This window comes from Syngnathoides biaculeatus, chromosome 3, assembly GCF_019802595.1.
Source record: "Syngnathoides biaculeatus isolate LvHL_M chromosome 3, ASM1980259v1, whole genome shotgun sequence".
Classification (NCBI taxonomy): domain Eukaryota; kingdom Metazoa; phylum Chordata; class Actinopteri; order Syngnathiformes; family Syngnathidae; genus Syngnathoides; species Syngnathoides biaculeatus.
The window spans coordinates 27908498-27978418 of record NC_084642.1 but is presented as its reverse complement, the minus strand read 5'-3'; the positions used below and the strand labels follow the sequence as shown (position 1 = coordinate 27978418).

Sequence of the window (69921 nt, the reverse complement as noted above, 5' to 3'; positions counted from 1 at the left end):
AATCAAAATGCATATTAATTGGCTGACTCCGTTCTCCTCCCATCCGGGTGTTGTGACTCATCTATCGTCTGGTTCTTCGTTCGAAGCCTGACCGCACTTTGCAGACGTTATCTGTCAGTTGATGCACTCTGACCACCCTTTGCACTGTTGACCTTTCGTAGCTGGGGAAAACCGTTACCTGTGGTTTTGTCTTTCCTGTCACACAACACTTTAACACAAACAAGATGGCCGACAACCTTTGCTTCATATGCAATGCTTTTTCTTTCTTTTATAATATAGCAAAGCCCCGCGCTGCATCCGCGTAAAATATTTCAAGCAAAAAGTATTTACATAACCCTTCATCAGTCACCATTTTGGAAGATTGTGGGAGATGGCAACTGTTGCTAAGGGGGGCAGAGCTGAAGATCGCCAGTTGGAAAGGTCTATCCCTGCATTGTATAGCAGAGGTGTCGAAAGTATTCACATTCATTACTTAAGTAGAAGACTGCTGTAGAAGTTCATATATCCACTTGTTTTTAGTTTTTTTCAGTAAAAAGAAATTGTGAATGTGATGGTTTCAAAACAACTTAAAGTATAAATTTGGTGTCTGAGCGGTCTAGTGTGTCCTAACGTGATGATTTAATCTTTATTTGTTACTTATACCGTGTAGGTTTCATGGATTGGGTATAAACTAATATGGTGTCGGAATGGTCTACACTACTATGTTTATATTTCTCAGTCAACCAAAAAAAAAAAAAAAACACTATCCTAGAGCAATTTATCTCGACGGTTTTTGACTTAACAGAATCCAAAATGAGATCGAACGAGGCCCTTTTTCAAGTGTAGGCTGTAGAAAGTGCAGATGTGTTTGGGAAAATGTACAGCATAAGAAGTAAAAGTAGGCTGAAAAAATAAATACAAAACATACACAAAATTTATACTCAGTGAAGTATTTGTACTTTATTACCTGACTCCTCTGATGTATAGTGATTAGTCAGTAAGGGATTGCTGCAAATTATTTCAAAGACAGCCTATGACAATTTATCACACACACAACTTCGGCGGCACCGCTCTATCCAGTGTGTGTTCTCATGTGTCTCCAGAATGTTGAACGATTACGGAAGCGGATGTCACAGATTGTGCAAGAAAATGGCTTCTCGTCTGTGTGTGTTCTGATGTGATTACTCAACGCTGACCGATCGCGAAAATTGGTGTGGCAGATTGGACAGGGAAAAGGTTTCTCTCCGGTGTGCGTTCGGGTGTGCGTTACCAAGTATCCATTTTGGGAGAATCTTTTGTTGCAGTACGAGCAGGCGTATGGTTTTTCTCCGCTGTGTGTTCTTGTGTGTCGCATCCAAGTTGACCTGTGAGGGAATCTTTTACCGCACACCGAACACGAAAAAGGTTTCTCACCAGTGTGTGTCCTTTGGTGTATAATTAGAGAAGCCTTTCGGGTGAACCTCTGACAACAAATTGAGCAGGAAAAAGGTTTTTCTCCAGTGTGTGTTCTTGTGTGTCGAATCAAATGTCCCTTTAAAGAGAAGGTTTTACCACAATCTGTGCAGATGAAGGGTTTGTCACTTTGGTGACATCTCATGTGTCTTTTGAGGTTCCTCTTGCTGCCAAAGGTTTTGTCACACTGAGAACATTGAAGATGTTCCATGTTTGTGTGACATGTCACATCAGCTTTAGAGTGTTCTTCATCAGTCTCAGGAGTGTGTGACGACGTGTCATCACGATTTGATAGTGACGCTAAGAGGCTGTCTGGTTTGGAACCTGCACAGAAGTATCCATCGCCTCCTTTTTCCTCAATTTCACTCTTGACAATGACATGATTCAAGAGCTTGTCATCCTCCTGTAGTCCTCGAAACTGGGAGCCATCATCTTCTTCTTTAACGTGGGGGGACTCTGGTTCCTGCTGCTCCACCCTGGAGCTCAATTCTTGCTGCTCAGTTGAAGGAACGTCTTCATCGACATCTGCAAGACACGAGAAGAAATGCACTCGTTGTTTGGAAAAGTCAAGTCCTGCTCTTTCAAGTCACACATTGTTATGGACCTTCAAAAAGTTGTGAATATCTGTATTTAAAGTGGCACTCCCATGAAATGCATGGTTTTTAGTATGTCATTAATGAAAAAAAAAAAGGCAGCCGGAACGGACAATGGCCTCATATTTACGGCAGCAAATCCCCCACTCCTCCCTCCACCACCCCCCGGACGACTTACTCACCAGATATATATCTATAGACAAGCGGAAGCGAATCAACAGTTGAATTTCTTATCGGCGAAAACATCAACTTCTGCATTAAATACGCGTCTTCTATGCCAAGTTTATCTAATTTTTCCACGTACCTTCGTTTATTTTCACCTTCTAAATGTTTAACAGTATCGGACAAGACTGGGCGTCATGCTATAAGACATATTTTCATGTCGTCTCCAACCGACTTAGCATTGAACTAGACCGAACTAGAACTAGACCGGCAATATGGCAATATAAAGAGAAGTCACGTGATTTTATGACGTAGATGCACGAGCTCTATAAAGCTCTAATAAGTTAACGAACCTGCTTTGATGAAAGTGTCCAGCAGTTGGCGTTGTCGCCGGTTCTCCTCCTTTGTTCGAGAAAGTTCCTCCTCGTACTCCACTACCGTTCTTTCAAACAGTACAAATATTTCTTCCACGACCGCACTTAATCGCTGATTCAGCAACGCTCTCAGCATTTCTACTTTGCACATTTTGGCACGACCCGAGCTCAGATTTAGCGACGTGTTGCTAACTTCCGCGTCCCTTTGTTTGCAGCGGGCAAGCTAGGATGGCTTGAGAAGCACAACGAGGTCCGTTTATCTTGACAAGGACAATAAATAGCATCGGTTTTCTTGCCTGGCGTAAACGTACAGAATTAATTTCAAAAACAACGACGGGAGAGGACCTGATTGAATCGAAACCCCATTTTTTTGTTTGTAGCAACCCATTACATAGAATAATTTATTTACGTTATTGGTGGCAACTTGAACCAGTTGCTACGGAATATGCGATTGGTCAAAATGCACTGAATCTTGTTTTATTTTATGTACGCCACTCGGCGATTTTCCTCTTTATAAAACAACAGCTTTACATTCTCATATATGTTAGTCTTCCACAGAGATTTCAAATCAAACACAAAAAAAGACTGAGCAGCTGGAAGTCAATCTGCATTTATTTACATTTTCCTCCAGTAACTACATACAGATTTTCAGTGGTTATTTTAAATTGAAATCAAACTCTTAGAATACTGTTTCTACTGTCCACTAGTATTATTACTGGACTAAAATTAGCATCATTATTATCTCAAGGGAGATTTAATAAAATAATTAGGCTGAATTGGCCTATTTTCCTTTTCAAACGCTAAACACACTTCTAATGTTGAATTATAATGCAAGTTAACAGGATCATGTCGGATAACGTGTTACACGCACACGCGTGTTTTTGTCTCACTACCTTCCTTGAAACTTGAAGGTCTCTTGAGAATTTAATTTGATACACATACACTACTCACAAAATGTTTGGGATATTCAGCTTTCATGTGAAATTGCAGGATGAACCGAAAATACACAATAACCTTTGCAGGTGAACTTTATTTGACCTTCTTGAAAGTTTCACACATGTACAACTGTTCAATTAATAAACACTACCTCTCCATTGCACTACTTCAAATAGAATCAAAAGTTCACTGAACTGAAAGTGTTAAGGTGTCATCAGCAGGTTGCAATAAAGATCCAAAGACAGTGGAATCTGTTGTGAATATTGCCGTTCAACTCCTTGCTAGACAATTTGAGCAAAAAGTACTGAGATAGAGAGCAGTTGCCCATGTGCATTAAAAGTTGAAAGTCAAATTAGTTTCACCTGTAAAGTACAAGTAGAGTGATTTTTAAGTTCATCCTCAAATTTCAGATCATTGTTGAAATATCCCTTTTTGTGAGTCATGTATGTGACATCTGCTATTCAAACAGAAGAGTACCATTTGAAATAAGCGCTGCAAAAGAAGTTACACGCAAGAACCAACCAGTGACCACAAACAAAAATTTTATATATATATATATCGAGATCCCACGCGAAATCACACATTTTTTGCAAATAGTGCAATTTCTCCATATTTACAGTTGACTTTATTCACATATTCACCTACTCGCATTCTGTGGAACCAATGCCCAGCCATTTGCTCAAAAACACTAAACTACAGCCAATTTTCTTAGAGGTCTCAAAATGCTACAAAATGACACTAAAGCCTAAACAGGAAAGTGGTATGTTGGTGTCAAGGAAGTAAATTCAAGTGATACATCTTGATTCAAAGACAAGCTCTGTAGGTTGGGGAGGAGTTACATTTTATCTGGCTTGGTAGCAAAAGAAGTTATCAGTCTTCAACCCACCACCTGCACATACAGGTGCATCTTTTTAAAATCAAATAATTTGTAATCTATTTCCTTTAAAGGGTAATATGAGTTTAATGTGGTCATAGTGTTCTGGGGTCCTAGTTTGAAGTATGTATACAGTTTCAACCAAGAATACGTTTTGCCAAATGTGTCAATTACTCTTGTTTTTTCGCAATTCGCAGCAGTGCTTCATCTTTATGACTATGTTTTGTTTTGCCGTTTTCTGCATGAAAAGTGTCAATGCTGATTGCCACTTGAAAGAGGCTTCAAGTCTTTGGTTTATTTCGAGCCCTTCATTGACTGCTGCTGTTCTCCCCAGTACATTTGTGTCTGTCAACCTGAAACTTATGAGTAAATCTTTTATTGCACACACTGCACCCGAAAACTTTCTCCCCAGTGTGTGTCTTCATGTGTGTTGCCAAAGCTGAACGAACCCGAAAATTTTTGCTGCAGACTGAGCATGTGTACGGTCTCTCGCCAGTGTGCGTTCTTGTGTGTATGATCAAGCTTCCTTTCTGTGTGAATCTTTTGCCACAAACTGAGCAGGCAAAGGGTTTTTCTCCTGTGTGCGTTCGCATGTGTATCATCATGACTGAGTGTACTCGAAAACTTGTGTTGCAGACCGAGCAGGTGAAAGGCTTTTCCCCTGTATGTGTTCTTGTGTGTGATATCAAATGACCTTTATGAGCAAATCTTTTATCACAAAACAGGCAAGTAAAAGGTTTCTCGCCTGTGTGCGTTCTCATGTGTGTAGCTAATGCCGAATTATCACGGAAACTTTTAGTGCAGAGGGAGCATGTGTAAGGTCTTTCTCCTGTGTGCGTTCTTGTGTGCGCCACCAAACTTGCCCTCTGAGAGAATTTTTTGTCACAAAGCGAGCAGGCAAAAGGTTTTTCTCCGGTGTGACATCTCCTGTGTCTTTTCAACGTTGAGTTGTCACTAAAGGTTTTGTCACAATCAGTGCATTTGAGGTGTCCACTGTTCGTCTGACACCTGACTTCACCCTTTGGCTCCTCAGTGTCAGGATAGTGTGACAACGCATCATCACTGTCTGATCGTGACGCGAGGAGACATTCTGCTCGGGATCGTCTTTTTTCACTTCGACTGTGTTGAAGTTGCGAGGAGTGAAGCTCGATTTCATCATCTTCACTCTTCACGTGGACAACAGTTAATGGGAACTTGCCGATGTCAGCCTCCTCTTCTTCCTCTTTGACACAAGCGGCCTCTATGTTCTCCTGCTCTATCCCAGTGCTCCATTCCTGCTGTTCAAGGAGAAGATCATCTTCACTGGAACTTTTTGTGGGCCTAAACCCACCACCGTCATCCATTGTTTCAGCATCTGAATCAAATAATGTAGATGCTCAATATTAATATTGGTGGTATACTATACAGCGACTGCATATATATATAGTTGTGCTTGCCATTACTGGCAACCCTGATGTTTAAATTTGGAATTTCCCATGGAGAAAATGAATGAAGTAAAAACCATTTTCTGTAGACAAATTTTGTTTGACGCAAAAGTGCAAATGACAATATTTCATGGACAGATGAAACGTAAATAGAGCTTTGTAGCTATTCACACAAACAGTATGTTTACAAATGGTGCAATGGACCCTTTATGGAAAAGAACTGCCTGTCAACAGTCAAGGATGGTGGAGGACTTTAGAACAATTCAGTGCAAAAAATTCAATCAATCATAATCTCAGTTGTTCATTTAACTTGTATAGAGTGTGAATACTTTTTTTTAGTGCTTTGATTCATAGGAGGGAAAATATGTGCAAAAAAAATTCCATTACCTCTGCAATATATTTTCCAAGCGGAATAAGACTGTATGAATTGACTTGCTTATATATACACAAATTAATGACTTGATTTGTTTGATGGTTTCCTCATAGTGCCTTGGGACTTGAAGGGTTATTACGAGACTTCCTGTGATTTATCACAGGACTATGGACAATTCAGTCTTCAATTAAGCTATTATGCACGTTTTGGAATTGAATGTGGAAGTCAAGGAAGCACATGCAGAACATGCAAACAAAGTCAAGATCTGAGCAGAGCTTCAACAACCCAAACGAACTCTTGTGGCAAACGTGCTAAACACTAAGGACCTTGTGGCCCTGATTGTGTTGTACAATGAAACCTAATCATTGGACATTGACAAGTCAATTCACATATTTAATGAATGATTTAATGAAGTTTAATAGACTTAACAATTCGTAGATTTCAGGGAGGGAAACAGAAAGCTAAATAACAAGTAAGAGAAGTGAGCAAACCTGTTCTGTTTGGTCCAAATTGAGGTTTGAAAACTGCGTCCAAAATTTGACGCTGTCGCTCATTCTCCGCTTTTGTACGAGAAAGTTCCTCCTCGTACTCTGCTATGGTTCTTTGGAACACCACAAATATTTCGTCCACGGCTGCACTTAGTCGCTGATTCAGCAACGCTCTCAGCATTTGCACTTTACACATTTTCACAAAACAATCTCACACTTTACACTCACACTCGATCCCTTTGTTCACGGCGAGCAAGCTAATATAATCTTGAGGAGCCAAGACAAAATATAACTCTTTTACAATGTTATAGCTAAAATAGATTCTGAACACAGAAGAAAATACGCGGCAATGAACTCATGAACACTGACTCTGTCAGTGTTAATGTTCATCCTTAGCCATTTTTCTTCTTTGTTTCTTTTTTGCAGCTTCTTCTTCGTTTATGTACCGGCACTTTACAAACTGTGTGACCTTGTTACCGCCATCAAGTGATTTTTAATAGTACTGCTTTGGTTTGCATTCTAAATGTTCCTCAACATTCAACATGCATCCATCCATTTTCCGTACCGCTTATCCTCACTAAGATCACGGGTGTGCTGGAGCCTATCCCAGTTAACTTGGGGTGAAATGTGGGGTATCAAATCAACCAACAACCAACCGGTGACACTCATATTCACTCCAATTGAAAATCTTCACTCACCCTACCATGCATGGTTTAGGAATGTGTGAGGAAACTGGAGTCGGACCTTATAATTAAAAAAAAAATACTAATGAAAAAGCTTTGCCTTTCATAGTCTCTACCTCGTCCTGTGATCCACAAATAGTCAAATAAATGTCTCATAATTTATCTTTGACTTGTTTTCCTCAAAATTCACCCAATGTTAAACCTCTCCTGTACTTAAAATTTAAAATTTCCCCTCTCTTTTTTTTGTACATTCATATTTACATCAGCCATATAGATTTTACATCAATCTATTTTCTGAGCCGCTTATTCTCAGGAGGGTCATAGGAGTGCTGGAGCCAATCCCTGCTATCACAGGGGCAGGAGGCAGGGTACACCCTGAACTGGTTGCCAGCCAATCGCAGGGCACATGGAGACAGACAACAGTCACACTCACAATCACACCTAAGGGCAATTTAGAGTGTCCAATTAATGTTGTATGTTTTTGGGATGTGGGAGGAAACTGGAGTGCCTGGAGAAACCCCAGGTAGCCACGGGGAAAACATGCAAACTCCACACAGGTGGGCCGGCATTTTAACCCCGGTCCTCAGAACTGTGAGGCTAATGCTCTATCCAGTTGCTCCATTGTGCCTAGATATTACATAGTTCATTTATTTTCATGATTTCCCACCATTTGAAAAAGTTTTATCTAATCCAGAATGTTTCCTGGCAGTTTTGTGAGGGTCGTTCCCCCCCACCTCTTTACACACACCTATCTTGGTTTTCTCCTACATTATCAAAGCTGCTTTACCATACGTTCTTGATTTTATTTTCAGTTATTAATTTGGCTTCTTTTCCTATCCTACCGTTAATTTGTTTGTTCAGTTTTTGCATTGACAAATCAATTTTCCATGATTCCAAACTGTGCAGGTGTCCAGATAAATTAATAGCCTCTCCTTAATACATCAATTTTGGGAAACCATGCGTTATGGTCAGGTTTAATGTGATTGAGGCAAGAAAGTAGAAGGCCCATTTGCAGGTCACCTAGGGGGAAGTGTCAGGATGTGTAAAAAGTATAACTTTTATAAATGAATGAATGAATGAATGAATGAATGAATGAATGAATGAATGAATGAATGAATGAATGAATAGATAGATGAGTGGCTGGAGAGTGTTGCTTGATTGGCACAAGGTAGACTTGGGTTGACGAAATTAAGTGGATCGAACCAAACAAACACACAAAACATGAGGCATAGGAAAACATGAACCAAAACATACATACATACATCCATTTTCTGTACTGCTTTTACTCTCTACGGTCACTCGTGGTCTTGCTAGAGCATATCCCAACTATCTTTGGGCGAAAGGCGGAGTAAACCATGAACTGGTTGCCACCCAATCAAAGCGCACACATAAACAAATAAACATTTGCACATACAGCCAATTTAATCTTCAATCAACTTACTATGTATGTTTTTGTGATGTGTGAGGAAACCAGAGTGCCCAGAGAAAATCCACACAAGGCATGGGGATCTCGAGACACACAAAGACAACACCGACGGGGCCGGGATTTGAACCCTCGTCCTCAGAACTGTGAGGCATATGCTTTAACCAGTTGTTCCATCATGTTGGCTCAACGAAAGGCAAAAGGCTACATTCATAGAGTCCAAAAATCTTTAATAATAAGTGTAAAATATGAGCGGAGCAAATTAAAGATAACCATATCCTGAAATTTTTATACATATTTTGTAGTATGGAAATGAACAATTTAAATGGTGACTCAAAGCAGTAATCATTAGATTGTTGCTTGGCAGGACTGTAATGCAATAGAGTTTGCAAACCGCTATTATACACAAAAAGGAGAATCCGGACACACACTCCCTGTCAAAAGGTGGCGCTAATGCGACAAAAATTGTTTGCCAACCGCCAAAAGAAAGGACAAAAAAGAAGACGAAACGCGGAAGTTAGCAAGGCATCGCGGAGAAGGCGTGCAGTTATCTTGTCAAGTCCGTATGTTCACGCTATTTTTTTTTTTTTAATTCAGTGTAACTACAGTAAACGTCGCTAATTAACGCCTTTAAACTCGGTACACTGTGAACCTTCTCTACTTAATTTAAAGTGTGCGTGAGTGTCGTGACAACAATGACAACAACACACAAGGGAGAACTTTCTCCAACAAAAGACAACGAGCGACAACATCAACTACTGGACGCTGTTTTCAAGCCTCGCGGTGAACAATACCGGGCAGGTAAATTTGTTCACTTATTCTAGTAGTAATGGCGAGGTGAAGCATCGTAACATTTAACACGTAACCGCTATTGGTTTGAGTAATGCTTTTTTTTTTCTTTTCTTGATGCTTCATTTGTACACACGAAACCACGTGGCTAGCCATGTGCATAATGTGGCAGTGGTAGAGGTATTATAATCAATTTATGAAGAAGACTTTGAGAGAAGAAATATGGAGGCTGTTGTACTGATTGGAATTAGCATAGTAGTACAGAGATGAGCCACAAAGGTTTTGGAACAAAGTTTTATGGACTGATGAGCCCAGGATTAACCTCTCCCAACGTCATGCAAAGGCTAAAGTATAGAGAAAGCAAGAATCTTCTCGTGATCTAAAATGTGTAAGCTTATTTGTGAAGCACGATGGAGGTAATATAATGGTTTGGCCTTGCATGGCTCCTTCTGAATCGGCCTCCCTGGTCAGTATTGATGTATGATTTGACTCACAATGAACCGTTTTGTCTTGCAATTAGCAGAGAACTTTTCAAATGGGGTCAGGGACACTATAATGTTGAAACTAAAATAAAAATTATTTTGAAGGAGGGGCAATGCAGGTAGTAACATTTTGGCTAACACGAAGGAACAACGAGCTACCTTCCAGCAGGTAAAATAGTTTAAACAAACGAGACCTCTTGAGTGTGCTACTGTCCTGTACGTCTCATCCTGCTTCTTCTTGAAAACAAATCCCTCAAGAAGATTTTCATGGCTGGAGTTATAAAAAATGCCATATATCTCAAAATCATGTTTTGTGGTGAAAAAACAGTTGGGTCCATACCGGCTGCCGTTTTTCCATTAATAACATACTAAAAATCATGTATTTCATGACAGTGGACCTTTAAATTTCTCACTTTGTAATATTGCAGCCATTTGTGAAAATCACTTGTTCATTTTTTTCCTCATTAATGTACACACAGCACCCCATATTAATGTAAAAAAAACTGCTGAAACTTAAATATCCATAAATGCAAATCAGTCGCCTTTTGGGGAAATTTGCCATTTTGAACTCAAACTCGGCCATATACGTCACTCATAGATCCAATTATTTTTTGGGGGGGTGGGGACATTGCTGTTTTGTACCCCTTGAACGCTGGCAGCTAGCGGTAATGGTACTTTTACTCCATTACAATCGTGCCAATGTCGCTTGCTAGATTTATTTATCAATTATTGCTTATTTACCAACTATTTTGTGCATAAGTCTACAACTTTTTGACTTCCACGCTGTGCGCTGTTTGTGCCATCTAATTTAAAGGAAGACTTTGTCGAAAGAGGAAGGGGCGCACGCATTAAAAGTTAGGAGATGAGGGTTCAGTGTTTCTTTTAATGCCAGAATTATCCACAGATTTCATTAAGAAACATCTCTAAATTGGAAAAGTATTATCGAAACTCCTCTCTCGCTCAAACATTCCAATGAGCCCGGCTGGAAAAATGATAGCCAATCAACGTTTGCCACACATGCAGTGCTTCCTGGTATGATTACATGGGCCAGAGAATCAGGTGGTGGAAGTTAAGAAAGGAAGAATGTTGTGTGGCCTTCCAGAAAGAGGTGAGAGAGAGACTCGAGATGGACAGGAAGAGCTCCCAGAAGACTGGAATACTACTGCCAAGGTATTCAGACATGCATTCAGGAGAGTACTTGGGGTGTCTTTCTGGTAGGAAAGGGGAGAAGGAGAATTGGTGGTAGAACCCCAAAATATAAGAAGTCCCCCAAGGGAAGAGATTAGCAAAGAAGTGGGACAGTGAGAAGACTGAGGAGAGGCGAAAGGAATACATTGAGATGTGTCGTAAGGCAAAGGCAGAGGTGGAAAAGGCTAAACAAGAGCCATATGATGACATGTACTCCAGGGTGGATATGAAAGAAGGAGAAAAGGAGCTCTACAGGTTGACCAGACAGAGGGATAGAGATTGGAAGAATGTGCAGCAAGTAAAGGTGATTAAGGATAGCGATGGAAATATGTTGACTGGTGCTTCCCGCTGAGCCCTTTCCTGTTTGTGGTAGTAATGAACAGGGTGACAGACGATTTTAGACTGGATTCCCCTTGGACCCTGATGTTCGCAGATATTGTAATCTGCAGGGAACAGGCGGAGGAACCGTTAGACAGATGGAGGTACACACTGGAAAGGAGAGGAATGAAGATTAGCCGAAGTAAAACAGAATAAAAGTGCGTGAATGAGAGGGGCGGAGGAGGAAGAGTGAAGCTCCAGGGAGAGGAGATAGTGCAGGTGGATGACTTCAAATACTTGGGGTCAACAATACAGAAGGATGAACAGTGTGGTAAGGAAGTGATGAAATGGGTCCAAGCGGGGTGGAACAGTTGGCGGGAAGGTGTTTGGTGTTCTATGTGACAGAAGAGTATCCGACAGCATGAAGGGCAAAGTTTTGTAAAACAGTGGTGAGGATTAGGATGTACGGATTAGAGACAGTGGCACTGAAGAAACAACAGGAAGCAGAACTTGAGGTAGCAGAAATGAAGATGCTGAGGTTCTTGCTCGGATTGAGCAGGTTGGATAGGATTAAAAATGAGCTCATTTGAGGGACGGCTAAAGTTGGATGTTTTTGAGACAAAGTTAGAGAGAGCGGGCTTCGATGGTTTGGACATGTTCAAAGGCGAGAGAGTGAGTATGTTGGTAGAAGGGTGCTGAGGATAGAGCTGCCTGGCAAAAGAGCGAGAGGAAGACCAAAGAAAAAGGTTGATGGATGTTGTGAGGGAGGACATGAGGACAGTGGTTGTTAGAGAGGAGGATGCACGAGATAGGCTTAGATGGAAAGAGATGACACACTGTGGCGACCCTAAACAGGACAAGTCGAAAGAAAAAGAAGAACGTGGGCCAAATAATATTTGCGCTATAAACTGCTAACCTAAGCAATTTGAAACTTTTTTTTTTTTAAGGGTCGCATCATCTACTTGTGTTTTGTTTGTTTTTCTTTTTATTTTCACTGGATTATCTACAGTGGCTGTAAAGTGCAAACCAGAATAAAAACAAGACCGCGCACAGACCCTTTTCCCGGTCAGGGCAAAACATTGCTTTGGGTTCTATTTCACGTGAAAGTTGACATCCTTACAATTGTGCATTGTGAAACGTAATATCAATATTACATTTCAATCATAATTGGAATACGTTGGGTTTAGCTTTTTTGGTGTCAATATGTTTACTTCTTGTTGCACTGTTAGCTGTCAAAACTGTGCAGGCAGTCACAAAGAAGTAACTTTTCAACAATAAGTCTGTTTCAGTTTAGCCTTCATAATTATTATAATGATGAATGTGGAAAATATATCTATTAAATATGTATGTGTCAATGTATCTTTTAAACCTTCCTGAGCATGCTGCAAATGTTTAGATTATATTCATGTCTCAAGGGATCCAAAACATCCCATGTGTTTAGATTTATCGCATTGTTTTCCATAACAATGTGTGTGTCTACCATGCTTTTTGCCCTGACCGGAAGTCAGTCTGTTGACCACGGCTGAACCAATGATAAATGCAGACTGCGCAGTCGAGTTTTTATTCTATGCCATTGGTGCAATCACAAACACGGAAACACAAAAACAAAAGCTGAAACACAAAAAATAAAAGCAGGGGGGCCGAGAAGTGCAAAACACAAAAACGGGCTGAAACACAAAAACAAAAGCCAAAACCGGAAAGGGAGGGGTTTTATTCAGACGTTCTCGGCGACACTACATTTCAGCAAGTATGTTTCCCGGTACGCACCATCCATCGACACACCATTGCGCGTTGCTGGACAGGAAGGCGTGTTGTACCCCGACATATCATTTCCCAATCGAGACAACGTCATGTTTTGTCCATTTTGCGGCCATCACCTCAGCCACTTGGCGTGGTTTTGCCATACATGTGGTAGATCTTTAGTGTTTGAATGATGCGGAACTAACAAGAGGACAAGACTCACAGAAAACTCATCCGGATCATGCTGACCAAGGTAAGTACTGTTTGTACCTGTACAGGCACACTATTTGTTTATTCATATGCGAATTTCGTAGTGGCTCCTAACTTTTTTCTTTTTTTTTTTTTTTTTTTTTTTCCAAACGTTACTCTCATTTGTTTCAGGAGAAAATCCTTGCATATTATATAAACAATTCATGGACTCAAAAAGCTCAAAGTTAAAAGAATGACAATTGTTTAACTTTGGACCAAAAGCAACCAAAAGATTTCAGGCTAAGGGGAAAAAAAAGGCCAGGTAAAGAGTGCTACAGTACTGTTTGTTTAATGGTTAATCGACCTAATACCTCTGAAGTGGAGTTATATTTACTGTTAATAAACTAGACATTTTTTTCATTGGTTTTGCTGTACTGTACGGAAGTTTGGTCATGATGACAAAATATTTGGAGAGTGTACACAGACATTTGGCTCATTCTATTTTTGTTTTGTTCGTTGTTTGTTTTTGTTTTATTTAAACTTTTTTTTGCACAAATAAACATTGGACTGATTATTCCTCATGGAAATATGTCAAAACCTCAAAGAGGGAGAACACTACCATTACTTATAGACCCAGATGTGACTGCATGTGATTTGCAGAAACAACCTATTCAGAACCATTCCTAAAATTGTCTGCATCAACTGTAATAAATCTGTGGGTTTATTTTTGTGATTTTAAGGGTAAGGGTTAGGTATTTACATTTGTTTGCCAATCTTAAAGTTTGGAAACTATGTAAAAATATCAAACTTGTGAAAGATGCAATACCTTTTGATGACACTGTATAAACTGTGTATGATAACAGAAAAATCATGGAAACTGTTCCAGGTTATTTATGAATGGATTCATTCCCTTTCAGGTTTTTCAACCAGAAACCCAAAGCATTCTCAAGCCCACCCTGAAGATGGCCGGTAGGTTGTGACCCTTGTATAACAGTTTCAAGCATTTATTTAGGAGGTGTGGGCATGCAATTAAGAAGCAGTTCAGCGTCTAGGTTTTGTCAGGGAGTCAGAAATGGAGAGTTTGTGTCAAACAGCTTCTGAATACAGTATTTTTTTCATTTTATACTTTACCCATTAAGTATTGAATTAACAGTGTTACATTGATATACACTTAATTGTTTTTGGTGGGTTCTTTGTAGCCAAACCCAATTATTTTTTGTAGTATTCACAATGTTTACATTTTACACAGTGAAGAAAAAAGGTATTTGAACACCCTGCCATATTGCGAGTTCTCTCACTTAGAAATCATCGAAGGGGTCTGAAATTTTCATCGTCGGTGCATGTCCACTCTGAGAGAGATAATCTAAAAAGAAAAATTCAGAAATTGCAATGTATTTTTTTTTTTTTTTTAAACAATTTACTTGTGTGATAGAGCTGCAAATAATTGAACACCTGAGAAAACCAAAATTAATATTTGGTACATTGGTATATTTGGCCTTTGTTTGAAATTACGGAGGTCAAATATTTCCTGTAGTTGTTCACCAGGTTTGCACACACTACAGTGGGGATTTTGGCCCACTCATCCACACAGATCTTCTCTACAGTGATGAAAATCCTCCGGATTTTTCCCTGGAATTCCGGATTTTTAAGTTTTCATGAAAATTGTTCCGGAAAATTGCCTAAAATTAATCTGGATATTAGTTGACAACATTGAACGAACATCCATTTGAGTTCGTTGTTTTGCTTTCACGAGCGTAGCCACGTTCAGGCACTAAAACTAGTAACAGTAACGCCCTCCCCTCACATTCTCTCAAGACGTCGCTTATTTTGTGTGGTCTTGACATTAATTTCTGTGTTTATTTCATAAAGTAGGTAGGGGAGAGTGTAACTCGACAGCATAGGATGGTGGTGTGGAGGATGACTCTGGTGGTGGGTAGGAAGATTAAGAAGACAAAGGTAGAGCAGAGAACCATGTGGTGGAAGTTGAGAAAGGAAGAATGTTGTGCGGCCTTTCGGAAAGATTCAGAGTCATACAAGGAAAGAGATTAGCGAAGAAGAAGTGGGATACTGAGAGGACTGAGGAGAGGCGAAAGGAGTACATCGAGATGCGACATAGGGCAAAGGGAGAGGTGGCAAAGGCTAAACAAGAGGCATATGAAGACATGTACACCAGGTTGGACACGAAAGGACGAGAAAAGGATCTCTACAGGTTGGCCAGACAGAGGGATAGAGATGGGAAGGATGTGCAGCAGGTAAGGGTGATTAAGGATAGAGATGGAAATGTGTTGACTGGTGCCAGTAGTGTGGTGAATAGATGCAAAGAATACTTGGAGGAGTTGATGAATGAAGAAAATGAGAGAGAAGGAAGAGTTGAAGAGGCAAGTGTGAAGGACCAGGAAGTGGCAATGATTTGTAAAGGGGAAGTCAGAAAGGCACTACAAAGGATGAAAAATGGAAAGGCAGTTGGTCCTGATGACATACCAGTGGAGGTATGGAAGTAATTTGGAGAGATGGCTGTGGAGTTTTTGACTAACTTATTCAACAGAATAGAGGGCGAGAGTGAGGCTACAGGGAGAAGAGATAGCGAGGGTGGACGACTTCAAATATTTAGGGTCAACAATCCAGAGCAATGGTGAGTGTGTTAAGGAAGTGAAGAAACGGGTCCAAGCAGGTTGGAACAGCTGGCGGAAGGTGTCTGGTGTGTTATGTGACAGAAGAGTCTCTGCTAGGACAAAGGACAAAGTTTACAAAACAGTGGTGAGGCCGGCCATGATGAACATGTATTCTGTTTTACTTCGGCTAATCTTCATTCCTCTCCTTTCCAGTGCATGTCTCAATCTTTCTAATTGTTCCTCTGTATGCTCCCTGCTTTCACTGCATATCACAATATCATCTGCGAACATCATGGTCCAAGGGGGTTCCAGTCTAACCTCATCTGTCAGCCTATCCATTACCACTGCAAACAGGAAGGGGCTCAGAGCTGATCCCTGATGCAGTCCCACCTCCACCTTAAATTCCTCTGTCACACCTAAGGCACACCTCACCATTGTTCTGCTGCCATCATACATGTCCTGTACTATTTTAACATACTTCTCTGCCACACCAGACTTACGCATGCAGTACCACAGTTCCTCTCTTGGTACTCTGTCATAGGCTTTCTCTAGATCCACAAAGACACAATGTAGCTCCTTATGACCTTCTCCGTACTTTTCCACTAGCATCCTCAAGGCAAATAATGGATCTGTGGTACTCTTTCTAGGCATGAAACCATACTGTTGCTCGCAGATAATTACTTCTGTCCTGAGTCTAGCCTCCACTACTCTTTCCCATAACTTCATTGTGTGGCTCATCAACTTTATTCCTCTATGGTTCCCACAGCTCTGAACATCCCCTTTGTTCTTAAAAATGGGAACTAGAACACTTTTCCTCCATTCTTCAGGCATCTTTTCGCCCGCTAGTATTCTGTTGAATAAGTTGGTCAAAAACTCCACAGCCATCTCTCCAAATTGCTTCCATACCTCTACCTGTATATCATCAGGACCAACTGCCTTTCCATTTTTCATCCTTTGTAGTGCCTTTCTGACTTCCCCCTTAGTAATAATTTCCACTTCCTGGTCCTTCACTCTTGCCTCTTCAACTCTTCCTTCTCTCTCATTTTCTTCATTCATCAACTTCTCAAAGTATTCTTTCCATCTATTTAGTACACTACCGGCACCAGTCAACACATTTCCATCTCTATCCTTAATCACCCTTACCTGCTGCACATCCTTCCCATCTCTATCCCTCTGTCTGGCCAACCTGTAGAGATCCTTTTCTCCTTCTTTCGTGTCCAACCTGGTGTACATGTCTTCATATGCCTCTTGTTTAGCCTTTGCCACCTCTACCTTTGCCCTACGTCGCATCTCGATGTACTCCTTTCGCCTCTCCTCAGTCCTCTCAGTATCCCACTTCTTCTTCGCTAATCTCTTTCCTTGTATGACTCCTTGTATTTTGGGGTTCCACCACCAAGTCTCCTTCTCCCCTTTCCTACCAAAAGACACACCAAGTACTCTCCTGCCTGTCTCTCTGATTACCTTGGCTGCCGTTGTTCAGTCTTCTGGGAGCTTCTGCTGTCCATCGAGAGCCTGTCTTACCTGTTTCCGAAAGGCCGCACAACATTCTTCCTTTCTCAGCTTCCACCACATGGTTCTCTGCTCTACCTTTGTCTTCTTAATCTTCCTACACACTACCATCCTATGCTGTTGAGCTATACTCTCCCCTACCACTACTTTACAGTCAGTAACCTCCTTCAGATTACATCGTCTGCACAAAATATAATCCACCTGCGTGCTTCTACCTCCGCTCTTGTAGGTCACTATGTGTTCCTCCCTCTTCTGGAAATAAGTGTTCACTACAGCCATCTCCATCCTTTTTGCAAAGTCCACCACCATCTGCCCTTCAAAGTTCCTTTCCTGGATGCCGTACTTACCCATCACTTCTTCATCGCCCCTGTTTCCTTTACCAATATGTCCATTACAATCTGCACCAATCACAACTCTCTCGCTGTCTGGGATGCTCAGAACTACTTCATCTAGTTCCTTCCAGAATTTCTTTCAACTCTAGGTCACATCCTACCTGTGGGGCACAGCCGCTAACCACATTATACATAACACCCTCAATTTCAAATTTTAGTCTCATCACTCGATCTGATACTCTTTTCACCTCCAAGACATTCTTAGCCAGCTCTAACCTTTAAAATAACCCCTACTCCATTTCTCTTCCCATCTACTCCGTGGTAGAATAATTTCAACCCTGCTCCTAAACTTCTAGCCTTACTACCTTTCCACCTGCTCTCTTGGATGCACAGAATATCAACCTTTCTCCTAATCATCATGTCAACCAACTCCTGAGCTTTTCCTGTCATAGTCCCAACATTCAAAGTCCCTACACTCAGTTGTAGGCTCTCTGCATTCCTCTTTTTCTTCTTACGATGGATCCAGTTTCCTCCTCTTCTTTGTCTTTGACTCACAGTAGCTGAATTTCCACCGACGCCCTGCAGGTTAGCAGTGCCGGGGGCGGGCGTTGTTAACCCGGGCCACGACCGATCCGGTATGGGATTCTTTAGATGAACGCTCATATTTGTTTGGCACAGTTTTTACCCCGGATGCCCTTCCTGACGCAACCCTCTGCATTTATCTGGGCTTGGGACCGGCCTACAGATTGCACTGGTTTGTTAATAGTAATTACTACAGATCAACTTCTTTAACATGTTTTACTGTACAGTGGAGAAATTCTAGGATATATTTTCGTGTATATTTTATATCTATACTATGATATGTATAATGTGGGGAAAAAGGATTTTTTTTTTTAAATTCACGGGGGTGGGGGGCATGCTCCCCCTAGTGCTCACATTTGTGTTTTCAGGAATTTTCACGAAAGTCCACTTTCATCTCTATTCTCTAGAACAGACGGGTTTCTGGACTGTCCCTCAGAAACAGAGTTTCAGCTCCCTCCAAAGATTTTCCATTGGGTTTAGGTCTGGAGACTGGCTCGCCCATGCCAGAACCTTGATATGCTTCTTATGGACCATTCCTTGGTTTTCGTGCCTGTGTGCTTCGGGTCAGTGTCATGTTGAAAGACCCAGCCACGACCCATCTTCAATGCTCTGACTGAGGGAAAGAGGTTGTTCCCCAAAATCTCACAGTACATGGTCACGGACATCCTGTCTTTAATATAGTGCATTCGTCCTGTCCCATGTGCACAAAAAAACACCCCCAAAGCATGATGCTACCACCCCCATGTTTCACAGTCGGGATGTTGTTCTTGGGATGCAACTCATCATTCATCTTCCTCCAAACACGGTGAGTGGAATTATGATCAAAAAGTTCCATTTTGGTCTCATCTGACCACAAAACTTTCTCCCATGACTCCTCTGTATCATCCAAATGGTCATTGGAAAACTTAAGACTGGCCTTGACATGTGCTGGTATAAGCAGGGGAACCTTCCGTGCCATGCATGATTTCAAACCATGGCGTCTTTGTGTATTAACAATAGTCACCTTGGAAACTGTGATCCCAGCTCTTTTCATGTCATTGACCAAGTCCTGTCGTGTAGCCCTGGGCTGATTCCTCACCTTTCTCAGGGTCATTGAGGCCCCACGAGGTGATATCTTGTATGGGGCTCCATTCCAATTGAGATTGACAGTCATGTTTGGCTTCTTCCATTTTTAATGATTGCTCCATCAGTGGACCTTTTTTCACCAAGCTGCTTGGCAAGTTCTCCGTAGCCCTTTCCAGCCGTGTGGAGTTGTACAATTTTTGTCTCTGATGTCTTTAGACAGCTCTTTGGTCTTGGCCATGTTACAAGTTTGAGTCTTACTAATTGTATTGGGTGGACATGTGTCTTTCTGCAGCTAATGACCTCACACAGGTGCATCTAATTCTGGATAATACTTGGAGGTGGACTTTTAAAGGCGGACTAACAGATCTTTGAGGATAAGAATTCTAGCTGATAGACGTGTGTTCAAATACTTATTTGCAGCTGTATCACACAAATAAATCGTTAAAAAAATCATACATTGTGATTTCTGGATTTTCTGGATTCTCTCTCATGGTGGACATGCACCTACGATGAAAATTTCAGACCCCTCCATGATTTCAGAGTGGGAGAACTTGCAAAATAGCAGGGTGTTCAAATACTTATTTTCTTCACTGTATTAATACTGGAACAATGGACGGAATAATGTGACCATTTGAATGTTTCATAGGTATACAGTGACCTTCAACAACAATTGTGCCTGCCCAGCTAATGTCTAATTTTAGCCACTGATATTTCATACATTTCAATACGTTATTATTTGCCATACATTTTAATTTGGTTTTCAGATAGTAATATCTGATCCTGAAGATGTTGATCTGCCTGAAGCAAATCCAGTCAATATTTCTTGCTATGGGTAAATAAAATGGAAAAAAAATGGCCTTTTTTAATGTTAGTTACTTGATGGGGGAAAATATTTAACATATTTGAATGTTTTGATTCTAATATTTCAATACCAGATACACAGCCCTGTTTTCATCTGATGTGGATGAGCTCCTTGCAGTCAATGTGGAGAATTTCCAACATCCAGCAGAGTAACATGACCACATTCCTGTTGTTTGGTTTAACTCCATAATATTTTTGGAATTTACATTACTTTTTATCAAGGTAGTAAATTCTGAACTGTCTGGAATGTACACCATTCACAATCTTCTTTGCAGCAAGGAGTTGACCATGACACTCAGGAAATTGTGGCAAACCTGTCATTACTTATTGACCACACAAAAGTCAGCAGGTTCAATGACTCAAGGGCTGATTTTTGGGATGGAGCAGTCACAGGTTTCAAGCCTACAACATGCTCTGAAACCTGTGACATGATGGTCAGATTGACTAATGTTGCTGAGGAGGGAGTTGACACGGGTGTTCCAATACGACAGTTTTTAACTCTTCTAATGAAGCAACTGGAAGACTGGCCCATTTTTGATGGACCAGATGGACATGAGTTCTTGGTCTACAATGCAAATGGTATGCCTAGGTTCCATTTAATTTTATATATATATATATATGTATGTGTTTTCACCCATAGAGTTTCTTAGCCGCTTGTCTTCACAAGGGTCGTGGGAGTGCTGGACCCTATCCCAGCTCTCAACGGGTTGGAGGCGGGGTACACCCCGAACTGGTTACCAGCCAATTGCAGGGCACATCGAAACAAACAATTGCACTCACAATCACACCTAGGGGCAATTTAGAGTGTCCAATTAATGTTGGATGTTTTTGGGATGTGGGAGGAAACCGGAGTCCCCGGAGAAAACCCACGCAAGCACGGGGAGAATGTGCAAACCCCACACAGGCAGGGCTGGGATTTGAATCCTGGTCCTCAGAACTGTGAGGCAGACCATTTATCCAGCTGTTCCACCGGGGAAGCATTGTTTTATTCAGTTTGCTTTGTGACATGATTTCCATTACACAGCAGTGAAAAGGCTTTTTTGATCTTTGTAGATTTAAAGATCTTTGAACCCTTCATTTTCTGACTGCACTCCAAGAATATGCAAGTTTGCTGGTGCCTGTCCTATGCCACTCCAAGAAGCAACTTAGTGGTTTAGAACTTGAGAGAAGTGTAACCTCAGTCCTCCAGGAAGTAACCGATGACTTAGAGAGAGTCAAACTTTAGCCTTCTGGGCAGACTATCATCTTGATTGTGGAGGTTTATTTTCATAACTACTTACGATAGGTGATATCATCATTGCTGAATCTGAACATTTTTCTTTTCCAGATGGTCAAACGTCTGTTTCTTTGGTTGACGTTATGATGTTTGCAACGGGGCTTAAAACACTTCCTCCATCTGGCTTGGATCCACCTCCAGCAATCGAGTTTCTGGATGACTCTCCACTCCTTAATGGCAACCACATGCTCAAACACACTTAAATTACACTGTTGCAACTATTAGTAGAACATGATATTAAAGGGTATTTAAAATTTTTCATCAATAAAAATTCTTGATCTGACAAACTGGCCTGTCAAGGAATGAACATGAACGGTTATACCCGCAAGCAGAAACTATTGTCAATCTATTAATGAAAGCTAGCAGTAGAAGATCTATATCTTCCTAAAGCATGTAGAGGGGAAAAGTTTTCAACTTCATGATAACGCATACCATGGGGAAAATGACCTTTCGCATTTAGATATATGGCCAGACTAGTCTAACGTTAGAACTGAGCTCAAGTCAAAGTAAATACAATGTCATACTTATACTTAGATACTGAAACATTACGTGTTATATCCCAGAAATGTTTTCAGTGTAACTGAATTTTCTTTGGCCAAGCTCATGATGCTGATGATTTTCAACGTAAATGCGCTCGCAGAGACCCGTACATGTGCTTTTGTCCTAACCACTGATCTAAAAAAAATAAAATAAACAAGACTGGATAGCGCATTCACATTGATTAGTATGTTGATGGGTTGAAGCCAGTTAGCCGCCATCTTGGTACTCCAAAACTTGTGGAGGACATGGTTTACAGGTTGGTATGTAGAATTAAAACTGGTTGTGTGAGCTTGACATTTTTTCAGTTCTGGAAACATGAAGGATTTTTAATTCAACTTGGTAAGCGGAAAAAGGCTAAGTGCAAAGGAAAGACTCATAACCCCATGACTACCAAGAAACCTTTCCTATTACCTAGGGCCCGATTTCCGTGAGATGTTAACGTTTCCCAAAATACGCCGTGAAGCACTATCATCATAACATGGCCAAAAACTAAGTATTTTTGTCATAAAAACATTAAATTTTAAGTCAATCAGATATATTTTTGGAAATCAGGGCACAAGGGAAAATATATGCCGAACGCATTGTTCAGTTGTTGTCTCTGCGACGTCCTATTTCAGACAGAAAATTTAAACATGTTTCCTTGGATTTGAAAATCAAATTCAATGTGCAGACCTTTCTGAAATTCATCAAAAAATTACACAAATGTTTTCTTGCTTATCCACTGAAGTTTGGGAAAATATTTACATCACTTTGTCTCGAAAAACCGGCAGCCTATAAAGGTGACGCTGAGAGTGAAAAGTGAACAACAACCGTAAACAAAACTTTGTTCAAGTGAATTAAGCTCATCAGAAAAAAAAAAAAAAAAAAACCTTTACAAACAAACTTTAACAGTGTCAAAGTAAATCTTTTTAACTTGCCTGTGGATTGTTTTCTCACAGCCACAAAACTGGCTGCACAAGTTGGCATGGTTGTTTTGGGAGTATCAAGATGGCAGATGGCGACTTCAGTTTTGGTGGCCAATTCAGTCTTTTTTTTTTTTTTTTTTTTTTTTTTTAACAGATCAGTGGGCCTAACTTCAGAAGATGATCAGAATGGTTGACTTGCACTTCCTGTTTCCGGGTGAATACTGATCATTTAGGAGCAGGCTTTTTTTTGTTAAAGTTTATGAAATAAACACGTAAATTAATGTCAAGACTACACAAAATAAGCGATGTCTTTCAATATCTGTTTTTTCCTACTTGTAACAAATTTTACGCACATGATTTTTAGTGGTCGACTGTGCAGATTTGCGAGTGCGAAGGCGCGCGGTCGCGCTCATCAAATGTAAGTCACCTGCCATAATCATGATTTATTGACACTGCACAGACTGAGACAGACATCTTTAGCCTCCTAAGACCCGAACCCTTGTAAGGCATGCATTTTTATTTTCTGTTTATTTAGGCTAATTGAGACCTGATGATTTAAAAACAAAGAATTATCTTTTTACGTGGTGCAGTTTCTGAGAAAAATTATGTCCACATGAGGACATTGGTTTTAAATTTGAGTCAACACAATAACGTTACAGTTGAGTAATGACGTGCAAAACTTTATTTGTTGCCTGAACACAGCAGCATTTTTTCAGAGTGCAAAAACAAAATTCAAAGCAACAACTTGTGCCCCTTTACGCAAGTCATATGAAGTGCTGCTAACAGTTGCAGGAGGACAGATATATATAGGTCTAATCATTGGTCATGAGGTGCAGGTGTGCGCCTTCTGATTAGTTGGCCACGCCCAGCCCGGGCTGGAATACAAGAGCATGACATAAACCCAGATTCGCTGGTTCTTCACCTTGTTCACGGAGTCCATCTGCACCTTGATAAATCTCAAACTCCAGTTAGAAAGATGGAGGAACACACTGGAAAGGAGAGCAATAAAGATTAGCCGAAGTAAAACAGAATATATGTGCGTGAATGAGAGGGGCAGAGGAGGAAGAGCGAAGCTCCAGGGAGAAGAGATCGCAAAAGTGGACGACTTCAGATACTTGGTCAACAATACAGAGCAATGGAGACTGGTAAAGAGGTGAAGAAACTGGTCCAAGCGGGGTGGAACAGTTTGCAGAAGGTGTCTGGTGTCCTATGTGACAGAAGAGTCTTTGCTAGGATGGAGGGCAAAGTTTATAAAACAGTGGGGAGGCCGGGCATGATGTACGGATTAGAGACGGTGGCTCTGAAGAAACAAAAGGAAGCAGAACATGAGGTAGCAGAAATGAAGATGCTGAGGTTCTCGCTTGGTGTTAACAGGATTAGAAATGAGCTCATTAGAGGAATGGCTAAAGTTGGATGTTTTTGAGACAAAGTTAGAGAGAGCAGGCTTCGATGGTTTGGACATGTTCAAAGGCGAGAGAGTGAGTATGCTGGTAGAAGGGTGCTGAGGATGGAGCTGTCAGGCAGAAGAGCGAGAGGAAGACCAAAGAAAAAGGTTGATGGATGTTGTGAGGGAGGACATGAGGACAGTGGGGGTAGAAAGGAGACACGAGGCACGAGAGAGGCTGAGATGGAAATAGATGACACGCTGTGGCGACCCCTAACGGGACAAGCCGAAAGAAAAAGTAGCGTGCCTTTCATGTTAGTGGCCACATGCTACTCAATAACGCTGTAAAAAATTATGTAAACTTTTTTTTAATTATTATTATTATTTTGGAGAGGAAAAGAGTTGGCCATTCATGTCGGGATGACCCCAAAATATTTACTGTTCTATTTATTATTAAAATTTCACTGACGTTGCAACTAAATTGTTAAATGTACTGCTCTCCTGGTTTATGTTTTTATTCAATACATAGTTTAAGATGAAGCCACAGGTGACAGTTTTGGAGCCTTTATTCCGGCAGAGACCAGTGTTCCAACAAACATACGAGGGGCGTTCATTCAAGATTTCCCCTGAACTACTTCCAATGAGCCGAGAGAATTGAATCTTGGCACAAATATTAGTCTTTTTCTACATAGGCTCCTGCAAGGGAGAGACACTTCTCCCATTGCTTTATGCAGTTTTGGAGACCTCTTCTGTAGAACTCAGGAGGTTGTGCCTGAAGCCATGCCTTGAATTTCAGAAATGAGGCTTTCATTGTTTTTGAATCGCTTTCCTTTTAAAAATGACTTCATGGATGGAAAGAGGTGGAAGTCAGACGGTACCAAGTCGGGAGAGTAAGGAGGGTGAGGAAGGATTTCATAGCCGCAGGACCGAGCTTCTGTCTGGGCAATATGCGAGTTGTGAACTGAAGCATTGTCCTGCAGGAGTCGTACCCTTCTGGTCAGCATTCCACACCTCTCCTTTTTGATAGATTTTCGCAATTTGTTCAGAAGTGATGCATAGTGTGTTCCAGTAATTGTGGTACCCTTCACCAAGAAATCCATCATCACTACTCTGAGCTGATCCCAGAATACTGTCAGCATGACTTTGCCAGCTGATGGTTGGACCCGTGCCTTCTTTGGAGGTGGTGAGTCTAAATGCTTCCATTGCTTGGATTGAGCTTTTATCTCCGGGTCATAGTGATGCACCCATGTTTCATCCTGTGTTATTAGTCTGTCAAAAAAGTCCTCCTGGTTATCTCGGCACAAGGTCAAAAGAGCTCGGGTGCACTCAACTCGTTCTTGTTTCTGGAAAGGAGTAAGTAACCGTGGAATCCATCTAGCTGAAACCTTAGCCATGTTTAAATGGTGATGGAGGATTTTTCCACAGACCCCACACTGATCTTAACCTCATGGGCTAGTTGGCGTACCATTATACGACAATCGTCCAAGATGGCGGCCTCCACATGCTGGATCGTGTCATCATCAATGGCAGACTGTGGGCGCCCAGGAATTGTGGCTGTTTCCACAGATGTACGTCCACACTTGAACTGACGATGCCAGTTTTTGACAACGTCATATGATGGGGCATCCTCCCATAAACATCTTTCATCTCATCAAATGCCTCCATCGGAGTGCGACCTTTCAAATATACGAACCTGATGACTCACTGAAACTGATCACTCTACCTTACTTTAGTTCAGCACCTGAAAATGAGAAACGAATTATGTATCAGACCTGCAGACGTGTTCTGTTCTGCATGTGGTACTGGAGGCCTTGGACTGTATCATAGCTATCATGTAGCATGAGAAAATCAAGAGATTTTGCAGTGAAATGTGCAAGAAAAATTGGTTTGATTTGAAGATCATCACGCGGCGGCATGGTGGGTCAGCTGGAAAACGTTGGCCACATAGTTCTGAGGACCCAGGTTCAATCCCGGCCCTCCCTGTGTGGAGTTTGCATGTTCTCCCTGTACCAGCGTGGGTTTCCTCTGGACGCTCCAGTTTCCTACCACATCCCAAAAACATACAACATTAATTGGAACTCTAAATTGCCCCCTGGTGTGATTGTGATTGTGAGTGTTGTCTGTCTCCATGTGCCCTGCGATTGGCTGGCGACCAGTTCAGGGTGTACCCCACCTCCAGCCCGTTGACAGCTGGGATAGGCTCCAGCATGGCCTGTGACCCTTGTCAGGATAAGCAGCTAAGAAAATTAATGGATGGAGGGCTGAAGATCATCAGTCCTCCACAAAGACAAAAAAGCACACAGAAATGTTTGGAAAGGGGGAAAAAAAATACAAAATGGCCAGCGAAAAATCCTGACCTCAATACAATTGAAAATCTTTGGGGGTAGCTGAAATTGTCCAGTGGGGTGAAGAATTCTGCAAATGCACATACAAATACATGTGCGTACACACTAAAATTGTTTCATTCCATGGGAAGGAAGGAAAGACATCAAGTTCAGCCTGTTTGATTTTAAACCCACAGTCTCTGGACCCAAACCTATGGTGTTAAACAGAATAATTAATAATTAATTAGTCAGTCAGTTCTAATTGAAAGCAAATACAATGTTCAACCTACCATAAATGTATTACCTGTGAGGTAGGTCGTGAAGTTCATTGGGGATGGCTCCTGGACAGGAAGCCATTCTGGAAGGGTGAATCCTGTGACTGTTCCACAGCCTCACGCACTCATTCTAATCCTTCTGAATAACATCATGAAAACAATATCTCAAAAGACGCTAATTCTCTTCACTCCCATCGAAGTGTCCAGCCTCTCAAAGGTCTGCAAAAAGCTCCATTCAGAGCTGACAGCTATAGATTTTAAAAAGCTATTAGGGCGGCTGCGGTAAACAATTGAGTGAAGACTTAACTAACTTATTGAACTTATTCAATCAATTACTTCAGGAAGCACACTTATCTTCCCTTTCTGAATTTAGACCACCACAACTCAATCCGCTGATTGGTTCTCATTGACCCATACATGTGACTGGATGCTCCAGAAAAGTAATCATTGCGACGGTGGCGTAAAGTACACTGAATTGCAGCCGTGGTTCCGTGCTCCTTACCACAATCCATTTTCATACTTATGGGAATAACGCCAAGATTCCCACAAATGACAGGAACTCGGGGGCGATCACTGCTGGGTTATTATTTATTGGTCCACACATAAACCACAAAACTCTTTGTGAAAATCCATCAATGCATCTGGAAAGGGCCAACCCAAATGGCTTTAGTTTGTCGTATCCATCAACATGCCACATATATCGTAATTCCCAGCCTACAGAGCGCACCTGGTTATACAAACAAGATGTCCGGGGACAGCATGTGTAGAGGGTTCAGAAACCGTCTCTAGTCAAAAGTTTATAATCAACAGATACCCCCCGCCCCACAATTTATTGCACATGTGACCATCCATCGCTTGCCAATTAGTTGTGCTCCATGTTTTCTGAATGTTGGTTGAGATGGTGCAGTTGGATTTATAAGGTGTGCAGCTTTGACAGAGTTAACCTGTACTGGAAGCTTGTTACTGGTGGAGGTCACAGGCAGCCTCTCTCCTGTAACCTCATCTCGTTTCCCGTTACTTTCCTTTGCAAACATCCAACAGCTCTATGTCCAGCTTGCCCACAAATGAAACAGTGAGCACAATTTTTAATGTTTTTCTGCACACAGTCCTGACATCTGCCTCTGTTTTCAGTTGGCGTCTGTGGTCGATTTAAGGGTCAGAAGGAGGGGAGATTCACATTTGTCACAGGTTCTTGGGGTTTGACAACACGGGCCAAGTGTTGGGCCATTTAGGTAACTTGTGCAGTCAGTTCAAGAATAGCGGTTCATTTAGCTTGTAATTCCAAGTCAATGTTGGTCTGTTTAGTCTGGCCAGTCTGTTCAGTTTTGTCATTCTGAGCTACATTTACATACACTGATCATGTTTTACTCACTGTACTGAAGCATTTCAACCAGTCATTCTTCTCACTAGTTGACTTGCTGATCTGTTCTAGGAGAAGGTCATCATTAACCTGGATGTCTGAGAGGAAAAGTTTCAAATCACACATGGCATGGTTGTTTTCCTCATTTAACCCTTTAGTAAAGTGTGTGGAGGAAGGTACCTTGGACAAGTGTTTTGTCATAACAAAAATCTGCACCTAGTTGCTGTGACTCCAAAATAACCCTCTGTTTTCGACCCATGATTCTGTAAAAGAATTGCTCCAGACCCTCTTTGTCTTGTGGTCTGGTCGTACTAAGATCCTGAAAGAGCTCAGAGCTGGTTTTGTCTCTAATGTGGGAGCAGTGAAACCTTTTCAATTCAATCATGATAAAGTCATATTTACAAGTCAACAACTCCCTAGATGTACCAGGTTTCGTTATTTTAACAGTACGGATAACCTCTGACTCACTAAACCCTTTTAGTGTCCCTTGGTCAAAAATCTGACCACCATAAATTTTAAACTTTCTGCGTGGAAACAAAGCAGCTACATCAGTGAATTTTACAACCTGTTCACCAACATTGGCCGGCCAGAAAGGGCACCTCTGGCACTGTTGGTGATGATTCTAGCTGGTGCATTAGTGTCTGTTTCTTGCTGGTTGAGGTTGGATACCACTTTCCCTGGGTAGGTACTTCAGGTGGCTGTCCATAGTTTGTCATGGAAGTGCTCCGTTGACAGATTCTGGTGTCCTCTGCCTGGAGGGGAGCAACACCGCTCACACTTCCCTGGTCAGGTCCTCCCATGGTGTCTTCTCCATCCTTTTGTCTTTGGAAATGCAGCCAAGGAAGAGGCTGTATTTATCCAGAGAGTGGCAAACACCGTTGAATTTTCCTTGGCAAACCTCCATAGTTATGCAGCTTCTTGATAGCTTTTTGGGCTGCCTCCCAGTTGGTGTACATGACAAAGGCATAGCCACAGTTTATTCCACTAAACTCCATCATCAGCCTCATCTCATAGATGGTTCCAACTGTCTCAAAGAGAGGGATAAGCTCATTTTCATACATTTCTCTTGGAATCTTTCCTACAAAGACCTCACAGTCAATCCATGCCATGGGACCCTCCCAGTTTGGTGGCAGTACGCCATATTTTCATCTGTCCATTCATCTGGATACAATCATATCCTGTCTTGTCCTTGAGTTTCACCAAGGCCAACAAAATAGGCCGTGCCTTCCTGCACTGTTCATGCCAGTCAGAGGGATTAACCCACTGATGATACTGTACTGTGTTTAGCCAACTCTTGGTCATCACTTGCCATCAACGCCTTACAAGCAGTTGCTGCTGCCTTGTGGGTCTCGTAATGCAAAAAAGCAAAGCCTTGTGTGGCTTGGAAGCATGGTGACATCCAGGAAGCCCTCTGTTACCTATTTGACCTCTGCCATGATCTCCTCCTTGCTCTTGTTTTTGGGAATGGAGCCAAGGAAGAGGCTGCATTTATTCAGAGAGGGCTAAACACCGATGAACTTTCCACCTCAAAACCCATGATTATTCAGCTTCTTGACAACATTTTGGGTCGCCTCCCGGTTGGTGTACATGACAAAGGCGAAGCCGCGGTTTTGTCCATTGAACTCCGTCAAAGGGAACTGCAGTGCCATTTGCTGCAGATATTTCAAGGGGTTGGCCCTGGAATAGGGCTGACAGTGGCTCTATTTTGATGTAGGGCAATGCTTTCTCTAGCCACGCCTCCCCATTATGGTCACCTGAGCTCCTTAGTCAGCAGGCCAGCAGAGCATTTGCCAATAGTCAAATCTGACGACTATGCCCCATTAAGTACGGTGATTGGCATCCAGATGTAAGCGGCTATGGTGATGCGGCATGTGGCAGTTAGTTTGTTTGTGTTTTAGCTCCCTGTTCTGATAGAAAGTAGATCATTCAGAGTTGAGGTTTCCATCAGAAAATGTCTTGTGACTTAAGAAGGCACTTCTTATACAACCTACCAGCCCCTGTGCACTGGGAGTTCTGCCATATCATGGATGGACTGCCAGACCTGGCTTGGATCCGCTTCACTTCAGAGGTCCTGGAAGATTAAGTCAACGTGCAATTGGCTGAGAGGAAGGAGAGGCAGACCGACTATGTCATGAGATAATGACCCTACAGGAACGGTTCCGTTGGTGAGCTGCTGGAGCATCGGCAGCTTCCCCACCCAAGAGACGTTTTCCTTAGCTGTCCATTGTCTTTGAAGACTTCTCCTCTTGCCCTTCCTACTGTTATACTTTCTCACTTTGATTCTCCCACCAAGTCAGTGGCTCCGCACACAATGACTTTCCCCCGACCATTACTTAACTGACTGCTTATTGTTAGCTTAGCTCTAGATGGTTGGAGACATCTCTTTACTGATAATGAAACATGACGTTAACAATTGTTGTCAAACTCGTGTTTCAATCATTTACAAAAACGAAAAATTTTTGAATGGATACACACGCTATGGAAATACGCTTGCATGTCATGAAGCAAATCTGAATTCAATGTAGTTTCACTTCTAGTGGTATACTTAGTTGAATTTGTAATTTTTGGGGGTAAAGGTATTCACCTAAATAATGAACGATCATATTGAGTAAATTTTGAAAACAGAATAGCATTTATTTATAGATGTACTAGATGTGTTTCATTGATAATACAATTTATAAAACTTGCACGTTAAAATTGGTGATCATCCTTTGATCATGCTTGCAGCTCCCAAACTCCCGTCTATTTTTCAGTCTTTTTTTTCATTCAATCAAATCACATGGCTGATTGCGTACAGCAGAGAAAGCACATGGTGTGCGGATGTGTATGTTCGAGCACATTGGCATGCATTTGCGAATGAGAGCATAGTGTTGTTACTTTCATACAATGTGTTGGAGCTAATGACAAATGATACAAATTTACTCTGTTTAGATTTAGGAAATGTTTCTTTCGGCTTGTCCCGTTAGGGGTCTTCACAGCGTAACATCTCAGATGAACGCTCATATTTGTTTGGCACAGTTTTTACACCAGATTTTTGTAAGACACTTTGTATTGAGTATTAACTTTGAACACATACACACCCACAGACATCTCCATAAGGGTTATTATTTGGCACTTTATTGTATTTTCATTTTGCTAAAAAATATTTTTGAATGATTGTGAGTGAAAAATTTCTGTATTTTCATCTATCTGAATTAAATGTATATTGTACGGTATTATGTTTTGGTGATATGTTGTGTGTTTATATATATATATATATAAATATTTTTGATGTGCAGTAAATAAAAACTCCAAGTGGCAAAACAAGACACACAGACTAATTTGTCTGTTCCACGCCATTCACGGTTCACAGATCCAGAGTGCCTACCGCCTATGTATCGCTTGTGCCGACTCAGATTCCCCGAGGTCTGAAGCCGGTAACGCTTGCTTCGCGTTTCTTCCTGTACAGCAATGCTGTATGGTGAGTCGGGGGAAGCGAGTTTTCTTTTCCTAAAATGATCAGGGGAAAACCGCGCCCCCAAGCCATTTGATTGGTCCCTGCAAAGTCCCTCGCTTTTACCTCGAGTGCGCCTCCTTCGGTGGTTGAAAGAAAATCATATTGATTATCCGCGCTATTCCAAAACAATGGATAATATGATTATCACAGCCCTAAACGCATTAATGCTGCTGCACTTTGAGTTATGTTTGCTGTCATGCAAGGTGCTCTACTACCACTGCTGCTACTACTATTACTACTACTACTAATACTTATACCAATAATAAAATTCGCCAGAAAAAAAAATATATATATATTTTTTGGCTTATTTTATAGTAATAGTAGCTTGAGTAACAGTAGAGAAAATATATATATTTTCTGGCAAATTTTATGATGATTAATATTAGTAGTAGCAGCAGTAGAATAGCACCTTTCATGACAGCAACACATCAAAGTGCATCATTGCGTTTAGAATGATTATAATCAATGTAAACCCCAAAATGCACTTTGATGGGTTTCTGTCATGAAAAGTACACTGCTGCTACTGCAATTACTTTAAGAAGAAATATTGCTGGATAATGGGCTAGAATCACTCACTCAGCCCAAAACCTAATAATGCACTCTTTGTTGTCTTTCATATCATGAATGTATCAGCCCATTGGTGTTCCCACTTTCTGTAAACACCGCGGCATGATGTTGCTGTGAATAATGACTGAGTCCTAATGGCGCGAAATACCACCAGAACTTGTACCTCTTCCCCTTGTTTCACAATGTCGGCAGGTGTTCAGCATCCGTCGGGGATGCATTTCCCTCGGTGACCGATGGTGTCGCGTGTAGTGCACTCGGTGCCAAATAGGCAGAAGCAGCCAAGAGAAGAGGGCGTTGCAGGGACCAATCAAATGGCTTGGAGGCGCGGTTTTCCCCCGATCATCTTGGGAAAAGAAAACTCGCTCCTGGCAAACGATATACTTCCTGAGCTGTAGCGTTGCCAAGAACGTCTGAATAAGAACCCTCCCTTTCCGGTTTTGGCTTTTGGTTTTTGTGTTTCGGTTCTTGTTTTTGTGTTTGCACTTTAAAGCCACCGTTATTATCCCCGTTGAGTAGCAATGGATTACTACGAAGGAGGAGTTTCTTCTGTATGCTGAGAAGAATGGCATTTTCTTTTAATGGCTCCTTTTTCAATTTATCCCCCTGCAAGATCTGCAAACTCTTATTTGGCACCATGAGAAGACCGACTTGGTTGAGCCACGCTTGACTTTACTTAAATGTATTCTTTGTCCTGTCACAGATGTCAGTGAAGATCAGCCAAAGAGGCGTTCAAGGGTCAAACAGCAGGAGCCAGACTCCGCCCACGTAAAGGAGGAAGAGGAAGAGGCTGATATCACAAAGCTGCCGTTTAATCGCGTAATTGTGAAGAGTGGTGATGATGATGATGACAAAGATCAACGTGATGCTAAAAGGATGACGCCTCAGAGCAGCGGTTTAAGTCAACACGTGACAGAGTGTGACAGCGAGCACTGTGGAGGATCACAAGTAGATAGTGACGACACAGCATATTCTCCGGACACTGATAATGAAGCTGATACGACGTGTCACGTGGACAAGAAAAGCTCCAAATGTTCTCGGTGTGGGAAAACCTTTGGAAACACCTATTATTTGAAAAGACACATGAGGACTCACGCTGGAGAGAAACCGTTTCTCTGCATGGTCTGTGGAAAGAGATTCTTGATAAAAGGACATATGATTATACACAATAGGATACACACAGGAGAAAAACCTTATTCCTGCTCAGTGTGCGGCAAATGTTTTTCTCATCAGTCAGCATTTATTCGACACAAAAGAACCCACACCAGTGAGAAACCTTTTACTTGCTCAACGTGTGGTAAAAGTTTCACTCTAGGGGAAAGTTTGAAAACACACAAAAGAACTCACACTGGAGAGAAACCATATTCCTGTGGCGTCTGCAAGAAAGGCTTTTACGATCGCTCAGCATTCGTTCGACACACAAGGATACACACCGGCGAGAAGCCTTTTACCTGCTCAGTGTGTGGCATCCATTTAGCGCAAAAGTCCCATTTAACGACTCACATGAGAACGCACACTGGTGAGAAAGTATTCAGTTGCAGCGTGTGCGAGAAAAGATTCTCTTACAAGTATCAAGTTGACAAACACAGGTGTGCTGGCAAAGACCAGCAACAGTAAATAAAGCCACTGCACTTACAAATACATTTGAAGACTTTGAAGTTGGACAGCAGAGTGGCCGACTGTTTAGCACACTGCTACACAAGTGTACTTGCGGAACGGGCAGTTCAAAGAAAACAACACTGTCACACAGTGTTTTGGATTATTAAAGACCTGTGATTAGCAGGCAATCTGTCCACAGTATACCCGTCTGTGTATTTGTCAAAATTTAAATGTCCTTAGAAAGGAAGTGAAAACGTTAAAGCAGGCAGTGGACACTGTCCTGGTATATTTTATGTACACAACACACTTATTCTCCTATCGTAGTAGGAATAAAGGTTGCAATTTTCAGAAGAAGAAAAAAATGATGTGGTTGAAATATATACTGTAGTACAAGAATGTAATAGTTGGAGTAGCATAGATCCTAAAAAGAAAAAAAAAAGGTCACATTGGGTGCAATTTTTTTTTTTTTTAAATGTGGTACTATGTCGTGGGCGGCACAGTTTTTTTTTTTTTTTTTTTTTATGTGGTACTCTGTCCTGGTTAGTGCGTTGGCCTCACAGTTTAAATGACTTGGGTTCAATCCCGGCCCTGTGTGGAGTTTGCATGTTCTCCCCGTGCCTGCGTGGGTTTTCTCCGGGCACTCCGGTTTCCTCCCATATCCCAAATGTCCGAGATAGCGCGGATAGGTTCCAGCACTCCCGCTACCCTTGTGAAGATAAACTGCTCAGAAAAGAATGGACGGACCTAATGTCACCTCCTCACCTGAGGGAGGCAGGAATGCTGTATGATTTACTTGTTCATTTTCCGGAAATAAAAAAAAATAAACCAACGAAGAAGGTTACGTCAAATTCAAATAATTGTCCTCATCCCGTCGCTGTTTGTGATTATTCTTTTACGTATCACACTCTGTGCGACAAAATGTCTTTCTTTGCGGTTCAACTCGTTTCAGTGCAGGTTGAGGCCTCTCTGCAAGCGAGTTAGCCTTGCTAGGCTAGCGGCGAAGGTAGCAACAACTGAGGTCAAATATCTGCTTGAGGTGTTGAAATAGCGTGAAATATGTGTGAAAGAACACAAGTGGAGCACGAGGACAAACCTTTACGAACAGAAGACGACGACGACGAGCGACAGCAGCAACGACTGGAAGCTGTTTTAAAACCTCATGCTGGGTTACAGAGAGCAGGTTTGTTCACTTGTGTGTCAGCAGTGTACATTTTGTCGGAAACAAACGCGTTGGAGCGAGCAGGGACAACTATTTGACGAAGTGAAGCATCATTCTTGTTTATTTTCAAGGCGATTCAAATTAAAGTCGAACATTGTCTACACTGTAGACCTTGGTTATAAAAAAAATGTTTTAGGTGTCCCTAATGGGGGGGGCGGGCGTTTTGGCCTGTGAAACCATATTAATGGTTTAATCGCACCCTCACTATTAATTATACAGTACACAAATTTCCAAAGTCATTTTGAAATCATAAGTCAAGGAATTATGTTCAACCTTTGTTCAAATTAGTGTAAAAAGGACAGCAAATGCTAGCAGTCAGTGTTATTTACTGTGTTAAATATCCATCTACTTTCTGATCCACTTATCCTTACGAGGGTCCGCGGGAGTGCTGAAGTCAGTCACAGCTGTCATCGGGCAGGAGGCGGGCTACACCCTGAACTGGTTGCCAGCCAATCACAAGAGAGACAGAGGTTAACCCAGAGACAGACAACAATGGACCTTTCCGACTGGCGATCTTCTGCTCCTCCCCCCCCCCCCCCCCCCCCCCCCTTAGCAACAGTTGCCATCTCCCACAATCTTCCAAAATGGCGACTGAACAGAACAGGTTTGAAGTGGATTCTCTATCGCGTATTCCCGGTAACATTGCGGTATGATTTTTACCAAATGCGCCAGACTTGTCCAAGAGGGTTCTACAAAGAGGTCTCAACTATTTCACGCAAAGACATGTACACGGAATTAAGATTTTGGACAGAGCAGGACACAATGTCAGAGTTAAAGCGAAACATTGACGATTGATGCAAAAAAGTTTGATGCCTCACAAACTTCATATTGAAATCAAACAGGATAAAATAGTGGAACCGTACTGCACATGTAAAGCAGGGTGAGTACTTTTTACTTGGAAAGATCACGAGTAATATCATTGTCGTCTTTATAAGTGAGTTAGGTTCGATTTTCTACAAGTGCATTCAAACAATGGTGATTGACTTAGTCAGTACCGGAGTCACCAGATTGAAAAAGTTTGACTTCGTAATGGAACCCAGTTGCTCTGTTTTAAAGGTCTGATGTGAAACAAATAGGCAAATGGACATTTCTCGTGCATGACCTCGCGCATTTACGTATCACGAACTCGTCTCGTCGGCATAAAACATTACACACTTCATTCAGCAGGTCAGTGAAACACTAACAAAGTGTAAGTTGTTCTCCTGCAATGTATAAAGCACTGATAATAATGAAATCAAACTCAGAGAAGCTACTTCTCCCTCACTTACCTTCGAACATACAGCCTTGTGTTTGTTGATATTGTCCGCATTTAGTTGTACGTGCGGTCGTCCGCGAACCTTAATCCATCGGAGACACTTCATCAACTGTGTTTTACGCTGTGGAAAATGAATCAACAAGGCCCCTTGTAACCGAGCAGGATATCTTTCATTAGAACTGCATGTTCCCCAAGCGCATCTGAGGACCGTTTTCTTTGTAACATTAACTTTTCCAAGCGCACACTACTGAAAAGCAGCATTGGATGTGGGACAATACGGCGACAGGGGCGTGTCAAGTCAGGGGTTAAGACAATGCGGCTATCTGATTGGCTATTATTGTACGAGTGATTGACAGGTCGGAAAGGTCCATTGTTCTTCATTAGCCGGTGATCCGACAAATTTTCCTACTTCTGTGAATCGTCTTCCCGGCATACGAATTAACAATTATACTGTTGATCTTTGCAAGTGCACTGGGAGATAACTACTATGTACTTTAAGTTTCACTGGGGATTCCATCAATAAATGCTCAACAAACTAATCACAGTTTCCTCTCCGTGCCCTTGCAGGTGTTGGATCAACTGACAACGATGCCTTATGTTACATCAAAATGTAAATGAATAAGATAAGAAATGAGTTCATTTTTCTGAAGATCGTAGCATGTTGTACAGTGAGATTAGCACTTTGGCAACATTTTTGTGTTCATAATGAAATTGACCCCTCCATACAGGGCACTTAACCACGCCTCCTGAAGTGACGTAACGCCACGTGCGCCTACGTCAGACAAACAATTAGCAAAAAGGGTGGCGCAGCAAGAAAAGAATAGAGCGAAACTGTCCGATTTACCGGCTGATTTCTCACTCGCATTCTTAGCTAACAGTGAAATATCGTTGAAAAGCAGACAGCAGGGCTTCAAGTATTTCAGCGAGCGGTATTTCAATGGTATTTACATGCATATCGATGGAGAAACCATTGATATTAGCTCGAGATCTTTCCAGAGTCAGAGGAAGACCGAGAAACCACATAATATATTATAACCCAAAGACGAATTCGTCATTGACAGTTTCCTATTTTCGTGTTACATATCACACTTGTGTGCAGAATCTGTATATGTATCTCTATAGCCGTTTGTGAACCGCCGTATGAAGGAAAAGAAGGCGAGGCTTGATTTACGAGTTGTTTCTCTCGTTTTCTTTATGTAACGTCAGGCGCTCCCCTCAATAATTATTCTTGAATTAGTGCCGAACCTACGTAAGTCCCGACCGAGTACGACAATCACTACTTTAGTGTCCTCAAACATCCTTCCTTCAGTCTTGTTGTCTCGGTGCACGTCGAAGGCTTTTAGGACTGCTAGACCGGTTTAGCTTAGCTCATTAGCCGCGAACAAAGGGACACATTTGTGCAGTCAGATCATCGCAAAATATCACTCAACACAGATCAAGTGTGTCAATCATTCACACGTAGCTACTTTATGCAAGCGAAGAACTGCTAATTCATTTATATGAGACATGTATTGAAAATCAAATATAGGGCTTACCTTCGTGCAAACATATCTGTTCCGATTCATTTTAGATGGATTCAGTTGATGATGCGGTCTTCCACAAAGTTTGATCCATCGAAGACATTTTTCGTACTGGGTCTTCGGTTTTGGAAAGGGTACCAACTAGCCTATCAGGATACCTGTCGTCAGTATTACAAAGTCCGTGACTACACCTCTTAACCATATCTATTGTTAAGGAACCCAAATACGTGATCAAACGCTAACAAAAGCTGTACTGGACCAGCCATGCGACTTTGTCTGAGGTAACGGCGGACGCCAACAAGGGGTGTGGTTTATGCAGATCTCTGGCCTCTGATTGGTCAGCGACGCAGATGACGTAATTTCTACGGAGGGGTCAATTGTAGCTACGTTTTAGCTGTCTGCTGCATGCTAACTTTTTTTTTTTTTTTGCCCTACACACACACACTAATGATGCAATGCAGTTTTTTATTATTTACGAAACCACAAACTCTTCCCCACAGTGAACACCCCATGATGTATTGGATGACATTTTAAAGTTTTTGGATATACTGTATGACGGCTACAGTTGTTACTACACTATGTTGCTCCAGTACATGTCATGAAAAACTGAGGCGCTAGAGTGCACACTTCTTTTAGATGCAGTACACAACTTTAACCCTAGATTGGAGTACTTCCTACATAGTGTCCCTTTAAGCATTTTTATTCAGGATTTTTTTTAGATTTAGATTTAAGACTACCTCCATAACATCACAGGGCTCAGGCCTATACAGTACTTTCTTCCATGAGGCCCTCCCCCAGTATATATCGTCGTGTTGCAAGCGATCGGCGAACCAGGCAGGATCTGCCTCCTGGAGGGAAAATTTCATCCCGCGGGGACCAGTGCGTGTCACGTGGCTGTGTCTTCTTATGGCATAACATTGAGCAGTCTCCTGTCCCACTGAACTTCAAGGAGGGAGAAAGTCTCTGTGGCAAGGTTTTTTGACATTCTGCCGGCTCAGAGGATATGCTTCCTTGCAGACCATGAGAGCGTGTGCAAAGCAGGTCACTTGGAATTCTCCTTTAGCTGCTCAGGAGCCGTGAGCGCGCACTTAATTAATAGCAGAAAGTTCCGGGGAGCCAGGGTTTTCACAGCATTCAGCTGCAAGAATGTCTAAATTCTTGACCATTTTGAAGCCTGATTTCACAGACCGACAGTACTTTGTTTTTTGTTTTATTTAATCCATTCATTCATTGTTCAGGTTGTTATCAAGACTGTTCTATGGTGTGTCAAATTTAAAAGACATTTTCTCTGGTCTGTTTGCGGGACTCTAGAGAAAAAAAGGGTATGCCAAGGGCATCCAAGTCACTAAAAGCAATGCTTGTATTTCATTTCACCACCATCATGTTGATCGGTTCATGCAGGTGAGACAATGCAAATTGTCTCTCCTCACCAAAGTATGCTCTGACGTTTTTTTGTGCTCAACCTCTGGTTTTGGACGAGTGTATTGTTGATGTCAACAGCTGTCTTTGTATTATTGTGTCCCATACATAGTGAAGATATTTATCCTGAGAACCAGGAGTGGAGGTCCAGGGTGGAGGAGGAGACGTCAGAAGGCCCCGACATTAAAGATGAAGAGGAGCCAGGAGCCCAAAACATGAAAGAGGAAGAAGAGGAACTCAGAATTAGTCGGGAGGCAGATAAGCTTCAAGGTCTGGAGCAGGGTGATGTCTCCAAGTTGCCAGTTACTGTTGTGTCTGTGAAGAGTGAAGAAGAAGGTGCCAGGGGCCGCTGTGGAGGATCTCAAGCAGCCTGCCTTTTAGCTCCACTCTCAGATAGTGACAAGCCAATGTCACACACTGATGAAGAACACTCTGAAGGTGATAAGAGACATCACACTAGCAGCAAATGCTCAGAATGTGACAAAACATTTTATGACAGTAGTAATCTGAAAAGACACATGAGACGTCACACAGAATACACAGGCTTGAAATGCTCTCAGTGTGACAAAACGTTTCATGACACATCAACCCTGAAACGACACATGAGGGTCCACACTGGAGAGAAACCATTCGGTTGCTCGTTTTGTGGTAAAAGATTCTCTCTCAAGTCAAACTTCATAACACACATAAGAATACACACAGGAGAGAAGCCATATTCTTGTTCAGTCTGCAACACAAGTTTTAGTGTTAGTTCATTATTGGTCCAACACATGAGAACACACACTGGGGAGAAACCATATTTATGTTCAGTTTGTGGTAAAAGATTTTCTCAAAAGGGAAGTTTAGTCACTCATTCAAGAACACACACTGGGGAGAAACCGTTTGCCTGCTCAGTTTGTGGCAGACAGTTCTCCCAAAAGGGACATTTTGTCAGGCACACGAAAAAACACACTGATGGAAAAAAAAATTACCTGCTCAGTCTGCAATACAAGTCTAAGTAGTGATACGGTTTTAAACAAACACATGAGAATGCACTCTGAGAGACCCTACAGCTGCTCAATTTGTGATCAAACATTCACTCTAAAGGTGAGTTTGATCAGGCACACACGAACACACACAGGTGAAAAACCTTTTGCCTGCTCAGTGTGCAGTAAAGTATTCTCTCAAAAGACAAATTTTATGACACACACAAGAATACACACTGGCGAAAACCCTTTCATCTGCTCAGTCTGTAAAATAGGTTTTCGGGAACGTTCGATATTGGTTCAACACATGAGAACGCACACTGGTGAGAAACCTTTCACCTGCTCAGTCTGTGGCCAGATGTTCTCTCAAAGAGCAAATTTGACAAGACACAAAAGAAGACACAGTGGAAAAACATCTTTTTGCTCAGTTTGCAATGTAACTTGCAGTGCAAGTTCAGGGTTGTGTGAACACAGGACTGGGCACACTAAAGAAAGTATTTAATCGGGTTTGTCTTTTCTTCAGTAAAATAAACTCACTTGTATTGAGCAATTGAAAATTGTCTTTTTTCAATATATATAGTAGATATAGGAGTTATAATTTACAAAACGTACATTCTTTCTGATTAGTCTCAAGCGTTTTCACTACAAATAAAAAAAAAAACAACAACCTTAATGGTGTCCTTTATTATTTGGACAATTGCACTTATGCTTATTATATTTTACACAGCAACATTGAAATACTGTTCCCGGGGAGAAATAACCATCCAGTGAATAACGAGCAAGAACAATTTAACAACAGAGTTATCCTACAATATCTTATGAATCAATGTAATGGGCAGTACTTCAAACTACTGTAGCAGTTACCTGAATGCATCTATTGGGTGTCCTGGAGGGTCACATGCAGAGACTTATTTCGTAAGAAACATGACACTATAACGGCTTTACTGGATTACATAAAGTGGTGCAACCGGCCAGATCCTTCGGCATGAAGAAAAAGAAGGAAACGCATTTTTCTTTTTTACAAAAAAGGGGAGCTCGTGAAAAAACATTCCATTCTCTAACATCATCCGCTACCACTGAATTTCGCATTTGTTTTGACTCCTGTGACTTTCCGTAGTACGTTTGAAAATGGTGACGTTTGCGCGTGCGCAGTAAAGGTATCTGCCTGCCTTGAGTTGTTGACGGAAAACTCACGGAACAAAATTAGCGAGATTAACCCGTGTCATTGTGTAAATGAGGGTTTTGTTATTCTGCATACTAAACCACATAGGGCGCTTGCCATTCAGTTTGGGCGTCCAGATAAAGGGGTCGCATTTTGTAGCTTTTCCAGTTGGATTAGATTGCTAGCTGCCAACAAAGGGGTGCGGAAGTGCGCGAGAAAGTCGAGAGCTGCGATTGGGTTTTAACGTGTTGAATCCAAATACCGAGGCTGTTGAGGAACTATTTGTAGCGTTGGAAATAACGACAGCAGATTACGAGGAGTAACCAGGGTCTTCTTGTTTGGTCTCGTCATTCTCATGGAAATGACACGCTCCTTTCTTTTTCAAATGACTCCAGGTTGACGTGACAGACTTTCTCACATGGATTTGTCGAAGAAAATTCTTCCTATGTCAGGTTAGTGCTTCACGAGAAACTGTTCAATCATATATTGTCTACTAGCCAACATGGGCCAACGTCAGCAAGTGAGTACAAATTCTAAATGAAGATTAAATTTCCTTTCTGTCTGTTTTGTTTACTACTTTACAGTGGCAACACAACAATGATTAAATATAGGCTGTAATAAAAATCAAGATAAAATTCTAGTACAAAAGCAACCTAAAACTAAATGGATATGACAAAGAAACACGGAGAAAATAAGGAAACTTTTTTTTTGTTTTGTTTTCACAACAACATCGAACAATAAAGTATTAATGCCGGATTTCATTGTTATGACAGCTTGAGTAGAAAATGTCTCGGTGACAAGGCAATATGTTGAAGCGATATATTTTGGATTTCATACATTTGTATGTCAGTGAGGAGCTAAATTTAACGGAGTCATTAGGAGAGGGTACTTAAAGTCTTCCTGATTTTTTTGTTGTTGTTTTTTTTTTTCTCTGCTGAATGACTATAAAAAGGGTTAAACTAAAAATATCATCATATAGGTAATTATAAACATAATAATTTGGGGTGGCTTTCATATACTCACTTTTTCGCTATCCACAATGTCTCTTGCCACTTTCACTGGAGTTGATTTTATTGACTTATGTCAGTTTTCCAAAGCATGTTTTTGTATCCTGCAGATGCCAGTGAAAAAGATTTTCATCCTGAGCAGCAGGAGTGGAGCTTCAGAACGGAGCAGGAGGAGCCAGAGCCCCTTTATATTAAAGAAGAAGAAGAGGAGCCAGACCCCACAGACATTAAAGAAGAAGAGGAAGCACTGTGGCGCAGTGAGAAGGGAGATAGTCTTCAAGAGCTGGACTTTCCAATGATCCGTGTCATTGTGAAGACTGAGAGTGATGAAGACATAGGTCAGCGGTCACAGCGTCATCGCAGTAAAAGGGAGGAGACCCAAGGGGCTGAACCTCCAAGAACAATCTCAAGTCAACACAAGACAGAAAGTGATGGAGACCACGGTGAAGAATCGCAAGCAGACTGCTGCCTACTTCCATTGACAAAGAGTGACAACACGTCGTCGCACTTTCCTGAAACTGAGGATGAAAACTCAAAAGTTGATATGGAATGTCACAATGACAACAAATGTGTCAAATGTCCCCACTGTGACAAAACCTTTGGTAAGAGGAAAAATCTGACAAGACACATAAAGTGTCATACAGAAGGAAAACCATTCAGTTGCACAGTTTGCAGTAAAAGCTTCTCTAAAAAGGGAAGTTTGATTGCACACCTAAGAACACACACGGGAGAGAAACCATTCCTCTGTTCAGTATGTGGTAAAAGTTTCTCAATCAGGGGAAATTTGTTGATACACACAAGAACGCACACTGGAGAGAGACCATTTACGTGCCCAATATGTAACACGAGTTTTGGAGTTCACGCAGTATTAATTAAACACATAAGAACGCACACGGGAGAGAAACCTTTTGCCTGCTCAGTTTGTGGGAAACGATTCACTGATAATTCACATATGATAACACACATACGATCACACACTGGTGAGAAACCATTTTCCTGCTCAATCTGCAACACAAGTTTTAGTGATCGTTCAGGATTGGTTAAACACACAAGAACACACACTGGGGAAAAACCCTTTACCTGTTCATTTTGTGGCAAGAATTTCTCTATAAAGGGACATTGGAAAACACATGAAAGAATCCACACAGGGGAAAAACCCTTTTCCTGTACTATGTGCAACAAAAGCTTTTGTGATCGTTCGGCATTTGTCCGCCACATGAGAACACACACTGGTGAGAAAGTGTTCAGTTGCAGTCTGTGCAAAGAAAGATTCTCCTACAAGTATCAGGTGGACAAACACAAGTGTGTTAGGGAGAATAGTGGCTCTCACAAAGCTGCAGGACTTTGAATAAATTGTGAAGATTGTTACTCACTTCGACACCAGCACCATGGATCCTACGTTTGTCAGCAGGCGAGAGCTCCTGCTCCTCCTTTTTGCCAAGCTGTACACAGCTTTGCTGGATGTTGCTAAATCCTCTTACCATTAATTGTGCATTTAGTTGGTGATTAAAAAATAAATAAATAATGAGAAACTGACATTTTTTTTATATTATAGTCCAAAGCATGAATCAAAAATATGAAAAAAAAAGAAAAACAGGCCTTGGGGCTAAATTTTCATCTATTTTCTCTACAGGTCACTAATGATGTCGTGGTGCACTTTGCCTGACTTTGATGTGGGCAGCATGGGTTCAGTTCCCCGTCCCCGCCTGTGTGAAGTTTGACGGTTCTCCCCGTGCCTGTGTGGGTTTTCTCCAGGCACTCCGGTTTCCTCCCACATCCCAAAAACATGCACCATTCATTGGAAACTCTAAATTGCCCTGAGGTGTGTTTGTGAGTGGAGCTGTTTGTCTCTATGTGCCCCGCGATTGGCTGGCAACCAGTTCAGGGTGTCCCCCGCCTCCTGCCCGTTGACAGCTGGGATGGATTCCGGCGATCCCGCAACCCTTGTGAGGATAAGTGGCTAAGAAAATGGATGGATGGCTAAATTAGTTGAATTTGGAGGTAATTTTATTTCTTGGAAAACACTAAACCAAAAAATAGATCGTATAAACTGCCACCTTGTTAGTTTCCTATCAGAAGAGGTTTGCACTCGACTCCTTATTGGCAAAAGAAGGACGAGTGCCCTCCATGTTTGGTGAAAGCTAAAGCACATTTATTCTCAATGGTATGGCCCCAGATGAGAGCCTCAGCAGAACTCTTAGTATTATGAGAGCCTTATCCATCCATCCATTTTTCTGGACCACTTATCTTCACTTGGGTCGTGGGCATGCTGGAGTTTATCCCAGCTATTTTGGGCGAGATACCCTGACCCTGAACTGGTCACCATCCAATCACAGGAGCATTGTCCAATTAATTTAAACAACAAATGGGCAATAACTAACACTTTCATTTATCTAGTAGAAAGATGGCTTGACATATGGAGGAGACAATTGGTAGTTTGATCATCTCAATTGGCATTATTCTTGGGCTTTTGTGTTTTGTGTTCTCCCACCAAACCTTTCACATCTCTAAATTTTCGGACTATGGTGGATACATTGAATTTTTGTCGGTTAGATTGCATGACCGCTTCCTGTGTGTGTCCAAGAATATGGTCTATGAAATCTTGGCATGTGTCATGTGAAATATTAAATTGTTCTTATACCTCCTCATTACACTTCTGGCTCTGATTGTCTCTATCAGAAGCCTTATTTCCATAAGTTCTTGGAGATGATGAAATGTGTGTTTTCATTAGCTGTTCGCCAAAATCATTAAACTTGAAAAAAAAATTCATAATATATTTTACACCTTATGGTGAGTCTGGTGAAATACTATACTGGTATGAGAAATACACAACGTTTTCTAATTCTAATTATTGAAATGCATCTGTATATGTTTTGGGACACTAGTAGTGGAACTGGGCGGCATGGTGAATCAGCTGGAAGGTGTTGGTCTCACAGTTCTAAGGAACCGGGTTCAATCCCAGCTCTCCCTGTATGGAGTTTGCATGTTCTCCCCGTGCCTGCGTGGGTTTCCTCTCCGGTTTCCTTCCATTTCCCAAAAACATGCAACATTAATTGGACACTCTAAATTGCCCCTAGATGTGATTGTGAGTGCTGCGGCTGCCTGTGTCCATGTGCCCTGCCTCCTGTCCGTTAGCATCTGGGATAGGCTCCAGCACTCCCGTGTCCCTTGTGAGGATGAGTGGCTAAAAAATGGATGGATGGATAATTTAGGGGTTGTTCAGAGTCAGCTGTCTGAAGTCGGGCTTTGCGCGGACAGAAAGTGGAGGACACGTCACATATATAAAATCGCGATCGCATGTGTGTTTCTTGGAAAAACAGGACCAACTGTATAATGGTTGGTCCCTGCATAAAATGTTACGCAGATGGAACTTGTTGACCATCTCGAATATGAGTTACTGCTGTACGAAATAAAAGCAAAGTGTGTTTTAGTTATGTTTAGGCATACGTATGACCCTCGCGCATGTCTGGAAGTAGTAAGGCGTGGTTTCTGGTATAAAGCAGCCAATCATAACGCAGGAGCCCGTAATCCCGGAACCAGTAATATTAGAGCGGGGCGTGTCCGGAGCACCCATGGGATTTCAAATTTGTGTCGTCGCCATTTTGTAGTTGCAGATAACAAGCAGCTCGAGCTCAAGCTCCAGTTCAGTGCCGCTGAGTTGCTTCCACAAGTTTCTGCGAAATCGCATATTTCTGCGCTTAAAAATATCGAAGAAATGCTTCGTTGTCGCTGTTTCGGCAGCAGGGCAAAGGCGCTGAAAAGGAAGTTTGACATAACTTCAGAAGAAGTGGTCGTCTTTCATTGGTAACCCCACATCAATTCTTTTTTTTTTGCTTGCTCAATGGACTGCGGTTAGTACGTCCTCGTCATTGTTATTGAGAATGTGTTCAGGGAAGCGTATTGTTCAACTAAATCGATTTGTATCTGATTTAGAAATAATTATAGTCTCAGGGCTGACATGTGCACGTGTAGCTAATGCTAACCCCAGCAAACTCTTCACGTGAGGACATTTTGGAAATGTTTTGAAAGTTTTCCCTACGTTAGTAGTGCGCTGTAGTGCAAATAGTTTAGTTACGAAGTCGGAGACACGTAGTACAATAATCTTATACCCCATTACTCCTCCAGCTGTCCTCATGCTATCGGACCACGTGGACATCTCTAATGGCGGATGACTACTTCTGCATTAACCTGTAAGTGTAACCCTGGATACATTGTTGATGTCGTATCATAATACTTTGACGTGATGGATACGCGTGGACCTTAGCTGCTGCATCTTTGACAAACTGGGCTCTCTTTATTTGTAAAATATTCTGTGATTTCTTTAAGATTCAACAGGAACTGTCCCTGCGCTTACTGCAGGCCTGCCTCGTGGTGTCTCTGATTGAATAGGGGACTGCATATCAAATGTGACGCTGCAGAATGTGTTTATCAAACGTTTTTGATAGAAATGTCACCATCATGTCTTGTTTCTTTTGCCCTGTGTTAAAGAAAGACCGGAAATGGGAGGATTTGTGTCATGGTGTGAAAATTTTACACCATGAAGGAGGAAATGGTGTTATGCACATGCTGTTTGAATTCCTGACAGCGGATGACTGCATATGCATTTAGATGTGTCTATATTATAGATTCTATAACATCAAAACTCTGAACATGCTGTTGGTAGATGTTAATTCGCGAGACACATTCACCCTAATTTGATCTCAACCAATATTTTTGTGGCTCAATAGGCTGTGAATGATGATTACAAAATGTTCCTGGTGTTTGGTGCCGGTGGTTTCAAGTATATTTGGGGAAATATTCACATTGCTCATTTGATTTGTAATAAAATAATGAATCAATCTCTCAAATCAAAGTGGGCCTATATATGTCCCGTTGTACAGCTCTAGAGATTTGAAGTTTACATGAATTTCTAGCTCTACTAGGATGTCTTGGCATCAACTACAACTAACTCAGCGTACCATACATATAAAGTGATAAATATTCAAAAAGACATTAGTTATCTGCAGAGCTGCCTTATATCACAGAGAGCCCATATTTTGCTACGTAAATCACTGAATGGAGATGGACGTAACACTGGTTGTTCCTATTTTGGAGAAAAGGGGGTTCTGTTTCCTATTTGGACAGCAGCTTCCCTGGTGCGCGCAGTTTTATCTTTTTATATTTTGATGTTTAACTTTTCTTGGTCATTTTTGTAGTGGTATAGGTGAACTGTAACAGATATGCGTGTGGGTGCACAGTCTTGCTGTGATTCTATTAGCCCCTTAGCACAGCGTGTCAAAGAGCGATGTCTTTGTCCCATAAACTTGTGCAGGTTTTCTGACAACAAAAACAATGTGAAAATTTTTGCTTTCATTACCATGAAAAAGAATGGGCCCCCTTTTTGCTTAGTTTGGTCACTTTTAGGTTTAAGATTATCAAACAAAGAAATACAAAAGTGAACATAAAATCATTATTTTTTTAAATTAATTAATGAAAACAAATCTTTTACCCTTTCCTCTCTGAAAAAGTAATCAGCCCACTTGTAAAAACATGAATTGTGATTAATCACAGTTTTTGTTTAATTTTCACCAATCATACCCAAGCCTTGATATCCTCCTGACCTGTTCAAAAAAGAAATCACTTAATCAGAATCTGTTTGTTAGAATTCTCGCTAGTACGGCGACAGTCAATTGAGAGAATACTATTAAGACATTAAAAAAAACTGTAAAAGATTACTAGTAGTATTGGCATTACTATACATTTCCTTTTGGGGGTGGGGTTGGACAGGGGCGACATGCAAAAAATTTCCCCTGCTTTAACATGAGTGTGGACCTTAGCTGCATCTTTGACAGCCTGGACTCTCATCATTGTGGGAGATTCTGGGTTTTATTAGTTGAGATGCAACATTAACTGTCCCTGCGCTTTCTGCACACCTGTTAGGTGGCGTCTCGGATTGAATATGGGACGATATATGAGACGTAATATTGAAGAGTGCTCCTCCTCTTTGATCAAAAGCCTCCTTCACGTCTTTTGTCTTTTTGTGCAGTGTAAAAGAACCGGATGAATCGTATCCCATCAGATGTTGAAGACAGTCGACATGTCCCACAACAGACAATGAGCTGCCATGTTGGTTTGAGGGAAAACACATTTTTAGAAGGGTGTAGTTTATACTGTATGTACTATTGATTTGAACATTTACTAAATGATCCAGTCTGGTCCATAAGATACATCTGAGATACATACAGAGGTGGATTTTGGATGCAATAGGATTAGTGGGGCCACTTTATACTTGCGCGGTCGACAAGACCCAAATTGCCCCACGCAGCACCTATGCGTAATTTTCACCAAAGAGATAATCCCTTGTGATGGGTGCGTTTTAGTCACATGTGATGACATGTTTGCCCTTCTTCCCTGCTCCACGTACTACCTATGTACCACCGCCTTCTTGATCAAGTTTGCAGCATAATCAAACATATCTGGTCATTTAGATGCTCAAGCAGACATTCTTCCAGGGTTGCCGTTGTTTTGTTTTGCGTTACGGAAAGTAAAAATGGCTATTGCAAATGACCAACGTGTGCTGAGGAAACTCCTTGCTGTGTCGTACTAGCCATAGCGACACCTGTATTTTCATAACTGCAGGCTTGGGAGAGCTACAGTGATCTCAGCGCGCCAGTATAAAGCCTTTCGTCATCCTTTTAATCCGTTTTACAAGTTTAGCTTTTGTCTTATAAAACGAATGAGTCAAATTGCAGCCAGGGAAAGAGTAGAATCTTGTTTACATGTTTTCCCCAACATCAACATGGCGGCTACTTGTTTACATTGGACATTCACTGAGGCCCGATTGACTAATTCCACTTCAGTTCCCATCAGGTCAGTGCTCTTTCTGTTTTCGGTTGTCGCATGCTTCGAAATGCATCCACTGATAGGCCTGAAGCAAGCTGCATTGGCTTCAAGGTTTGCAAAGAGATGCTAAACTTAACTTTCCTCTTGAATTCTGACTGCTACTCTATCTTAGCAGCTTGGTTTGAATTGGGGAATACATCTTAAACCTTCTCTTGGAACGTTTGTGATATCTTAAGTGTCATTTATGTGTTACGGCCACTTTGTGTAGACTGCTTGCGGTCAGTAAATCTAAATTCGGTTCATAAATTTCACTTGGGGCAGAATCCAATGTTGGGAAATTTACTTTTCTACACAAAGTAGTCCAAAGCTCTGTTCAGTGTGTGTGTGCTAGATGGAATGGAATGCGAAATTCATTTTTGGGTTATATACTGAAGACATTTGGGTTTTAGATCAAAAGGTGAATGAGACAAAATTTCTGAATTCCAGCTTTTGTTTCCTGGTATTTAGATCTCTTTATTTTCCAACTATGTCAAAAACTAGTTTTTCTTCAGTAGTTGAGCTGCTTTAGGTTGATGACAATACTTTGAGACATTGAAACAGAAAAACAGAGTACAGTCACTGAGCAATTAAAGGTTACCAGTAATGTAATACTGCTACTAATTTAAAAAAATGTGACAGTTGTGCAAATGATGCAGTCCTCAAGCTTTTTAGAGCAGTTTTATATGTTAAACAATTAGGGACAGATCACCCTTTGTTTGAAGCCACCCACTCTTCAAGTGAGCAAAAGTATTATAACGGTATCATTTTGGTGATCCTCAAACGGGAGAGGTTTCGTCTGATTGGAGTTTCAGACAGTGAGACACAAAATCAAGGTTTTTGTTTTGTGTGTGTGTGTGTGTGTGGTGTGTGTGTGTGTGTGTGTGTGTTTATATATAGACCCAACAGACATTCGCAAAACACCCAGCTAAAAGCTTAGATTTTTTTTTTTCTTTTTAAACTGCTACTGGGCAGTTTCTTTCTGGGCTGTGGTGTTTTAGTCCAATGATTATTCATAGTGTTTTCTTTCAGGAGGAGGATGTCTTCTGGCAGGACAAAGCTGATGTTACCTGTGGCAACATACCAACTCATCTCCTGGCAAAACTGCCACCTTGCCAGGAATTTGATGCAATGATGATGAAACCTAAAGGTGCAACTTTAGTGTGCACCCAACCCAAGTGTATTCAGAGTGACAGAACAGTTTGGTTGGGGAAGGATGTCATGTCATATTTGAACATTTGTTAACCAACAATTACAATAAATACTAGCTTAGAATGAATAAAATATCTGAATGTATGTTTTGTCATAATGAATTTTGTGCTTGTTAGATTGAAAGTGTCTTATTTGAAGGGCACGTGGTACCACATCGGAATGTTTCCTATTAAAAGTAGCGTTAAACAGGGAAGATAAATGTGTAGATTATGAAGAAAAAATGTATGTGTAATGCAATATAAAAGAATTTATTGCAGTTTTGACATTGAAAGTTAGTAAAAATATACAATTTCAACAATAGTTGAAGAAACTAAAAAAAACAGTCAATACGCCTTTTTCTAAACATTACAATAAAATCTTGACTTTCAACATGAAACAACAAACAGAAGAATGGGCATGTAGATGTTTTAAGCATGCACACTTGAGAGAAACCTCAAGCAACTTCCAGTGAACTCAACCCATCCTCCAAAAAATCTTGTGGTTTCACCAACCACTGTGTTTGTGACAAGACTCAGTGATGGCCAAAAACTTCATCCAGCCAAACAACTTGTCCTATTCATCTGTTTTTTCCTCATCTTGATAATGTCGATACTCGGGCTTTAGCTCCCAGGTGCTCTTATGTGTTCCCTTAACATTGTAGATTCCAATGTCTCGCAGGATTTCTTTCAAATAAATCTGTGAATAAGAGTAAGTTTTAGAAAACCATGCGAATAGTCTGTTGGTGGAAAAATACTAAAACAGGACAAATGTTGTACTTCAGGGGAGGTGCATCTGGAAACATGAAATTTGAAGACCAATATCCTCCCACAAAAAGTGTTTGGTCGAAGAGATGCTATAAACAGTGGCTGTGACAGATCACTACAACTGCAAACAGCACAAGACTTCAGGTACACCATAAGTGACTTCAGGTCTCACTCGGAATGTGTATAAGTTCGAGTTATCCGGGACTCACATTGCTGGCAGACTAATAGGCTTCCCTTCCTTAATAAAGTAAAATCAGTTCAAAGATGATCCTAATTGCATTAAAATGGCGATTCAAATTAAATGTCAACCCATTTCACCAAAAGCTAAAGAAATACAGTATGTGAAAACAACACTATCCTTGTAATGACTGAGGAAAGTTGAGCAAAAAAAGTGACAGAAACGGGAATTTCTATTTTAAAGCAGTTTTGCAAAGTGAGCACTTTCGTAGTCTCATAATATTCCAACTTATTTAATGACACGGAACATTTGTATTTTGAGTTCTCTGCAACCTGGAAGAATTGTACTGTCGGAGGTAGGCCTGCGGTCCACTCTGGTGTACCTAAATTCTTGTGGTGTTTGCGTTTGTTTAATGTTAATGTAGCGTTGAATGACTCAAGTCGTCTGACAGACAATGTGGGGGGATCAAACAAAAGACATAACTTTTTGGAAGCTGCCAAAATTTCTTTCAAAAAACAGAAGCATGTGAAAGAGTGAAGTTGAATCTCACGTCCACTCATCTTTATCCGAGTTAAATTCCCTCAATTACAAATGACAAAGGTTTGATTTTTTTTTTTGTGTACGTTAGCAGTTTTCCATCCGTTTGAAAGGTGTGTGATACCAAGGTGTCTCACCACGGGCTGTTTCGTAATGTCCACCAGATCTTTGATGTTGTAGTACTGGTGCTTCTCAAATGCCGAAAACAGCATGTCCAACACCTGCTGTTTGTCCGCTCGAGCTCTCTTGCCCTCTTCCTTCTTTTTCCTTTCATACTCCAACTGATAGACAGCAGATAAATACTTATCAAAGACATAATTGTCATCCATGACACAGGTAGTAGTACCTGTTCAAATAGTGGCCTTTTTGATAAATACCGTATGAAAATATATTCACCAGCTACGTAAGGTCACATTTTTATCCACTTATAGGTTGTTGCTTTCACAAAGATGGAAAAACAATTCATCACAGGTATTGCATTGTCCATGGCATGTGCTTGGTGTGCAACGAAAGTTTTATTCTTACGTTATACGCATGGTTCGCCACAGGTTTGTAGTTGTTGGTGACTGCTTTGGTCAACTGCTGTGACAGTCGGATCGGCTTGGTGGACTCTTCAATTTGTAACCTGTTTCAAGAGCAGCATGAATGTGTATGTTATTGCGGAAAAAAAAAAAAGTTGACAAATGCAGTCTTGAGCAAAATATTTGAAGAGTGCTCCAAAATGATTCCATCGACTTTATTTATTCATTTTACCCATCTATTCCTATTCAATTTGATTGTATCTCATTTACTTGTACTTTTTATCCTGTTCTATTGTTTGTTTGTTTTTTAAACTTTTTAGGTTTTACTCCAGTGTCTCCGCATGGGAGCCTCCACACAGGAGGTGTGTTAGGTGTGCCACACTGCAGCCTCCTGCACCTGGGAAGGCGGCACAATGTAGTGAGTCCCAACATTCTGTGATGATATCCTCCTTGGTGTAGATGACTTCCACAGCTTGTTTGTCCTCACCTGGATACTTGGTGGCTTGCCATGTCTCTCTAGACTATCTCAATACGACAGCCAGTAGTTGCTGCTTCTGCATTTATCTGTGGGGTTGGGAGAGGTGGGTCCTTCTATCCTTCCTGCTATTTTGGTTTTATCTCGATGAAGCACTTTGAGTTGCATTCCCTGTGTATGCAAATTACTCTATAAACTAAATTTGAGTAAAGTCTAAAGCACAAAGTAGTTGAAGCACCAGCAGTACTTGAGTCAATTAAAAAGGTAATTTATGTTGTAAACTGCATTAATGAGGACAAACAACTCACCTCTTCAGCTTCATATAGCTGTCACTAACAGCCGGCCGGCAATCTGCTCTCTGCACCACCACCCCCTCTAAGGCAATTTTATCTGAGGGGGAGCAAATCACAACTTGGTATTTGAAATTTGTGTTTTGGCTTCATTTGGTTGTGAGAGCAAAAGATTAATTCCATCCTGGTTTAGCAAATTCAATTCTTTTGAATTCATTATTAGAGCAATTCAACAAACACTTGTCACAAGCTAACAATCACGTAGGGAGTGTACTAGCCATTGCTTACCAACAGTCCCATGGTACGCGCATTAAAGCTTTATTTTACTACACATAGGTGTAAATGTGAAAAGCTTGTGCATGTGTTCCTGTTAATAACTTGAACAACTTTTATGTGTACCTTTTAGTTTTACACAAGCCCGACATTTAAAAAATACAATTGCAAAGACAAGGCCCACAAAATAAAGCCTTCAGACCAAAAACTCGACTTTCCATCAGCCCTATAATTCACATAAGGAGTCTCGTATTTACGCTTTGTCATCGAAATGCTTGAATCAAGAGTCCAAATTGCTGTTTCGGGCCTTACGTGAAAATGTTTTGTCGAGTTTGGGTGTCTGCATCATTCAGGCCGTGTGTCACTTTACTGATGAAAAGAAAATATCACTATTTGGATTGTGTGTGATTCACCCAAACCGGTGAACTCACCTGTACCAGCCCCTGCCCCCGAACCTGAGCTGCCACCATCAGATCTCTCTTCTGACTGGCCTACAGGGGGGAGGGAGGGATGGTAAAATAAAATAATGTATATATTTTTATATATATATATATGTGTGTGTGTGTGTGTGTGTGTGTGTGTGTGTGTGTGTGTGTGTGTGTGTGTGCGTGTGTATGTTTGAGATGGAAAATAGGGGGAGAAGAGGATTGGACAATCAGAGCAACTCCCGAGGTTGAGTTGCACACGCTTTGTCAGGGGGAAAAATTAATAAGTCAACTCTGTTGAGCACATCAGCGTGCACACACCAGCAAAGCAAGCATGCTCCCACAAGCAGTGAGCATTAAAACGCTGATCCAACACCACAAGCAAGCAACCCCAAAAGACGGTGCTGCTAAAGTGCACAAAAATTACATATGGCACATACATTCCCTGTCCACAACAGTACCGCAACATTTGATCGCAGCATTAAAAAAAAGCAGCTGTTGTTGTTGTTTGCAGTGTGATGTTGAGCTGTCGTAATGATAAAAGTTTTTTTTAAGAATGTTTATTAGAGCTTGTTTTAAATGCCGATGTACCAAACTTCCAACAAAAAAAGTTATTTTGCTCCTACTTTTCATGAGCCGAACTCAAAGAACAAGGGCGATTTCTCTCTGGTATGGGTCAAGATTCTCTCCAAACCTGTATTGGTGAGTGCTTCCCCTTTAATGGAGGTACAGTAATTCAAAGACTAATAAAGGACAGGTTCTCCCGAGAAAAACTGCAACTATTCAAAGGAACACTCTAATGTCACTTAATCATCACTAAGACAAAGTAAGGTTCAAATGTACTGCATGTGATATTACAGTTACTGCAATTGTTGGATTTTATCAACTCCATTGAGACCTCTATTTCAATTTAGTCAATGTCATCATATATTAAAGGTGTTTGAAATCATAACCTTTCAATTATGGCTGTTGCAAATTAATTACATGGCCCGATGACAATATTTTCATACACAGACACAAAACACCATATATGTTGGCACATTTGACATCTTGATTAAACCTATTGCAATGTTCCCACAGCTCACAACTACTAGTAAAAATAAATCAATACATATTGACCTTTAACAAGGTTGCTTTTTTTAATTACCTAAATGTTCCCATTATTTTAATTCTTGCGAAACAAAACTTTGACACAATTTGGGAGAAAACACAAAGAAGTCAGATGAATGGCAAGCATGGCAGGCAAGACTGGAGGGAAAGACAGTAAACAGGCACCTCCACCCAGTGATGATTTAAAAAAAATTAAAAAATATGAGAGAAAAAAAAGCTCACCCGATGACGTCTCTGTGAATACGGCCAATGTCTGACCTCCAACCGTCTGCATTGTCAACGGGTGTTCCCGAGGAGCGGACACTGTCTTGTCTTCTAGACCGTCAATCACAGTCAATTCTTCATTTAATGTAAAAGACACCTGTAAAGTTACATATCTGTTAAAATTGGCATTGCCAATTAATGGTTTCCTTTCAGAATTTAACCAATACATGACCTCAGCCAGGTTATTTACAGGGAGTGATGAGTGAGATTGAAGCAATTTGAATAATCAAAAACACTGACAATGTATATTAGTTCTTACCTCTGGTTTGCCTTGGTTTCCTTTCCTTGAAAGTAAAAACCGATTAACATGTTAATAAACTAGAATAACATAGTTACTATTTGTTAAATACAATAAAATGTTAAGTTTATATATGGTAACAGCAACAGAAACTAAAGTATATTACCATTATTTCTATGTATCTCATGCTCATTTTTGTCACATTGTAGTTATGGTTTCTGTCAGACAGGTATTACAACTTTGACTCATATTTTATATATATATATATATATATATATACACCCAAAAGGGTTAACAACTAGATTTATATCAGAAACCAAGTATAATTGTCCAAGAGTTGTAAATAGGGTTTTGGTAAAATAAAATGCTTGCAGTATCCCAATGTTACTACTTACAACATATGAAAATTTGAAATTTTAGTATACATTTTTAGCAAGAATTATGGGACTCGACACATGCTTTGCTATCACGGACCGGATCTGGTCGCCGATCCTCGTGTCCTGAATATTAAAAGACAAAACTACTGTAGGGGAGAACTTGAAAAGGCTGTATCGCAACAACAAGGATTCTTGGAGTTGCAATGGTTTCACATACTTGGAGATTCTGAGTTTGCCAACTTCGCCTCTTCCTGTGGCTTTTGCCCATTGCTGAGAGAGGTACTTGGGCACCTGCGTTCAGTCACAAGCTATTTGATTATCTACTGAATGTTGACTCCTCGAGACACAAATCACAGATTACTGTAACTACTAAATACAGAAATAACTACGTGTTAACAGTATTTGTGAAACAATGATAACATTTTTAGACATAAGCCTCGATTAAACAGCAAAGAGAATCGTGGGTTTTTTTTTTTCTAAATGATTAGCTATCGGTTTCGTTCGGTTTCAAATAACTCAATTGAACTTGCACTTTATCTAGAAATATGAGAGAAAGAAATCTTAATTTGGCGAATGGACTCGATACAAAGGGAACGCTGCGGCGGCTGCTAAACTGGTTAGCCAAGTTAGCTTTGGCTCCATAACAGCTGACCGCGAATGAGAAAATACTACATCTACATGGACAAACCTTTACAAGCCAGACTCCCGTATTAAGTTTAGCACCGGTCAAATCAACGTCTCCAGCCTTCTCTGACATAATTGTTTTATTAGAAAATATTCAAGCTATTTGTTCAAAGGGCCGTGCGCGTGCGCAGTATAACACGTGCTTACAGTGACTTAGAAGGGACAAAAATATTCCAACATCAAGAAAGGAAGAAAAAAATCCACCCACATACCGTCTTGACAGTCCTTAGCAGGCCGACCCACTGAATAACTTTTAAATCACATTCAGCCAGTCAACGACAAACACGATATAAATTAAGTAGAAATATTTCTAAAGGTCACATATTACTACTGTAATATTGGGATGTAACTTCCCATCTTTACTGTAATATAGTATCATCAGCCACACTATTATCGACTGATGTGCCAATTTGTCTTGTTGCATTGTAAACGGACACTTTTTAGGGGGATCAGTCTTTTGGTTATGAACTTTTTTTTTTTTTTAATCGCTTTATTGTGGATGTCCGACTTCTATGCAAATTATTTGGGTGTGCAGCTGTATTTAACCACTTTTTCCATTTGAATGAATAATACTTTATACTTATTGTTCAGACCTATGAAAAACTTTTCAAAAATGTGATTACAGCAAAGGGTGAACTTGCATTTTTAGAACTTACAATTAGTTTGCTGTTTATATTTTATAATACAAATGTGAAAAGGCTGCTTACAATTATCCTTTGAGTACAGGAGAACAATTTTAAACTACATTCGTAATTGTTTCCACCTTAATAGCAGAATGTAAAAGTTTTATTTACAATCATATTGTACATGAAATTACAAGAGGAAAGTAATATTTAGAATAAAACAATGCAAACTCCATCTGCTTGTAGCTCTATCTTCCATATAATTGTCCATTTATGGAGTGCTGTGAAAAAGTATTTTAAAATTATGGTTTTGCATAGTTTCCCCAATTAAATTTTGAAGATCATCATTAAAAAAAAGTACAAATATCTGACAAATATAACCCAAATGAACTTCAAATGCCGTTTTTAAAACAGTTTAAGGTAGAGAAAAACTATTTGAGGTTACCTGGCCATGTGTAGAAAAAATGTATTTGTCTAATATAGTTGTTTGTCGATCTTCAAGTGGGGAAACTGCAAAAATTTACAAATTTGAGAAAGGTGCCAAAACTTTTTCACCGCACTGTATGCAGGACATTTTACTGTAAACACTGTCCTTACAGGAACATTCTATCATTGCTGTGAGAGAAGCGTGTGTTCAGTTCCTGAGATTTCTTCAGCAGTCGCTGCTTCTGCGCATCATCGAAGCGGTTGACCTGCAGGTCAGTTTCCCGATCAAACGCTCTCCTCTCCACCGGCTTGTCTCTCTCCTGCTTTGCTTTCTCCTTCATAGTCTTGCTATGCAAACTCATCAGAGATTCTGAGCGTTTAGTTTTCTTGAATCAAGAAAAAAAAGAATTGAAAGATTTAGCATGAACATGAACACGTAGCTTGTCGAGGAAAATATACAAAAAGAATACTGATTGTTGGGAGAACTTACATTATATTTTGACACCTTATCTGCCATTTCCAAATCCTTTTGAGAAATTTGTGGAGCAGAAGCTTTCTCAGCCTCACCCTTTTTCTTTCTCTCAATGCGCTCCTGTTGTCCAAGAAAAAAAAACAACATATCTTTTTGTAAATTAAAAATTGTGCTGAAAATTTATATACGTAATGCCAATAAGCAACGAAAAGCAATTGTTGGCTTTGCGTACCGTGGCCTTGCGCTCTGTGTCAGCAGGTGTATCTGTCCAAATGGAGCGGTCACCCATCTCCGGACCGGACCTCTTCTTGAAACTACGAGCTCCCAACCCAATGTGTTGTAGTTCTGGTGGAAGTTCTGTCATCCAAGTCTCTCGGGTTGGGACCTCAGGAGCATCCTATAAACGAGGAGAAAAAAAAACAACTATGTTTGAAATCCATTGTGTTACAACCAATTTTTCACATTTTATAAATCACTAGCCTTCAAAAAGATTGGGTTGTCAGATATTTTTATTCCCAATGCTGAAAATTTTCATTGTCTTAACGAGACAACGAGAAAATGTGTCTATATTCAGTAGTTCTGGTCATCATTTGAGTCGGAGGTTAGTGGGAGCCTATCACATTTATCCATCCATCCATTTTCTTTGCCGGTTATCCTCACAAGAGTTGCGGGGAGTGCTGGAGCCTATCCCAGCTGTCAAAAGGCAGGAGGCAGGGTACACCCTGAACTGGTTGCCAGCCAATCGCAGGGCACATGGAGACAAACAGCCACACTCACAATCACACCTAGGGGCAATTTAGAGTACCCAATTAATGTTGCATATTTTTGGGATGTGGGAGGAAACCGGAGTGGCCGGAGAAAACCCACGCAGGCACGGGGAGAACATGCAAACTCCATACAGACGAGGCCAGGATCGAACCTTTGTCCTCAGAACTATGACGCTTTTATCATCTGAACCACCGTGCTGCCCCTATCACATTTAACTTATGGCAAATGGCGGAGAACAACCTCAAGGCTCAATCTTGTTTTCGCTCTTGAGGAGTGGTTTTGCTAATCATTTCTTCATTTGAGGAGCAATGTTCTAATTTTGAGGAACAATTTTGTGCTGGATTATCAAACTGGGCCCCAAAGCATGGGCTTTACTCAACAATAGGGGTGCAGTTATTGAATATTTTAGTCCTCGAATATTTTTCAAAACCCTCTTCTGATTGGTTACATAACCTATTTTAACCATCATTCCTCTCTGATCACATGTACTGTGTTTTTACCTACATCGTGCTAAGTCACAGGTGTCAAACTGGTGGCCTGGGGCCCAGATCCGACCTGCAACATCATCTTATGTGGCCCGCGAGTGTGTACGTCGATTTTTTTTCTAGCTGAAATACAAAAAGTCAAAATTGCAAGAGATATTGCAAGCATTTTTTGTTACCACCCTCCCTTTTGAAATAAAATCTATTCATAATGTAGTTGAACAAACAAATTTCAACAATAGGTCAACAATGTGGCCCGTGACAAAAAAATCAGTTTGACAACCGTGCAGTATAAGTGTTCCCACTTGCAGATCGGATGGTGGCATACTGGCCATACATATTTCACACAGTAACTACAATGAGCAAAACATTTAGGGACCCTGTACGTAAGTAACGTTTAGTGTTGAATGTTCATTTTATCCATGTAGTCTGTCAAGAAAGGTCTGTTCACGTTCCAAAGATGAACTAGTTTTGTTCATCGTTCAAAATTTTGAACCAAGTTCCGCGTTCCAAAATCAAAGTAGATCGCAGCTATTGTTTCCTCTCAATATGATGCTGAGGTGTCATTCCCTCAAAATATTGGGATTTCCTTTGCCCATTGCTACGACGCAACAAACGTGACTCACTGTGACTATAAAATCCATTTTATTTAATTGGATTTGTGCAAAAGCGCTATTAATGACTAAGTGGTTTGAGAAATTTATAGTGTACCACCAAAGGAAAGACTTCATGCCAAACTAATAGGGAGAGAAGTACTAAGTCCTCGGCTCCGTAGTGGAAATGATTAGATTGGAACGCTACCGTTGTCCAAAAATTTGCTTACTGATGCGCTTGTGTGAATCTTGAGTATTTTACTTTGAACGACTGACTAACTGCATTTGTAGCTATAATCCCATGAATTTAGTGCCACATGCCCCTCTGTCCAGCAGGTTTTGTGTGGTCTTTACTTCTAATATGATTTTAAGTTATATCATTCCAATTTAACCATTTTCATCTGTTACCTATTTGTCGGACTATTTTGTGTAAAATGAAAAATGATATCAAATATATACACATTTATTTAGAAATAACAGAAAAACTTTCAGTTTCATCTGTTACCCATTTGTTGTGCTATTTTGTGTAAAATGAAAAATTCTATCAAATACAGTATATACACATTTATTTAAAAATAATAGAAAAACATTTAGTAAATACTTGCGAATAGTCATAGTAAAAGCTTAAGAAAAGCTCAGACTCACAACTTTGGTCAGCTTATCTTTCATCATTCGTGCCCTGCGTTCAATGTCCAGAGCCACCGTGTTTTGAACTGGACACTTGGACGGCATGGGTCCAATAATATCATCCTCCTCATCCTCACTGGTGAAGGAGTCAGCCTTGTAGTCTGGAGGTAATGCAGGACCTGGCAAACCCTCCTCATCTCCATCATTGTCATCATATTCTGCACGGCGAAATCCAGGAGGCAAAGCTGGGCCCAGCACAGGTGGCCTGAGAGAAAATTTCAGTTACAACTTGAACCCAGGACAATAATCCGACTTCATTCTTCAGTGCCGTGAGAACGTATTGGAGCCATTCTTCAATTCTGATATTTTTGCATAGTTTTGCAACTGTAATGTTTCAGATCATCCTGCAAGTGTAGATGGACAAATATAACCCAAGTGAATTTAAAATGATATGTGTGGAGAAACGGTGCAATACTTTTTCACAGCATTGTTTGTGTTCTTTCCTTCTTCAATAGTGATCACTAATTACTGTACTCCTTTCCATTTAATTTCATTCAAATACCTCTCTGGCGAACTCTGTTTCTTGCTAAAACCTGGAGGTAATGCTGGTCCAAAGAAGCCGTCATCTTCGTCAGTCTTTGTCTTCTTCACCCTGTTCAAGTGACAGATGTTAAACGTTCTGTTTATGTTGACGTTGTAAATATTGTATACCGTAATCTCGTCCGATTTACACACACGACATGTTTGTCTTCACACAAGTGTGCGGTCTTGACTCTTTTGACGACCACTTCACTTTCATCGGACGAGCTGGACTGTTCACCTCGTTTGTAACCGGGAGGCAAGGCAGGACCGGCAACTAGCACACGGAGTCACAAAACTATGATGAGACAAACATTTAGCATTGAAACGTGACTGCATTTTGAAATCTGTTGATACTTACAGTCACTTTCGTCGTCAGAATCGGAAGCATTTTTAAAGCTTGGGGGCAAAGCAGGTCCGATATCACTTTGAGAGGTCATGATATTGGCCACGATTTGCATAAACACGATATTACCTGTTTTCTAAAATACTTTTACCCAAGTGAAAAAGCGCATTTGTCTTGTATCTGAGTCATTACGCTATATGTGAAATAAGACCGTGCTCAACATTTGGGTCGACATTTTGAAGAACACTGCGCATGACCGCATGTTCTTTTCCGGGTCTCCACTACACAGGAAGTTGCCCTATAAGAATAAAGATCATTTGCGAGGTTTAACGACTTTTCGCACTTCTGGTGCCAAACAAATCTAGGTGAAGGCAGCTCCAAAAAATAAAACGTTTTGAACATTGGTCAACGGACACGTTTGGCATAATCGGGGATAATTTGAGGTCCGAAAATGTTTGGGAGTAATCCATGTTTATGAGAAGAAACACAAATCCTTCGTAAAATAGCCACTTCACTCCCCATACAAAGTTCACTTTTAGCGGATTTTCTGCACCTTCACAATATAAAAAAACAATCTCGTGTTTGAAATACAAGGGTGACTATTTCTACACTGATTGAATAGGCGGAAACCAATTACAAATATATATATATTTTCAAAACATTTATCTTACAGAAATGCTAACCTTTTTGGCATTTGGGTACAACCACAGAAGTGGGGTAGATGATTGCAGGTTTTACAGATTTCCAAGGAAAAAGCAAACTTTGCGTTCAAGAATGTGCAAGTTGGTATATGTTAACGTTTGTACAGATGTATGTATGTTATAATTGAGATGTTAATGTTTATGACAAACCATTTCAACTTTCGATCTGAAAGACAACCAACACTACCCAAAGATCGCCTTCGGAGTTGCCACTTCAAAGATGGCTTGAAGGAGAATGACCCAGTGTACTTTGCGCACAACCACGGAAAATGGATGGATTTTCCTGATCCAAAAAGATAAGGCATTGAACAGAAATTCTTACAAAATGGGAGCTGTGCAGTGAAACCATTGAAATTGGATTGTTTGTTGCATTGTTTAGCTTTCTTCACCAGTTATTACATTGCTTTTACATGATCTGAATTAAAAATTTTAATGGTTACGATTTATTTCTCTACCATTTATGATTAATTGTGACTATTTAGTATTGAATGAGTTCTGATGAACAAATTATAAAAATTCTAAAACGTTTTGCAGAAAGAGAAAGAAATGCAATCAGAGAACTCTGTTGATGAGATAGCAAGGAATAGTCCGCAGTTGGGAGATGAACATGTCCAGACAGCTGATGATGTAAGTGGTTGTGTATTTACATATGTGCTTCACATTTTTTAATCTTTGCCCAGAAAGACATAGAGTAACAAAACATTTGGATGCCGTCTGCATTTTTCCTTTATCAGGATCCACATGGAGCTCACACCTACAGTGAAGAAAATAAGTATTTGAACACACTGCTATATTACCAGTTCTCCCACTTAGAAATAATAGAGGGGTCTGAAATTTTGATTGTAGGTGCATGTCCACTGTCAGAGAGATAATCTAAAAAGAAAAATCCAGAAATCACAATGTATGATTTTTTTAACGATTTATTTATGTGATACAGCTGCAAATAAGTATTTGAACACCTGTCTATCAGCTACAATTCTGACCCTCAAAGACCTGTTAGTCTGCCTTTAAACGTCCACCTCCACTCCATGTATTATCCTGAATCATCTGATGTACCTGTGTTAGGTCATTATCTGCATAAAGACACCTATCCACCCCATACAATCGGTAAGACTCAAAGTTATAACATGGCCAAGACCAAAGAGCTGCCCAAAGACACCAGAGACAAAATTGTACAACTCCACATGGCTGGAAAGGGTGATGGAGAAGTTGCCAAGCAGCTTGGTGAAAAAAGGTCCACTGTTGGAGCAATCATAAGAAAATGGAAGAAGTAAACATGACGGTCAAGCTCAGAGTGGAGCCCCATGAGGTGATATTTTACATCACCGGGTCTCAATGATCCTTAGGAACGTAAGGAATCAGCCCAGGACTACACGACAGGACTTGGTGAATGACCTGATAAGAGTTGGGAGCACCATTTCCAAGGTGACTGTTGGTAATACACTAAGACAATATGGTTTGAAATCATGCATGGGACGGAAGGTTCCCCTGCTTAAACCAGCATATGTCAAGGGTCGTCTTAAGTTTACCAATGACCATTTGGATGATAGAGGAGTCATGGGAGAAAGTTTCGTGGTCAGATGAGACCAAAATTGAGCTCTTTGGTCATAATTCCACTAATCGTGTTTGGAGGAAGACGAATGAGGAGTTCCATCCCAAGAACACCATCCCTACTGTGAACCATGGGTGTGGTAGCATCATGCTTTAGGGGTGTTTTTCTGCACATGGGACAGGAAGACTGCACTGTATTAAGGAGTGGATGGCTGCGGCCATGTATTGTGAGATTTTGGGGAACAACCTCTTTCCCTCAGTCACACCATTGAAGATGGATCGTGGCTGGGTCTTTCAACATGACAATGACCCGAAGCACAAAGCCAGGAAAACCAAGGAGTGGCTCCATGAGAAGCATATGAAGGTTCTGGCATGGCCTAGCCTGTCTCCAGACCTCAATACAATACCTAATACAAATACAAAATCTGTGTTTCTCAGCGACAGCCCACAGCCCTGTCTGATCTAGAGAAGATATGTGTGGAGGAGTGGGCCAAAATCCCTCCTGCAGTGTGTGCAAACCTGGTGAACAACCACAGGAAACGTTTGACTTCTGAAATTGCAAACAAAGACTACTGTACCAAATATTAACATTGGTTTTCTCAGGTGTTCAAATACTTATTTGCAGCTGTATCACACAAATAAATTGTGAAAAAAATACATTGTGATTTCTGGATTTTTGTTTTTGGATTATCTCTTTCACAGTCCGTGGACATGGACCTACGATGAAAATTTCCAACCCCTCCATGATTTCTAAGTGGGAGAAGTTGCAATGTACCACGGTGTTCAAATACTTATTTTCTTCACTGTATGCCTCAACAGCGAGCTCGTCTAGATGTATGGCGCTGATGTCAAAACTAAAAGAAGTTGAACTACTTCAGAAAAATGTTAAGGACCTCTTGCTCGAGTGTGAAAAGCGCAAACCCAACTGAACCGTTTTCATTTTGAGATAAGGCCTTGGTATTGAAGTGAAAAATTCAGTTTATGTTTCTAACTATTGGGGATGAAAAGAGATGCTAAAAAGTAACTAAACGCCATACTACAAAAAAATATTGGCGTTAATATTCACCGAGTTTTTTTGATGACAAATTTCATTTTTTCTCCAAAATGAGACATTGTCACGTCCCATCGGAAACGAGAGTAGGACCCAAATGCAGGAACCCTGAAGACGCAAGGTAGTTCAAGAAGAGACGTTTATTGTATGCAGAGGTCGGGGATCGAGCAGGCAGTCCGGTGCAGCAGCGGTAGTTGTGACGTCGGGCGACGAGAACAGATGAGCGGACAGGCAGGAGTCGGTACACGGGGAAACAATCAACGCAGGCAGAAGTATCAAGGAGTCAGGCTTACAAGGTTGGTCGGAGAACGGACGAAGGTCGGTACACACAGGTTCAATCAGGAATACGAGAGTGCTGGAACGGGACAAAGCTCAACGAACTGGCCGTGGACCAGTCGTCACCGGGTCCTATACATACACGGGGGATGATCAGCCCGCATGAGGCACAGGTGTGTGCCTCCCAATTAGCGCAGCCGCGCGGGCACCCGCACAGCTCGTGTTGAACCTGAACCCCAGACTGGTGGCCATCCAGGCCACCAAACACGAGGCGTCCGGGCGGACAGGTCAGGAGGACGACCCGGACGCCAAGCACCAGGGTCCCCACGGGGCGATTCGGGCGGACGACCTCCATGAGGAACCCAACGGCGAAGCAGGAACCAGAACGAGGCAGGCAACTGCTCTGGATGAGAACCTCCCACGCCGTGGTTGCGAGACGACCAGGGACTGGTCGCCACCGAGGCTTGGTCAGGAAGCGGCTGGGAGCCATCTGGAGCGAATAGGATGATGGAGAGAAGGACCAGAGCAATGACCACCACCCTCCCGTAGTCTCTCCAGCTCCAGGGTGGCTCCACAGAACTCCCCAGCTCCTCCTGGACAGGAACGTGAGAAGGCAGCGACCCCGTCGCCGCCGCCTCCTGGACAGGAACGTGAGAAGGCGGCAGCAGCATCACCAACTCCACCTCCTCCTGGATGGGAGCGTGAGGCGGCTGGGGAACTGTCGCCGCCTCCTGGACAGGAACGTGAGAAGGCGGCAGCAGCATCACCAACTCCACCTCCTCCTGGACGGGAGCGTGAGGCGGCTGGGGAACTGTCGCCACCTCCTGGACAGGAACGTGAGGGCGTGCTCGTCGCCGACAGAGCAGGGACGGGGAGCGGCCGCGGGCCGGTCGCCACTGCCACTCCAGAGCACGGACGAGAAGCGGCTGTGGAGACATCGCCACCTCCTGGACAGCAACGTGAGGCGGCATCGGGTCGGTCCCCACTGCCACGTGAGCTTGCAGTGCATCCTTGAAACAGCAACGTGGGCGTGGCGCGGTGGCGAATCTGTTTCCAGGGCAACGTGAACCTGAGTAGGCGGAGAGTCAGTCGAAACTGACACGTGGGCGTGTCTCGGGAGCGGGTCAGTTCCGACTGCCGCGTGAACTCTGCTCGGAACAGCCAAAACTGCGACGTGCACTTGAAGTGGCGAGTCCGTTCCGACTGCAGTGTTCACTTGAGATGACGAGTCCGTTCCCACTATGGCGTGCACTTGGCAAGGGGGCGGGTCGGTTTCCACGGCAACATGAACCCGAGCAGGCGGAGAGTCAGTCGAAACTGACACGTGGGCCTGCCTCACCAGCGAGTCCGTCGCCGTTGCGACGTCAGCGTAGCTCGGCTGGTTCGCTAATCCTTGCCGGACCTGGGCCGTGAGAGCCGCCAATTCCGCGCTCTGCCGCTCAATCTCCGCCCGCAGTTCGCGGCGGAACGCCTCGTGATTTGGCGGCACCTCCTCCCTCTGGGCTGGAAGCCTCGCCACCAGCTGCGGGTCTGCCGGTCTCACCGTTACCGGCGAGGAGTGGGAGGACTGTGTCTTCGTTGCCGCGCAGCGAGAGACACCAGGAAACGCCCGGCCGGGGCGTCTCCTCTGGCCGCCCCGCGGAGGTCCCGGGTAGATGGCCAATCGGGTTCCCTCATACCGATTGGTGTACTTTGATCTACCGGGTGAAGACGTTCGGGTGCTGGAAACGCGGGGAGGTGAAACAAACTGACTGGGATGAAAGATCGGACGAGCAGATTCATAGTCAGAATAATCGGAGTCGTACTCAGGCAGCCGGTCAAACAAATCGTGGTCCTCCTTATATTCCGAAAAGTCAGAGTCCAGAAGAATATGAGGAGCCGGACGGGTCGTGTTCGGGACGTATTCATACCTCGCGGAGCGTAAGACACGGAAGTGGAGGACGTCAGGGAGCCTACCCGGATTGGACAGGCTTGGTCCTCCGGCAGACGGTCTACCTTGCGTCGGTCCCGGCGACGCCGGGTCTTTCCTTCTGGGTCCTGTGATGGCCAGTTCGTTCTGTCACGTCCCATCTGAACGAGAGGTAGGACCCAAATGCAGGAACTCGGAAGACGCAAGGTAGTTCAAGAAGAGACACGTTTATTGTATGCCGAGGTCGGGGATCGAGCAGGCAGTCCGGTGCAGCAGCGGTTGTTGGGGCGTCGGGCGAAGAGAGCAGATGAGTGGGCAGGCAGTAGTCGGTACACGGGGAAACAATCAACGCAGGCAGAAGTGTCAAGGAGTCAGGCTTACAAGGTTGGTCAGAGAACGGACGGAGGTCGGTACACACAGGTTCAGTCAGGAATACGAGAGTGCTGGAACGGGACGTAAAGCTCAACGAACTGGCGGAGGACCAGTCGTCACCGGGTCCTATATATACGGGGGATGATCAGCCCGCATGAGGCACAGGTGTGTGCCTCCCAATTAGCGCAGCCGCGCGGGCACCCGCACAGCTCGTGTTGAAGCGGCAGGATCATGACAGTCATATCCAAACATTCTATTCTTGGCAAAGTGAGACATATCCAAATTTCGACTTAAACCTTCAGGAGCAGCTGTATTTTTTTAAAAAAAACAGTTGCTTTTGATAGGTAATCATGAAAACTATTTGCCTTCCAACATTTCAAGCATTTTAAAATAATATTTAAGACCATAACCACCACATTTAGAGAGTTAGGTATCAGAAATAAGGGTCAGTCACCAGTCACAATTTTCACAATTAGCTCACTAATGTCAGATGTTGAAAAAGGAGATGAAAAAATGGGAATTTCTTTTAAAAAGGTGTTTTTCAGTTATTTAGAAACTTTTTTCAGTATGAGGTCTTGGAAAGGCTGAGTTTACATCATTGTAATTTTGTATATCTGTATGCGATTCTGCAATCCGACATCTACAGGCATTGTGTCACTCAGTTGATTAATTTTGTTTATAAATTGATGTGAGATCATTAAGAAAGTAAACTGCTTCAAACCAGTCTACGAAGGTTAATATGGGTTGCGAGGGATACCATCAGAAAAAAAATAGGTAGTCGATCTCATACACACATCTCCAAAATGAAATCAGTTTCAAACTCACAAATTCCTATATGCTTCTATATACTTCGCTGCGCTATGATGTCTTCAACATCTTGTCAATGCTCCTGCAAAGATTTGAACTCAATTATTACATCACTGAACATGTCAGATCAACTCCTCATCTTACTCATGAAGTTAAATCTGAACCTGAGAGATGCTGACCTATCTCAAAGGTTCTGTACCAGCAGGGCTACCATTCCCAACATTATCCACACGCTCATATATGCAGTTCATGAGATATTGATTGAAGAAGTTTTTAACCAGGGACTTCCCAGTCAGCTGAAAGGTAAGGGGTCTCTCCTGAAAGCTTTTACAGACTTTTTTTTTCTGCCAGAGCTAAAGGTTTTACGATACATGACCAATAACCAAGTGGTGTGCACCTAAATAGTCCACTTTTCCTTTCCAACAAGAGTGCATTTACGGCACAATTAAGAGGCTACAGCTTGTTATGACATCCCAAGGGGACATGTTCATGTGGAACGTGCAAATGAAAGAATAAAAAAAAAGTTGCGATACTTGGCCACATACTGTATCTGCCCCATACAGACCCATTTCTGCCAAAATCTTTCCATTATCGTCAACTCTAATAAACTTACAAGCATCATTGTTGAAAGAAATATCAGAAGCTTAATCGTTGCCCAGAAAGACACAGAGAGTAACAAAACATTTATATGCCTGTCTGCATTTTTCCTTTATCAGGATCCACATGAAGATCACACCTACAGTGAAGAAAATTATTTGAAGTAAACACTAAATGTACTTGTATAGTTAAGTATTAAAAGCTGTCTAGATTATCAAGATGATTGATCTTCAGTATATATTTAGGAAAAAGTTGCATTTATTTTAGATGTGAAAATAAATCAAATGATGAGAATGCCAAATTTTACACGTTATAAATGTAATGTTTATAAAGTTGTATTCTGAAAATTATATGAATGCTCCTGTGCTATTAGTCCATGTTTGTATTTTAAGTCAGATTCTTTAAAATGTCTTATATAATATATGTAATGATTTAGAGCGAACACACCATGTTCATTACATAAGTTGAAACTGTTCCAATGTATGTACAATCACCAAATAAAAACATACTTTTCTTTAAACATACAATAACTTGTTAGTCAACTATTGTGTATAATAATAAAGAAATTTAAATCCTGAGCAAAAAGGCAACACAACATATTGTAAATGCTTTTTAACTTTGTGACTTCCATTAACAACTTTTACAATGATGCCTGAACATCGGCTGAGGCATCGTCCTCTTCACATCTGAAGCAAAGAACATGATCACTCGCGACAGAATTTTCTCAGATTTTCGCAGTAGTTTTTGCCGATCAGATGTGTAGTTAGCCCAGTACTGTGTGGAAATAGCTATTTCACCGATGTTTACCGCTGGAATGCTCGCGAATCCATATGTTTGCCAACGGAAGTGGATTTTTCA

General features: G+C 41.5%; 6 protein-coding genes, 1 long non-coding RNA gene and 2 other non-coding genes across 14 annotated transcripts in view; 5 read left to right on the top strand and 4 right to left on the bottom strand.

Moving 5' to 3' along the window:
* LOC133498387 (zinc finger protein 501-like) overlaps positions 1–2999 on the bottom strand; it is a 3107-nt gene extending 108 nt beyond the window's left edge. Inside the window, exons 1-2 of the mRNA XM_061815131.1 lie at positions 2540–2999; positions 1–1956 (exon numbers count right to left, since the gene is read on the bottom strand). The exon at positions 1–1956 is cut by the window's left edge and continues 108 nt beyond it. Of these exons, the coding sequence (XP_061671115.1) occupies positions 1052–1956; positions 2540–2711 (1077 nt within the window). The 5' untranslated portion in view covers positions 2712–2999 and the 3' untranslated portion in view covers positions 1–1051. The remainder of the gene's footprint in view (positions 1957–2539) is intronic.
* A 155-nt stretch (positions 3000–3154) lies between these two features.
* On the bottom strand, positions 3155–7086 carry LOC133498384 (zinc finger protein 771-like). Its single transcript, XM_061815122.1, has 2 exons — positions 6659–7086; positions 3155–5724 (listed from the first exon to the last, which is right to left on the bottom strand). Exons 1-2 carry the CDS (start codon positions 6849–6851, stop codon positions 4679–4681), a joined length of 1239 nt encoding a protein of 412 aa, XP_061671106.1. The 5' UTR covers positions 6852–7086; the 3' UTR covers positions 3155–4678.
* Positions 7087–9223: 2137 nt separating this feature from the next.
* On the top strand, positions 9224–41088 carry LOC133498383 (gastrula zinc finger protein XlCGF7.1-like). Of its 4 annotated transcripts, XR_009794295.1 has the most exons (5): positions 9224–9320; positions 9434–9562; positions 14385–14436; positions 33256–35331; positions 35745–35913. XR_009794295.1 is itself a non-coding variant. In XM_061815120.1 (3 exons), exons 1-3 carry the CDS (start codon positions 9457–9459, stop codon positions 40563–40565), a joined length of 1047 nt encoding a protein of 348 aa, XP_061671104.1. In that variant the 5' UTR covers positions 9250–9456; the 3' UTR covers positions 40566–41084. The 4 variants fall into 4 exon arrangements, 2 of the variants coding, with proteins under 2 accessions (XP_061671104.1, XP_061671105.1); XR_009794294.1 differs by lacking the exon at positions 14385–14436 and having other exon boundaries at positions 9250–9562; XM_061815120.1 differs by lacking the exons at positions 33256–35331; positions 35745–35913 and adding an exon at positions 39677–41084 and having other exon boundaries at positions 9250–9562.
* A 544-nt stretch (positions 41089–41632) lies between these two features.
* LOC133498381 (gastrula zinc finger protein XlCGF52.1-like) lies at positions 41633–45433 on the top strand. 2 transcript variants are annotated; one of them, XM_061815118.1, is made up of 3 exons: positions 41633–41686; positions 42087–42143; positions 42809–44234. In XM_061815118.1, the coding sequence occupies exons 2-3, from the start codon at positions 42110–42112 to the stop codon at positions 44044–44046; spliced, it is 1272 nt and encodes a 423-aa protein (XP_061671102.1). In that variant the 5' UTR covers positions 41633–41686; positions 42087–42109; the 3' UTR covers positions 44047–44234. The 2 variants fall into 2 exon arrangements, with proteins under 2 accessions (XP_061671102.1, XP_061671103.1); XM_061815119.1 differs by adding an exon at positions 44332–45433 and having other exon boundaries at positions 41668–42143; positions 42809–43300.
* An 821-nt stretch (positions 45434–46254) lies between these two features.
* On the top strand, positions 46255–50860 carry LOC133498379 (uncharacterized). The gene is made up of 4 exons (XR_009794293.1): positions 46255–46502; positions 46824–46888; positions 48724–49547; positions 50589–50860. It is a non-coding gene; the product is annotated as an uncharacterized LOC133498379 (long non-coding RNA).
* On the top strand, positions 48515–48650 carry LOC133498696 (small nucleolar RNA SNORA31). The gene has a single exon (XR_009794443.1). It is a non-coding gene; the product is annotated as a small nucleolar RNA SNORA31 (small nucleolar RNA).
* Positions 49588–49721, top strand: LOC133498695 (small nucleolar RNA SNORA31). Its single transcript, XR_009794442.1, has one exon. It is a non-coding gene; the product is annotated as a small nucleolar RNA SNORA31 (small nucleolar RNA).
* Positions 50861–50997: 137 nt separating the features above from the next.
* Positions 50998–57108, bottom strand: gtf2f2a (general transcription factor IIF, polypeptide 2a). 2 transcript variants are annotated; one of them, XM_061815115.1, is made up of 9 exons: positions 56888–57108; positions 56417–56490; positions 55844–55868; positions 55543–55681; positions 54217–54276; positions 53531–53612; positions 52752–52851; positions 52364–52507; positions 50998–51443 (listed from the first exon to the last, which is right to left on the bottom strand). In XM_061815115.1, exons 1-9 carry the CDS (start codon positions 56954–56956, stop codon positions 51321–51323), a joined length of 816 nt encoding a protein of 271 aa, XP_061671099.1. In that variant the 5' UTR covers positions 56957–57108; the 3' UTR covers positions 50998–51320. The 2 variants fall into 2 exon arrangements, with proteins under 2 accessions (XP_061671099.1, XP_061671100.1); XM_061815116.1 differs by lacking the exon at positions 54217–54276.
* Positions 57109–57319: 211 nt separating this feature from the next.
* gpalpp1 (GPALPP motifs containing 1) lies at positions 57320–62097 on the bottom strand. Its single transcript, XM_061815114.1, has 7 exons — positions 61815–62097; positions 61610–61730; positions 61437–61526; positions 60893–61139; positions 58637–58801; positions 58423–58524; positions 57320–58318 (listed from the first exon to the last, which is right to left on the bottom strand). The coding sequence occupies exons 1-7, from the start codon at positions 61912–61914 to the stop codon at positions 58100–58102; spliced, it is 1044 nt and encodes a 347-aa protein (XP_061671098.1). The 5' UTR covers positions 61915–62097; the 3' UTR covers positions 57320–58099.
* Between the last annotated feature and the right edge of the window lie 7824 nt (positions 62098–69921).

Bases quoted from the DNA above. Each gene is read 5' to 3' on its own strand.
- LOC133498383 (XM_061815120.1), top strand. From the start codon at position 9,457: ATGACAACAACACACAAGGGAGAACTTTCTCCAACAAAAGACAACGAG. The intron at 9,563-14,384 runs GTAAATTTGTTC...ATTCCCTTTCAG, and splicing joins CGGTGAACAATACCGGGCAG to GTTTTTCAACCAGAAACCCA. The intron at 14,437-39,676 runs GTAGGTTGTGAC...TCCCATACATAG, and splicing joins GCCCACCCTGAAGATGGCCG to TGAAGATATTTATCCTGAGA.
- gtf2f2a (XM_061815115.1), bottom strand. From the start codon at position 56,956: ATGTCAGAGAAGGCTGGAGACGTTGATTTGACCGGTGCTAAACTTAAT. The intron at 56,491-56,887 runs GTTTGTCCATGT...GACTGAACGCAG, and splicing joins CGGGAGTCTGGCTTGTAAAG to GTGCCCAAGTACCTCTCTCA. The intron at 51,444-52,363 runs GTGAGACACCTT...TCTTATTCACAG, and splicing joins ACATTACGAAACAGCCCGTG to ATTTATTTGAAAGAAATCCT.
- gpalpp1 (XM_061815114.1), bottom strand. From the start codon at position 61,914: ATGCAAATCGTGGCCAATATCATGACCTCTCAAAGTGATATCGGACCT. The intron at 61,731-61,814 runs GTAAGTATCAAC...TCCGTGTGCTAG, and splicing joins TTCTGACGACGAAAGTGACT to TTGCCGGTCCTGCCTTGCCT. The intron at 61,140-61,436 runs GTATTTGAATGA...ATTTTCTCTCAG, and splicing joins AAACAGAGTTCGCCAGAGAG to GCCACCTGTGCTGGGCCCAG.
- LOC133498384 (XM_061815122.1), bottom strand. From the start codon at position 6,851: ATGTGTAAAGTGCAAATGCTGAGAGCGTTGCTGAATCAGCGACTAAGT. The intron at 5,725-6,658 runs GTTTGCTCACTT...TATTTGATTCAG, and splicing joins ATTTGGACCAAACAGAACAG to ATGCTGAAACAATGGATGAC.
- LOC133498381 (XM_061815118.1), top strand. From the start codon at position 42,110: ATGGATTTGTCGAAGAAAATTCTTCCTATGTCAG. The intron at 42,144-42,808 runs GTTAGTGCTTCA...TGTATCCTGCAG, and splicing joins GAAAATTCTTCCTATGTCAG to ATGCCAGTGAAAAAGATTTT.